The sequence below is a fragment of the Schistocerca cancellata genome, chromosome 1 (genome assembly GCF_023864275.1).
Source record: "Schistocerca cancellata isolate TAMUIC-IGC-003103 chromosome 1, iqSchCanc2.1, whole genome shotgun sequence".
Taxonomy (NCBI): domain Eukaryota; kingdom Metazoa; phylum Arthropoda; class Insecta; order Orthoptera; family Acrididae; genus Schistocerca; species Schistocerca cancellata.
The window spans coordinates 1,055,799,870-1,055,871,958 of record NC_064626.1 but is presented as its reverse complement, the minus strand read 5'-3'; positions in this window follow the sequence as shown (position 1 = coordinate 1,055,871,958).

Sequence of the window (72,089 nt, the reverse complement as noted above, 5' to 3'; positions counted from 1 at the left end):
ATATGCAGATCGCATGGGGAGAGATCGCACAGTGGTAGGTGGACACTGTGCAGAAATCGAAGCGTGCAATCAAGTTCAAACGCGCAGGAATGTTGACGGACTGCTTCATTCTGTTTCAGGCTAGTGCCCGCCCACATGTTGCCATTGTTTCCAGCACGCTGAAGCGGTTTCTCTTGGAATCTCCTACTCATCCTCCATACAGTCCCGATCTTCCACCAAGCGATTTGCGTATTTTTGGAGCTCTGAAGAAATATATCGGTGACAGTCGATTTGTTTCGGATGAAGATGTGCACGACTCAGTACAATAATGGTTCCATAGGCAACCGCAAACATTTTTCCATGAAGGTACTGGCCGTCTTGCCTCACAATGGGATATGTGTTTTAAGTGTTACGGCGATTGCTTTTGAAATAATAAACAAGTAACTTATTTTATCCAACGGTCTCTTCTTTAATTGCCTGCCCCTCATACAAAACTAGGTGCCCTTCTTTAATCTTTTTGGATGTCCTCTGTCGAACCCATCTTGTAATAGGTGTACTGATACAGAGTAAAGGCGACTGTTCCATTATAACATAAAATTAATCAGTATAATTGAAAATTAAACATTCTTGATATAAAATTAGGAAATGTGGACGTAACACAATCGAGTATGTATGTGTTATAGAGTAAAAGATAAAATATAAATGTAGAAAACAACTTGCAGTAAACTGTAATCCTACATTTCTTTCTTTTATTCGTTTTGTAAAAATCAGTACGAAATTAACAAACACATCTAACTGCATCGACCCCTCCATCTGCGAAACCAGCGTTAAGAACTTGCCTTCATTTAACAAATAAAAAAAAAAATAAAAGCGCGGGAGGACACCTGTGGTACACACAAAAATGGGAGCGGAAGGTTGGTTAAAGAAACCGTTATAGCTTTTATCAAACAACATTGTGATCCAGAGAGTGCCTTTTTCATTTATTAATATCGACTGTTACGCTTCGACAGCTGTTTCAAATACACTCCTGGAAATTGAAATAAAAACACCGTGAATTCATTGTCCCAGGAAGGGGAAACTTTATTGACACATTCCTGGGGTCAGATACATCACATGATCACACTGACAGAACCACAGGCACATCGACACAGGCAACAGAGCATGCACAATGTCGGCACTAGTACAGTGTATATCCACCTTTCGCAGCAATGCAGGCTGCTATTCTCCCATGGAGACGATCGTAGAGATGCTGGATGTAGTCCTGTGGAACGGCTTGCCATGCCATTTCCACCTGGCGCCTCAGTTGGACCAGCGTTCGTGCTGGACGTGCAGACCGCGTGAGACGACGCTCATCCAGTCCCAAACATGCTCAATGGGGGACAGATCCGGAGATCTTGCTGGCCAGGGTAGTTGACTTACACCTTCTAGAGCACGTTGGGTGACACGGGATACATGCGGACGTGCATTGTCCTGTTGGAACAGCAAGTTCCCTTGCCGGTCTAGGAATGGTAGAACGATGGGTTCGATGACGGTTTGGATGTACCGTGCACTATTCAGTGTCCCCTCGACGATCACCAGTGGTGTACGGCCAGTGTAGGAGATCGCTCCCATGATGCCGGGTGTTGGCCCTGTGTGCCTCGGTCGTATGCAGTCCTGATTGTGGCGCTCACCTGCACGGCGCCAAACACGCATACGACCATCATTGGCACCAAGGCAGAAGCGACTCTCATCGCTGAAGACGACACGTCTCCATTCGTCCCTCCATTCACGCCTGTCGCGACACCACTGGAGGCGGGCTGCACGATGTTGGGGCGTGAGCGGAAGATGGCCTAACGGTGTGCGGGACCGTAGCCCAGCTTCATGGAGACGGTTGCGAATGGTCCTCGCCGATACCCCAGGAGCAACAGTGTCTCTAATTTGCTGGGAAGTGGCGGTGCGGTCCCCTACGGCACTGCGTAGGATCCTACGGTCTTGGCGTGCATCCGTGCGTCGCTGCGGTCCGGTCCCAGGTCGACGGGCACGTGCACCTTCCGCCGACCACTGGCGACAACATCGATGTACTGTGGAGACCTCACGCCCCACGTGTTGAGCAATTCGGCGGTACGTCCACCCGGCCTCCCGCATGCCCACTATACGCCCTCGCTCAAAGTCCGTCAACTGCACATACGGTTCACGTCCACGCTGTCGCGGCATGCCACCAGTGTTAAAGACTGCGATGGAGCTCCGTATGCCACGGCAAACTGGCTGACACTGACGGCGGCGGTGCACAAATGCTGCGCAGCTAGCACCATTCGACGGCCAACACCGCGGTTCCTGGTATGTCCGCTGTGCCGTGCGTGTGATCATTGCTTGTACAGCCCTCTCGCAGTGTCCGGAGCAAGTATGGTGGGTCTGACACACCGGTGTCAATGTGTTCTTTTTTCATTTCCAGGAGTGTAGATATAAAGGTAACATGATTTGTATTCAGGATTATCCATTGATCGTGACCGGGCCAAATATCTCACGAAATAGGCGTCAAACGAAAAAACTACAAAGAACGAAACTTGTCTAGGTTGAAGGGGGAAACCAGATGGCGCTATGGTTGGCCCCCTAGATGGCGCTGCCATAGGTCAAACGGATATAAACTGTGTTTTTTAAATAGGAACCCCATTTTTTATTACATATTCGTGTAGTACGTAAAGAAAAATGAATGTTTTAGTTGGACCACTTTTTTCCCTTTGTGATAGAGGGTGCTGTAATATTCACAAACATATGGCTCACAATTTTAGGCTAACAGTTGGTAACAGGTAGGTTTTTTAAATTAAAATACAGAAGGTAGGTACGTTTGAACATTTTATTTCGGTTGTTCCAATGTGATACATGTACCTTTGTGAACTTATCATTTCTAACAACTCATGCTGAGCCGGCCAGAGTGGCCGTACGGTTCTTGCGCTACAGTCTGGAACCGAGCGACCGCTACAGTCGCAGGTTAGAATCCTGCCTCGGGCATGGATGTGTGTGATGTCCTTAGGTTAGTTAGCTTTAATTAGTTCTAAGTTCTAGGCGACTGATGACCTCAGAAGTTAAGTCGCATAGTGCTCAGAGCCATTTGAACCATTTTGAACTCATGCTGTTATAGCGTGTTTACCTGTAAATACCACATTAATGCAGTAAATGATCAAAATTATGCCCGTCGACCTCAGTGCGTTTGGCAATACGTGTGACGACATTCCTCTCAACAGCGAGTAGTTCGCCTTCCGTAATGTTCGCACATGCACTGACAATGCGCTGACGCATGTTGTCAGGCGTTGTCGGTGTAACACGATAGCAAATATCCTTTAACTTTCCCCACAGAAGGAAATCTGGGCACGTCAGATCCGGTGAACGTGCGGGCCATGGTATGGTGCTTCGACGACCAATCCACCTGTCATGAAATACGCTATTCAATACCGCTTCAACCGCACGCGAGCTATGTGCCGGACATCCATCATGCTGGAAGTACATCACCATTCTGTCATGCAGTGAAACATCTTGTAGTAACATCGGTAGAACATTTCGTAGGAAATTAGCATACATTGCACCATTTAGATTTCCATCGATAAAATGGGGACCAATTATCCTTCCTCCCATAATGCCGCACCATACATTATCCCCCCAAGGTCGCTGATGTTCCTCTTGTCACAGCCATCTTGGATTTTCCGTTTCGCAATAGTGCGTATTATGCCGGTTTACGTTACCACTGTTGGCGAATGACGCTTCGTCGCTAAATAGAACGCGTGCAAAATATCTGTCATCGTCCCGTAATTTCTCTTGTGCCCAGTGGCAGAACTGTACAGGACGTTCGAAGTCGTCGCCATGCAACTCCTGGTGCATAGAAATATGGTACGGGTACAGTCGTTGTTGATGTAGCATTCTCAACAGCGAAGTTTTTGAGATTCCCGATTCTCGCCCAATTTGTTTGCTACTGATGTGCGGATTAACCGCGACAGCAGCTAAAACACCTACTTGGGCATCATCATTTGTTGCAGGTCGTGGGTGATGTTTCACATGTGGCTGAACACTTCCACTTTCCTTAAATAACGTAACTATCCGGCGAACGGTCCGGACACTTGGATGATGTCGTCCAGGATACAGAGCAGCATACATAACGCACGCCCGTTGGGCATTTTGATCACAATAGCCATACATCAACACGATATCTACCTTTTCCGCAATTGGTAAACAGTCCATTTTAACACGAGTAATGTACCACGAAGCAAATACCGTCGCACTGGCGGAATGTTACGTGATACCACGTACTTATAGGTTTGTGACTATTACAGCGCCATCTATCACAAAGCGGAAAAGTGGTCCAAGTAAAACATTCATACTTCTTTATGTACTACACTAATGTGTAATAAAAATGGGGGTTCCTATTTAAAAAACGCAACTGATATCCGTTTGACCTATAGCAGCGCCATCTAGCGGGCCAACCATAGCGCAATCTAGTTTCCCCCTTCAAGCAAAATGAGTTTCGTTCTTTGTAGTTTTTGGGTTTGATGCTTATTTCGTGAGATATTTGACCCAGTCACTATCAATGGACCACCCTGTATAACAATCACAACCAGTCTCATACTTTGCCCGTTAACATCACACATGACGTTATTAGAACCGTTGGCATCAGGAAGAAATTTAGGCTTCTTGCGGATATGAAAGTGATCAAGACGAGAAGCAAAATATTTATTATTTCATAATTAAAGACATGATATCTAAGAGAATCATGACCACTACTGAACCAAAGAAATATATTTATTCTTTCATAATTAACGACATGATATCTAAGAGAATCATGACCACTACTGAACCAAAGAAAAATCCACCGTCTGGAGCACTATTGAATTTAATTCTGAGTATTTTGAAATCAAAAGCAACTACTGTGGTGATCCATATGATGATTGACTTCTGTAGGTATTTACTGTTGTTGAATGTACCACCGGTTCCATACAGCGTCGCTGTGTAACAGCTTCAGTTGAGACTATCTCCTAACCACAGCAACTAAATCTGCTATTACGTACATCCTACACGGGAAAGGAATAAATATCCAGAGACAAGGTGTCTGCAGGGGGTATGATTTTCAGTGGCAGAAATATGAATCAAATATTAGCAAGTTATTTTGCAGTCTAAATTGAGAGGAAAACACTTTTCGTACCGTGTCCAAAACTGTTCTAATATCATTTTGCCGCATTGGCCTTAAGTATTTGGCTGTTATGCAATCGCTGACGCCAACAATTCTTAGCATCAGGCTTAGCAAACAAATGGCTGGTTGACATTTGACTGCGGTGAACCGCGAGCAGCCACGTAGAACGACGGTTCTCGTTTTTAGTTTAGTGGCACTCGTTATTAGTCATGAGGGTGTATTTTTAAGTGTTTGCTTCATGATGAGTTGATTGACGTTAATAAACAGTATGTAAACGCAGTTTCACAATGAAAGAAACCTCATTCACAATAACTATTAATATATGGAAGAAATTATGACTCCCAAGAAATATCTCTTTCTTTATGTTTATGAAATGTATGCACTAGAGAACAATTAAAAGACTTTCTGCGATAATAAACGACGGTGCAGCATTCACATTTTTTCTGCACCAAGCGAGGAGGTTCCTTGCTGTTTGGCTCAAATGGCTCTGAGGACTATGGGACTTAACATCTGAGGTCATCAGTCCCCTAGACTTAGAACTACACTCCTGGAAATTGAAATAAGAACACCGTGAATTCATTGTCCCAGGAAGGGGAAACTTTATTGACACATTCCTGGGGTCAGATACACCACATGATCACACTGACAGAACCACAGGCACATAGACACAGGCAACAGAGCATGCACAATGTCGGCACTAGTACAGTGTATATCCACCTTTCGCAGCAATGCAGGCTGCTATTCTCCCATGGAGACGATCGTAGAGATGCTGGATGTAGTCCTGTGGAACGGCTTGCCATGTCATTTCCACCTGGCGCCTCAGTTGGACCAGCGTTCGTGCTGGACGTGCAGACCGCGTGAGACGACGCTTCATCCAGTCCCAAACATGCTCAATGGGGGACAGATCCGGAGATCTTGCTGGCCAGGGTAGTTGACTTACACCTTCTAGAGCACGTTGGGTGGCACGGGATACATGCGGACGTGCATTGTCCTGTTGGAACAGCAAGTACCCTTGCCGGTCTAGGAATGGTAGAACGATGGGTTCCATGACGGTTTGGATGTACCGTGCACTATTCAGTGTCCCCTCGACGATCACCAGTGGTGTACGGCCAGTGTAGGAGATCGCTCCCCACACCATGATGCCGGGTGTTGGCCCTGTGTGCCTCGGTCGTATGCAGTCCTGATTGTGGCGCTCACCTGCACGGCGCCAAACACGCATACGACCATCATTGGCACCAAGGCAGAAGCGACTCTCATCGCTGAAGACGACACGTCTCCATTCGTCCCTCCATTCACGCCTGTCGCGACACCACTGGAGGCGGGCTGCACGATGTTGGGGCGTGAGCGGAAGACAGCCTGACGGTGTGCGGGACCGTAGCCCAGCTTCATGGAGACGGTTGCGAATGGTCCTCGCCGATACCCCAGGAGCAACAGTGTCCCTAATTTGCTGGGAAGTGGCGGCGCGGTCCCCTACGGCACTGCGTAGGATCCTACGGTCTTGGCGTGCATCCGTGCGTCGCTGCGGTCCGGTCCCAGGTCGACGGGCACGTGCACCTTCCGCCGACCACTGGCGACAACATCGATGTACTGTGGAGACCTCACACCCCACGTGTTGAGCAATTCGGCGGTACGTCCACCCGGCCTCCCGCATGCCCACTATACGCCCTCGCTCAAAGTCCGTCAACTGCACATACGGTTCACGTCCACGCTGTCGCGGCATGCTACCAGTGTTAAAGACTGCGATGGAGCTCCGTATGCCACGGCAAACTGGCTGACACTGACGGCGGCGGTGCACAAATGCTGCGCAGCTAGCGCCATTCGACGGCCAACACCGTGGTTCCTGGTGTGTCCGCTGTGCCGTGCATGTGATCATTGCTTGTACAGCCCTCTCGCAGTGTCCGGAGCAATTATGGTGGGTCTGACACACCGGTGTCAATGTGTTCTTTTTTCCATTTCCAGGAGTGTACTTAAACCTAACTAACCTAAGGAGATCTCACACATCCATGCCCGAGGCAGGACAAGGTACTGGCCAACGGCCTTCACTTATCGTCGGAGTGTAGCGGCGTCTGCGTAGAGTTGTCAACGCAAACCGTCAAGCGACGCTGTACGAAATAACGGCAGAAATCAATGTGGGACCTAGGACGAATGTATCCGTTAGGACAGTGCACTGAAATATGGCATTAATAGGCTATAGCAGCAGACAACAGACGCGAGTGTCTTTGCTAAAAGCACATCGACTGCAGCGGTCGGACCCTGCATGACTAAAAACCGTGGCCAGGTCCGATGAGTCCCAACTTCGGTTGGTATGCCCTTATCGCAACGTTCGAGTATGGCCTTGACCCAACGAAGCCATAGATCCATACTGTCAATAAAACACTGTGCAAGCTAGTGGTGGCTCAGTAATGGTGTGGGCTGTGTTTACATGGAATTGACTTGGTCCTCTGGTCCAACTGAATCGATCGTTGACAGGAAATGGTTATGTTGGGCTACGTGGAAACCATTTATAGCCATTTATGGACTCCATGAATTTAGACACCTTACGAATGCTTTGAGAAACTTTGACACTTCCCTTGGGATAGTCACAGGTGGCTGTATCAAAAATATTGTGTTAAGAGAACTGGAAGCCATCTGAACTTTCTGGATTTCAATACTCTGAAGTAGTGATATCGGAGTATTTTACTTTTTAAGGAACTGTTTATTGAAGTCAGATTTAGATGGACTTCGTTCGAAAAAGTGTTTATTTATTTCGTGTAGATGCAGCTTTCTCCTTTGCCACTGCTCTGACCTGTCTTGAGGATGATGTAGAGTTTCTCAGTAGATTTTCGTATTCCGAATCTGATGCTGTAGTAAAGAAAAATGGAAGTTTCGAACACAAAAGTGTTCAATAAATCGTACACACTAAACGTGCAGTTGTGGGAAGAGTTATCCAAGACAGTAACGCCCTTACCAGAAAAAGAAAAATGGAAGAAAATTGTTAAAGAATGTAACAATTACAAATTTATATACAGGGTGAATCACCTAAACCTGGCTCCGCAAATAGTGCGGAAATGGAAAGTGCTATTGATGAGCCGTTTTCACAGAATGAACTGGTAGTCAGGGGCTCGTAATGTTAGTCAATACGCAGATTGTAATAATAGAAAGTTTGTATTTTGTGCAAACATACACTAATTAAAACTGGAACAGTGCCTATTGACGCTAACAAACTAAACGTTGGGTAAATTAGAATTCCAGTGGTGTTTGTTGACGGATTCTAGTGCGAGTCGTTTACGAGGTATCGTATTTTGAAAATTCCCACACCGACACTTGTACAATACCTGTAGAAACACAGAATAAAGAACAACCCAGGTGCATACCCTACTTATGTGGATTCTGACCAGTAACGAAACAACTGACCATCACAGGCTGTGTTCTAAATTACCACCGGCAGTGGTAATACATGCTTCCAGTCTGGAATGGAACGACTGCTGCAAACCTGCTAGCACTTGAGCGGAGATGTTCGAGCAGGCTGCAGTAATAAGTCATTGCTCATTGCTTATCATCGGGTGTAGTTGGTATGTCCTTGTAGACAGCGTCTTTCGGGTTTCCTTCTGTTACATTGTATGGGTGTTATGCTACGACTTTCACGTAAGTGGTTGAAGAGGCTGATAAATAATTGCCGAGATGGTTGACGCCTGTTGGGATATCCTACCGCATACACCGTACAAGAACGAAGTGCATTCTTCCTACACTCTCCATACAACATGAGCATGTCTGCTTTCTCAGCACTGATAAACATCATTGCCCACTCACGACCTTTTGCTTAGACCATCACACGAAGTCGTAACGTACTCTAGGAACACACAGATACATTGTACGCAAACATGAAAACATCGTGCCTAGAAACTGTTGTTGTTGTTGCTGCTGTTGTTGTTGTTGTTGTTGTCTGAAGACTGGTTTCATGTGGTTCTCCATACTACTCTATCCTTTGCGATCCTCTTCGTCTCCGGCCAACTAATGCAACCTATTTCCTCCTGAATCTACTTACTGTATTCATCTCTTGGTCTTCCTCTACCGATTTTATCCCCAACACTTCCCTCCAATACGAAACTGGTGATCCCTTGATGTCTGAGAATATGTCCCATCAATCGATCTTTTCCTTTGTCCAAATTGTGCCACAAATTTCTTGTCTCCTCAGTTCTATTCAGTACCTCCTCATTCAATTTGTATATTGAACAAGCAGTAAAAGAAACGAAAGAAAAATTTGTAGTTGGAATTAAAGTTCAGGGAGAAGAAATAAAATCTTTGAGGTTTGCCAATGACATTGTAATTTTGTCAGAGACAGCAAAGGACGTGGAAGAACAGCTGAACGGAGTGGATACAAGATGAACAATGATAATGGAATGTAATCGAATGAAATCAGATTACAATACGTTAGGGAATGAGACACTTAAAGTAATAGGTGAGTTTTGCTATTTGGTCAGCAAAATACCTGACGATGGCCTAAGTAGAGAGGATATAAAATATGGAACGGCAATGGAAAAAAGTATTTCTGAAGGAGAGGTATTTGTTAACATCGAATGTAAATTTAAGTGCTAAGGGGACATGCCAATGTTAAAATTATCGAATTTTGTAACCCATTATACTGGAAACTTTTTAAGACACCAACTTACAATTATCCATAGTCATTGAATGCACCTTTCCAGATACACTGAACTAGAATTGTTACTAAAATTGTATTGTGGAGCATGTTATCTTTTTTTTTCAAACACTCAATTTTTGACAGAATTTTTTAAATAATTGAACATAAAAACAAAACAATTCAGGATATTTTAATTATTCTACTTTCATATTTGTTGAATCTCACACTTGGCATGCTGTGAAAATGTCATGTCTTTACCAGCAGTACTTTTTTAGAAAACTGGTCATTTATTGCAACGAATGTAGTTCAGAGATACTGAGGTTTAAAACTTTTTTATTACAAATTCTTATACAGACTTACATTTCTGCGTCTTTTATGCACTAGAATTACCCGGGCCCATAGGCTGTGTCTTCTTCAGTGACACAACAGCCCAGTGCTTGCCTCCTCATTTTCTTTCTTGCTTCTTCTGTCATTTGCTGAGCAGCTAACTCTGCTTTACGTACACGAAGCTCATCCAGTTCCCGCAGTCCTTTAGCTGTGTTCTGTCGAAATCTTACCCCTAACTTCTCCAGAACCTTAAGTCATTCATAGTTCCCACCATTAAAAGTTATTACAGAATCAGAGTCGTAAGGCCAACAAATACATTCTTAGGCACACGGCACCACACAACGTTACTGAAGGACTCATTCACATTTTGGGTCTTCCCATGTAAATACTTCTTTAGTAGCTCATGATTTGCCAAATCTATATAAATAGGTTTGATTCCCTCCATTACTGCCAAAGGAAGAGAATGTGTATGTGTAAATTCATGCAAGGTGCCAGAAAATTCAGCTTGCCTATATGTAGACCAAGTGTTTGGTGGATGCGGATACAAAGCATGACATGATTTTGCACTGGTTGATATTCGACGAAAGAAAGTGCTTTTCATCGGCTCTAAATTGTCACAGTTATCTCTAACGGCCTTCCCATAATATTCCTGTAATTCATCAATTACTTTGTCTGTTAGTCTTCCAGCACATTTTATTGTCTTGCCATCAGACACTTTTGTTTTACCCAGCTTGATTTTTAGGTTACGCAGACATGTTCCCATCCTTTTCTTAACATGTCCTACACACTCAAGTTTTTGTATAGGAACATCATATGGCTTACTGTTTTGCACTGCAATAAAAGCCTTGCTGTCTTCATCATCTAAGTAATTCACATATCTGACACCTCTCTCCTTCTGTGAACGCTGGAAAATATTAACTGCTCCTTTTACCCCCATTCCTCCACTTGTGCCATCCCCAGCAAAGCTGATGTTTGTGTCAGCCTCATTTTGTTCAACAGCTTCTGGTTTAACAGCAACCACTGAATCTTCAGCCACAGCATTTACAGAGTCCCCAACTGCTATTACTTATTTCGTGTACCTAGAAGGTGGTTTTGGCAAATTCAACACAGTGCAGAGAACATTACCAGCCCTTGCACCTTTACCAATGCATGTAAGACCATAGAACAGTCTCACATTAGTGTCATACAATTCATTACCTGAGAACTTTGATGAAGCATGAAATGCTTTTCCGGTTTTGCACTTCTGACATTTAATAATTAATTTAGACACAACACCTATTCTAGTTCCAATATCCTCATAAAGTTTAACTTCACCACTACAAAGTCAGCAAGAGACAGTTTCAGAAAGAACATGTGCAAAGATTTGGAGATCAATAATGACGTTGTGCATAATATCATTACTTTTACCATTGTCACCCGTTTCTAAAGTTACTTTCTTTTTCGATGCACTAGGGGGCGTGGTCACTTCAGAAACATTATTGCGGTTTCCTTCACTGCTAGCAAATGAGTTTTTAAGTACTTCAGAAGAAAATGCAGAGCTCACATATCTGTTACCCGCTAATTTGCGTTTCTTGATTTATTTTCACGCTTAGTCATTTTATTTACATATAAAAAGCAATAGAAGTTAGTTTACTACAAAAATAGCAAATAATCACACTACTTTCAACGAAAACTAGTATCAGAAACAAAGGACTAATTTTTTTATTCGTAATGCCAGCTTCTGAGACGTAGCAGTAGGCAGAAAACAAAGCAATTCACAGCCTTCTAAACCATGTAGATCCCAAGATATCACTGCTCAACTGTGGCAGTATATGTGTAGCTACGAAATTTGACAGTCACATGTCAACACTCAAAATATTATTTGAAAGTCTCACAATTGTCTGATTTTAATGTATTATATACCAAAATATTCAGGAAAGTCCAAAGTACATTATGGAGTAGAAAATAGAAAATGTCAAATTTCAATGAATTTCATATACAATATCCCTTTAAGAAGTCTATTCTGCAGGTATTTGTCTGGACTGTAAGCAACTACGCAGGTTGAATGGCACAAACAAGTGTCCGTGTGAGAAAATTTCAAAATACGATATCTCTAAACCTACTCGCACAGGAATCCTGCAACAAACACCACTGAAATTCTGATTAACCTTACTTTTAGTATGTTAATGTCAATCGGCATTGTTCCACTTAAAAAGGGTATGTTTGCACAAAAAATACGTTTCCTGAGTATTATTACAATCTGCATATTGGCCAACAATACGAGCCACTGACTACAAATCCATGAGTAGCACTTTCCATGTCCCCTATATTTTCGGTGTAAGTTTTATATGATTCACCCTGCATGAGAACGCTGTTGACCTTGGAAAGATTTTCATTTCTCTTTATGCACTGAATTGCCGTTTCAATATCCTCACATGCTTTCTCTATCTCTTCATCTTCTGCTTGCAATGCGCCATGTATACCTGGCTGTGTTGGTTTGCTGTCGATTATGACGAGAAAATCCTATCATTGAACTGTTTAGAGTAACTCACTCTCCGCCTTGCTTTCCCATTCACAACGAATCCTACTCCGATTGTACCACTTTCTGCTATTGTTGATATTATCCTATATTCACCTGAACAAAAATCCTTGTCTCACTTCCATTTACTTCATTGATCCCCTCCTGTACCTACACTGATACTTAGCATTTCCCTTTCCAGATTTTCTAGCATCCCTATCACGTTCGAACTTCTGACATTCAACGCCCCGACTCGTAGAACATCATATTTTCGTTGATTATTCGATTTTTCTCTCATGGTCACCTTCCCCTTGGCATTCACCTCCCAGAGATTCGAGTGCCGGGCTAGTTCGGAATCTTTAGCCAAGGGAGAGGTCATCATGACAGTTTTTCAATTACAGGCCACATGTTCTGTGGATACACATTATGTGTGGTTATTGTCTTATGCATCCTAATACCGTTGATCACTGTGATTCTTGCTACTTTAGCGGCAGTTTCCCACCCAAGGGGCAAGAGAGTACTCTTCCTGTACCCCTGTACGCTGCTTCGTCCTCTTTGACAAGCCGATTGGCAGACTGAGGGTGACTACTTATGCCGAAAGTCTTCGGCCACCATTGCTGATAATTTTCATTCAATATTCAAGGAGTAGCGGTGTTCAAACTGGGATTGAGGACGTGTTGATTACTAGTCAGACACGCTATCCCTGTACCAGTACTCTATAGTAAAGTCTGGAAGCGTGCCCGGATATCCAAATGGTTAAGGCGACTGCTAGTGATAAGCATGAAAACTGGGTTCGAGTCCCGATCTGCACAAATATCAAATTTTTTCTAGATTATGCCCATAGTTTATCAAGAAATTCCAGTTACGATAGTCTCGCGTCCGTCGGCCGCCGTAATTTAATTTATTATTTATTGGTAATGTTTATTGTTGCCGACTTACGTGGTGGGCCTTAATCACAATATTTCATTCAATTTTGATTTACAGTTAAATGCTTTTGTGAAGTTCTCCTTTTTAACAACATTAATCTTAAATTATTTGTTACGTTAATGAATGTTAGACTCGCTGAATCTTAAAACATGAGCATATAAGCTGAGCAATGGAATAAACTTGTCGTGTTAATTTCCTCGGCTAGTCAGTTCACTTTAAAGCAAAAAATCTTTAGTTATTAATTACAATTGCGGCCAACACACGCGCGAGAGTATTTCTTCTTACCTCCGTCAACCATTACATTGTAGTCGGAGTCCTGGCTCTGGCTCTCGGCTGTGGTACTGAAAATAAGAATCTTAAAGCTACGTATTTTCTGCAACGTCGGCCTTCTATGGAGAAAAATGAATATTATGTTAATAACGGGCGAGTTATTCGCTTCCGCTAATTTTTATAAGTTAATATCGCCACGTAATGGCGTCGTTGGCTGCATCGGCCGCTGCGATTGTTGAACTGTAAATTACTCGAATGCAGGTTAATTCAAGGAAGGCGGACGTGAAATCGGGATCATCTCTTACAAATTAAAATTGAAAAGTAATATTAAATCAATATATTATCTGATTAACTAGTACAAATGTGCTTACATTGGCCAGCACTCGCAATATGTCCGTCTACACGCAACCAAGACAAGAGAAGAAGTCAAGACGACTAAAAAATTAACAAAAGAGCGTATCTTGTCGTCTCTTTAGATCATTTTGTTATATTTCTTTGCCCTCGAAACTAACACAGAGAAATTATTATAATACGGATACATGAGAAAAATGTATATTATTCAATTTTTAAATGTCTCTTCTTTATAAATATTGTTTTTTACGTCTTTTCTTATTATTTCGCTGGGGACGTTATAATAGGCATACATAATATGACATCCATTTTGCAGTATCCTTGAAACGAACAACATTCAGAAAATGTAAACTGGTAGTCTTCACAAATTTTAATCACAAACCACAACGAACACCTTCATGACTGTTCGATCGATGCTCTTAGCACGTCAAAGTGTTTTCTGCTGTATACAGATGGAAATGGAAGAGGATGTAGATGAAGATGAAATGGGAGATACGATACTGCGTGAAGAGTTTGACAGAGCACTGAAAGACCTGAGTCGAAACAAGGCCCCCGGAGTAGACAACATTCCATTGGAACTTCTGACGGCCTCGGGAGAGCCAGTCCTGACAAAACTCTACCATCTGGTGAGCAAGATGTATGAAACAGGTGAAATACCCTCAGACTTAAAGAAGAATATAATAATTCCAATCCCAAAGAAAGCAGGTGTTGACAGATGTGAAAATTACCGAACAATCAGTTTAATAAGCCACAGCTGCAAAATACTAACACGAATTCTTTACAGACGAATGGATAAACTAGTAGAAGCCGACCTCGGGGAAGATCAGTTTGGATTTCGTAGAAATACTGGAACACGTGAGGCAATACTGACCTTACGACTTATCTTAGAAGAAAGATTAAGGAAAGGCAAACCTACGTTTCTAGCATTTGTAGACTTAGAGAAAACTTTTGACAATGTTGACTGGAATACTCTCTTTCAAATTCTAAAGGTGGCAGGGGTAAAATACAGGGAGCGAAAGGCTATTTACAATTTGTACAGAAACCAGATGGCAGTTATAAGAGTCGAGGGACATGAAAGGGAAGCAGCGGTTGGGAAGGGAGTAAGACAGGGTTGTAGCCTCTCCCCGATGTTATTCAATCTGTATATTGAGCAAGCACTAAAGGAAACAAAAGAAAAATTCTGAGTAGGTATTAAAATCCATGGAGAAGAAATAAAAACTTTGAGGTTCGCCGATGACATTGTAATGTCAGAGACAGCAAAGCACTTGGAAGAGCACTTGAACGGAATGGATGGTATCTTCAAGGGAGGATATAAGATGAACATCAACAAAAGCAAAATGAGGATAATGGAATGTAGTCGAATTAAGTCGGGTGATGCTGAGGGAATTAGATCAGGAAATGAGACACTTAACGTAGTAAAGGAGTTTTGCTATTTGGGGAGCAAAATAACTGATGATGGTCGAAGTAGAGAGGATATAAAATGTAGACTGGCAATGGCAAGGAGAGCATTTCTGAAGAAGAGAAATTTGTTAACATCGAGTATAGATTTAAGTGTCAGGAAGTCATTTCTGAAAGTATTTGTATGGTGTGTGGCCATGTATGGAAGTGAAACATGGACAATAAATAGTTGGGACAAGAAGAGAATAGAAGCTTTCGAAATGTGGTGCTACAGAAGAATGCTGAAGATTAGATGGGTAGATCACATAACTAATGAGGAAGTATTGAATAGGATTGGGGAGAAGAGAAGTTTGTGGCACAACTTGACCAGAAGAAGGGATCGGTTGGTAGGACATGTTCTGAGGCATCAAGGGATCACCAATTTAGTATTGGAGGGCAGCGTGGAGGGTAAAAATCGTAGGGGGAGACCAAGAGATGAATACACTAAGCAGATTCTGAAGGATGTAGGTTGCAGTAGGTACTGGGAGATGAAGAAGCTTGCACAGGATAGAGTAGCATGTAGAGCTGCATCAAACCAGTCTCAGGACTGAAGACCACAACAACAACAACAGTAGATTTCGTGTTCAAAGCCCGCAAATTATATTAGGATATTTATCTTGGCAACCAGTCCTGAATCGATTATAGCCCATCGAAGGCATAGTTCAATAATTGTTTGCACACAGGGATTTTTGTGAATATTCAGTGGAACGTAACTTATTAGTCTCCGTCTATCGTGTCCGTACACGTGGCGGCAGCGCAGTGCAGAATCGTGGAGTGCATTGTGGAGATGCAAGGCGGCGGCCGGGAGATGCCGTTACTCCACCTCACGTGCCAACACAGCTGCGTTGCTGCTTCTTGCAGTTGCAACAGTATCACGTGACACTATCACGCCAGGAAGCCTCCTAAGACCTGATGGCGTCTTTGTGAACTGTTAACCAGGACACCAGCAGCTGCTGCAAAAATAATGATGCTGTGTGCAGCCAGAACATTTTTTCTTTTTTGTCATCAGTCTACTGGCTGGTTTGATGTGGCCCGCCACGAATTCCTTTCCTGGGCTAACCTCTTCATCTCAGAGTAGCACTTGCAACCTACGTCCTCAATTATTTGCTTGACGTATTCAAATCTCTGTCTTCCTCTACAGTTTTTGCACTCTACAGCTCCCTCTAGAACCATGGAAGTCATTCCCTCATGTCTTAGCAGATGTCCTATCATCCTGTCCCTTCTCCTTATCAGTGTTTTACACATATTCCTTTTCTCTCCGATTCTGCGTAGAACCTCCTCATTCCTTACCTTATCAGTCCACCTAATTTTCAACATTCGTCTATAGCACCACATCTCAAATGCTTCGATTCTCTTCTGTTCCGGTTTTCCCACAGTCCATGTCTGTACTCCAGACGTACATCCTCAGAAATTTCTTCCTCAAATTGAGGCCGGTATTTAATATTAGTAGACTTCTCTTGGCCAGAAATGCCTTTTTTGCCATAGCGAGTCTGCTTTTGATGTCCTCCTTGCTCTGTCCGTCATTGGTTATTTTACTGCCTAAGTAGCAGAATTCCTTAACTTCATTGACTTCGTGACCATCAATCCTGATGTTACGTTTCTCGCTGTTCTCAATTCTACTACTTGTCATTACCTTCGTCTTTCTCCGATTTACTCTCAAACCATACTTTGTACTCATTAGACTGTTCATTCCGTTCAGCAGATCATTTAATTCTTCTTCACTTTCACTCAGGATAGCAATGTCATCAGCGAATCGTATCATTGATATCCTTTCACCTTGTATTTTAATTCCACTCCTGAACCTTTCTCTTATTTCCATCATTGCTTCCTCGATGTACAGATTGAAGAGTAGGGGCGAAAGGCTACAGCCTTGTCTTACACCCTTATTAATATGAGCACTTCGTTCTTGATCGTCCACTCTTATTATTCCCTCTTGGTTGTTGTACATATTGTATATGACCCGTCTCTCCCTATAGCTTATCCCTACTTTTTTCAGAATCTCGAACAGCTTGCACCATTTTATATTGTCGAACGCTTTTTCCAGGTCAACAAATCCTATGAAAGTGTCTTGATTTTTCTTTAGCCTTGCTTCCATTATTAGCCGTAACGTCAGTATTGCCTCTCTCGTCCCTTTACTTTTCCTAAAGCCAAACTAGCGCATTCTCAATTTTCTTTTCCATTCTTCTGTATATTATTGTTGTAAGCAGCTTCGATGCATGAGCTGTTAAGCTGGTTGTGCGTTAATTCTCGCACTTGTCAGCTCTTGCCGTCTTCGGAATTGTGTGGATGATGCTTTTCCGACAGTCAGATGGTATATCGCCAGACTCATATATTCTACACACCAACGTGAATAGTCGTTTTGTTGCCACTTCCCCCAATGATTTTAGAAATTCTGATGGAATGTTATCTATCCCTTCTGCCTTATTTGACCGTAAGTCCTCCACAGCTCTTTTAAATTCCGATTCTAATACTGGATCCCCTACCTCTTCTAAATCGACTCCTGTTTCTTCTTCTATCACATCAGACAAATCTTCACCCTCATAGAGGCTTTCAATGTATTCTTTCCACCTACCTGCTCTCTCCTCTGCATTTAACAGTGGAATTCCCGTTGCACTCTTAATGTTACCACCGTTGCTTTGACTTTCCTGTATGCTGAGTCCGTCCTTCCGACAATCATATCTTTTTCGATGTCTTCACATTTTTCCTGCAGCCATTTCGTCTTAGCTTCCCTGCACTTCCTATTTATTTCATTCCTCAGCGATTTGTGTTTCTGTATTCCTGATTTTCCCGGAACATGTTTGTACTTCCTCGTTTCATCAATCAACTGAAGTATTTCTTCTGTTACCCATGGTTTCTTCGCAGCTACCTTCTTTGTACTTATGTTTTCCTTCCCAACTTCTGTGATGGCCCTTTCTAGGGATGTCCATTCCTCTTCAACTGTACTGCCTACTGCGCTATTCCTTATTGCTGTATCTATAGCGTTAGAGAACTTCAAACGTATCTCGTCATTCCTTAGTACTTCCGTATCCCAATTCTTTGCGTATTGATTCTTCCTGACTAATGTCTTGAACTTCAGCCTACTCTTCATCACTACTATATTGTGATCTGAGTCTGTATCTGCTCCTGGGTACGCCTTACAATCCAGTATCTGATTTCCGAATCTCTGTCTGACCATGATGTAGTCTAATTGAAATCTTCCCGTATCTCCCGGCCTTTTCCAAGTATACCTCCTTCTCTTGTGATTCTTGAACAGGGTGTTCGCTATTACTAGCTGAAACTTGCTACAGAACTCAATTAGTCTTTCTCCTCTTTCATTCCTTGTCCCAAGCCCATATTCTCCTGTAACCTTTTCTTCTACTCCTTCCCCTACAACTGCATTCCCGTCGCCCATGACTATTAGATTTTCGTCCCCCTTTACATACTGCATTACCCTTTCAATACTCTCATACACTTTCTCTATCTGTTCATCTTCAGCTTGCGACTTCGGCATGTATACCTGAACTATCGTTGTCGGTGTTGGTCTGCTGTCGATTCTGATTAGAACAACCCGGTCACTGAACTGTTCACAGTAACACACCCTCTGCCCTACCTTCCTATTCATAACGAATCCTACACCTGTTATACCATTTTCTGCTGCTGTTGATATTACCCGATACTCATCTGACCAGAAATCCTTGTCTTCCTTCCACTTCACTTCACTGACCCCTACTATATCAACAACATATCAATTTCCAAACGAAGCGTGCCACACAAAGTATGTTATGTCTAACTTGTTAAACGAGTGGACAACGGTAGAAATTTTTCTTAGGCTTAAAATGTTCGTTAGAGAGTCTATTTTTAAGACTCCAGCATATGAAGTGTGTCATAAATGTTAAAATATGTTAAAAGAGGGGTTACTGCGCCTGGAGCATCCGAGCGCTCAAATGCAGCCCATGCCATACTATAACAGTTACCGATGAAATAGGGGTTCCTGTTAGTTTAGGATAGTATCACAGGCGGAATTAGTATCAACTAAAATACTATTTTAAACAAGATTTCACTTCATAAACAGTCTGAAAGCACATACTTGTCTCGCGTCTCCACAACTTGTCATTTCTTTTGTTTTTTTTTAGGTCAAACATGAATGCTTGAAAATTACAAACAAACGTATTTCTTCGGTTAGAAAAGTTTCTAAAAGTAATGCCAGTTGTGCAATAAACGCTTCGTTTGGTAAGAGGAGGCCAGGTGACCGATATAATATTGTAAAAAGAGAGTGTTTCGACATCGGCGAAAAAAATGCCATCTATACGACGCTAGGACAGCCGAGTAAAGATTTTTTCAGTTTCACAAATAAAAAACGCAAGCTGAAACTTTAAATGCATCTTTTTTCGAAACAACATTTTTCAAGGTGGTTCAAAAAAATGGTTCAAATGGCTCTGAGCACTATGGGACTCAACTGCTGTGGTCATAAGTCCCCTAGAACTTAGAACTACTTAAACCTAACTAACCTAAGGACATCACACACATCCATGCCCGAGGCAGGATTCGAACCTGCGACCGTAGCGGTCGTGCGGTTCCAGACTGAAGCGCCTTTAACCGTTCGGCCACTCCGGCCGGCTTTCAAGGTGGCGGGAGCTATAACTGACGATACATACATTTACATTATACCTTTTTGTAACTCGTGAATCGGCGTTGTTACTACTTTAATGCATAGAATTTTTGCGATATATTTTAATTTTGATTTTTGGTCCTCATTTTTATAACGACTTTTTTGCCAAAAAAATTGATATTTCAGAGCACAGCCATTTTGGTAGAACACGTTTTTCTTAAAATATCCCTCCGTACTACGTCGGATAATATTAGCACTTGGAAAGCAGATTTTTTTAAATTTTGTTCTACGTTGAAAATTATGGCGTTCAGAGCTCCTGGCAACCGCCTTCGGTCTCGGCGAAGGACTTTCGTCGATGTCGTGTATTGTCCACTGGTTGCAAGTTGTTTGCTTAAAGAAATGCATAATACGATCTTAATGGTGTACAATAAAGAACTAAAGTCAGTTTCGTAATTTGTTTCTCATTTTATCCAAAATAAAATCATCAGTATCGGTTCCAAAGTCGAGCGTCACCGTGGTCTACCACGTTAGGTGACTTACCCCCATGCAAAACTCTACTCCAAGGTTATTTAAAAGGGAGGTTGGGCCCGAAGCGAAATCGGCTGTGATGGCTGGCGCAGTGACGTCACTGTAGGAGCAAAACGAGGCAGCTGCTAGCGCAGCACTCTTACTAAGAACAAGCAACTACTTATAACAGCAATAAGTTCTCAGGAAATTATTTAAAACAGTTGATTTACCTGTTTAGATGTTTGCAGTGGAAGAAGAGTGCCACTATCTTGACTTCCGCATCTGTGCTGATGCTGCTTTCTGCATTTTATGCTTCGTATTGAGGAACCACATACGAATGAAAAGTTGTGTTCTGACATACAGTTTTATAACTTGTGAAGAAAATTCCGGATATTTAGTTTGGACAGCAGCGCATATTGTTTTCACTACATTTTTTTCCTTGGAAATACTATCCAATCCATTAATTTCATTAAAAATTAGTTCAAACTGAGACACCTTACGTAGCCACTCAGGTGATGGAACTGTAAGCCCACCGCGAGATTCAATCCAACCATAATTTTCATTTGTTGGGGGACTTAAAACATCAGCAGACGGCGTTCCCAGTGTCTTGTCACAGTTCTTTGCACGATATGCTATGTAGCCAGCCAGGTAACGGAATCCTTCTGCAGAGCAGTCACATCCCTCTTTGACAGCAGATTCTTCTGGTGCAGGTTGAAGAGGAAAGTTAATATCTCGTAGCTCTTTTTCACCATCTATCATTTGCAGTGCTTCGCTCATGTCAGGCAAAATTCCTGTGAACAGATGTGACGTCAAAAATCCGTCACACTCATTAAAATGGCTCTAAGCACTATGGGACTCAACATCTTAGGTCATAAGTCCCCTAGAACTTAGAACTACTTAAACCTAACTAACCTAAGGACAACACACACACCCATGCCCGAGGCAGGATTCGAACCTGCGACCGTAGCAGTCCCGTGGTTCCAGACTGCAGCGCCAGAACCGCTAGACCACCGCGGCCGGCATCCGTCACACTCATCTGTCTCTACGGAAGTGTCACTTGACAGAGAAATGTCATGAGCATTGTGTCCCAGCAGTAACAGCCGTAATCGATAGTTTACTTCTGTTGGAGAAAGGTACAATGGAAATGACCAATTCCTCTGATCTGTAAGAAAAAAATTTCCAGTGCATCCTGGTTCAATCTTGCTGTTAAAATATATGTCATTTGTAGTGGCTGAAGGTCTGAAAACAGTCCAAATAATGACCGAACACTTGTCATAATGCCTTTCTGGAATGGGAGCAAGTGATTTGCATTGCCTACGCGCATTTTTTCAGCACACGTATACAGTTCTCTCAATATTATTTCTTGAACATCCTTATATATCCCATAACCACATGATAACGCATTCTTATTGTACCTCCGAGCATTCAGAATGTCAAATGTGTCGTTTGCTAACTGAAAAAAATTTGCTGCTACCTCTTCTTCAGGCATTAGGCACTTTATGTCTTTAGCTGTGGTACTCGAAAAAACGTTGCATTGCGAAATAAACTCTTTGACGCTCTCTCCCCTCGACACTGAGATGAAGCTGTGACAGTTTAGGACACAATTTCATTTCACTCCTATCTAATGCGAGCAGTATTTCTGCAATAGATTTATTAACAATTTTACAACTTGGAAGCTTTAGTCCGTCCTCCAGAAAGTGGTTCCTCGTTAATTTAAACAAATGCAGAACATCTGAAAACACCCAGATTCGTTTCGTTTCATACTGCGGATTGGAAAAGCAGGAATTTGTTTCTGTAACATTAAAATCTTTCCACACAGATCGATTTTTTGTTCCAAGGTCGCACACTACAGCAACAACATCGTAACCAACATCTTATACAGAGCAGATAGTACTGTCTAACCGATCAGCTGTTATTTGTTTGTCAAAATCATAGCCGGCCGGTGTGGCCATGCGGTTCTAGGCGCTTCAGTCTGGAACCGCGAGACCGCTACGGTCGCAGGTTCGAATCCTGCCTCGGGCATGAATGTGTGTGATGTACTTAGGTTAGTTAGGTTTAAGTAGTTCTAAGTTCTAGGGGACTGATGACCTCAGATGTTAAGTCCCATAGTGCTCAGAGCCATTTGAACCATTCAAAATCATAGTAAATGGGTTGCTTCCATCCATAAAACAAACCACGCGCCATAACAAATAGCATGTTACTGTGTGGCCCTACAACACGATCTTCAACAGGTTCATAAGTAATATTACTATCTACATTCATTTCGTCGAATGATAGCACACACACACGTTCAGTATTTTTCAGTACAGATGAGAAGGCTTTCATTAGTTGCGAAACATCTGTCAGCACACCAGAAAGCATCTGAAAGAGCGTGACGTCCATCTCTTAAGTGTTGACAGCCCTGGAAGTGGAAACCGACCTGATTTCTTAAAAACAAATAACACTCCCTAGACACAGCACGAAGTGTAACCGCTTTACAAATATTTGCCATTTTGCTCGTTTCTTGCCATTTTGCTCGTTTCTTTCCACTCAACAAGCAGTTTACCTGTGTTTTTTAAAACAATTTGCCTAATATTTGAGTCACTTTCTCCTGCACTTGCTTCTTTTGACATTTTTGTTGATATTTTATTTTCTCACCACAAGCTTTCACTTTAAGTTTCAAACACTTCTCACTACACTTGAGGTTTGCACACATAGCTGTCAGTCTGCGGTTCCTTTATTTTAATTCTTCGATACGTTTACAGAGCTCGCTGATCTGTTTACTATCAGTGTCACAGTCATCTGTCGCTGTAGACTGGTCTATTTTTCTTTTTTTGGGAGACACACGAGCCAGGTGCTCAATTGCATTTTTCATTGTCTTTCTTGCCTGCAACCTGTCTGCCCTATTCGGAAAAACTGTGTCATCAGGGCCTGAATTTCCACTAACACTGGGTACATTTCCTGGTATATTTACACTCGGCATTGCGTCTGGTTTAAGTGTTTTCTTCGGCGGTAGATTGAGAAGTTCTGCTCGCAAGTCAGGTAGATAATCATCGGATGTGAAATGCAACGAACAAACAGTTGACGTCGCATCACTAAAGCGATCTTTTCGGTGGCACTTCATTATCCAGGCCTTCTGCACTTTAACGTCTTTTGGGAACGAATGATAAATTAGATCCGTGCCTTTTGTTTTTCGGCTGTACGACAGACACCCTGTTACAGCACACCCAGGCATTTTAACGCAATACTTCTGCAAAGCACCGCAACAACACCACAATCTAAAGCAAAACAACAACACCGATAAAAAATGCTCTTCTGGCGGCTCGACACAATGTGCTCCTATGCTGACGTCATGCGCAGAACGACGAAGTATTCGCCGATCTGCGCATGCCATTTGCCCCCCCCCCCTGCTCTACTCTAAATGGTCAGTCACACAGACACACACAAACACACACACTGTGACGGTACGTCACATAAATGGATATTTGGAGAAAGGGAAAAATGGTTCAAATGGCTCTGAGCACTATGGGACGTAACTTCTAAGGTCATTAGTCCCCTAGAACTTAGAACTACTTAAACCTAACTTACCTAAGGACATCACACACATCCATGCCTGAGGCAGGATTCGAACCTGCGACCGTAGCGGTCGCGCGGTTTCAGACTGTAGCGCCTAGAACCGCTCGGCCACTCCGGCCGGCGAGAAAGGGAAAAGAAATTTTTGGTATGAGACGTGTGAACGATAAACTATGTAAAGACTAAGTACGTCCGCGCGATGTATAACAAATAATAAAGATTGTATATTATTATTATAAAAACACAAATATCAATGTAATTAACAAAACACAGTTTTTTGTATAATCTCTGTGTAACATAAGCCACGAATATCAGAGACAATGCTTTGATTGAACTCGCTCTCCTGTTGTTTCGTGTCTTAACCATGTTTGCATAGATTTACTCTCACTGACGGGGCACAAATATCCACAGAAATCTGTTTGCCCCAAAACGTCACACACAAGAAATATACAAAACACACACACAAATACTGAAATAATCTAATGAAATCTTACTAATTACTACAAATGAAGCTTTCACCTATCCTTTGACACTCACTTTATGACGTAATCCTTTCAATACTTCTTGTGTACTGCAAAAAACCTATCTCTACTGAAATATTGTTTTGGTGTCAGTACAGACAAGTGAACCTATCGTTAATTGCACTTGAGTTTATCACACAGCTGATTGTGTGACCTCTGTTTCAAATACTATTCGCTGTCTAGCAAATTCAATCACTGTTTCACTCACTAGTGCTAAGTTATAGTAAATGAATCTGACCAAATTCTCACTGTGGCAAAAGAACTTTACCTACACAATTATGACAAATTTGTGCCAAGAAAGTCAGCACACTGCATGGCTCCTGGATTCCTTCCCCTTCTCGGTTCCAGCCCAGAACCACATGTATTTACACACATACCTTTAGTAATTAGTATTGCTTGCTGCTGAGTATATCTCGGTTGAGACAACAGTACGTATTTATTCAGCTTCAGGTCCATAAATCTTCACTGCCTCAATCTCGTACAGGTGAAAGTTTTTATATTGGGTACATGGAACAATGCTACATATATGGTATTAGTTCTTGCATCATACACATCATTACATACATATAAATATTTACTAATATCTTTGTAAAATTTTCTGATAAATACGACTATACCTCAGTCAATTTTATGTACTCAATGTTTCTGTATATAATGTTGGTACATAAAAATTCGAGCCCCGCGTTCTTAGGCGCCACTTATCACTGTATAACTGTATATGGATGTGGATGGGTGCACTTATCACGGGATAATTATATATTTTTATTTTTATAATTATATTTTATGATTTTTTGGGGGTGTCTTCAAATATTGTGGGCTAGCATGAGACTTTTAATTAACTTATACCGCAATAACACTCGTACGGACATCGGTTGCCCCGAAGTACGTACAATATAATATTTTTTAAACACAACGCGCGACTCACTGCCTTCTAATAAATAGTTTAAGTGAGCGCTGCTATTTAGAAAAGAAAAATATGCACATTCTTACGCAAACTGTAATTATTAATATGGGTCTCAGGGGCTACTGGTTATTTATGTACCAAATGTCACAAAGATTAACTGAGATATAGCGGAGCTTATTGAATGTAATGATTTTCAATATTTCTTGTTCATTATTTGCAAGACAAAACTGGAGAGAATCTCATCGCCGTCAGGCGGCCAAAATGAAACATACTGAACTCATTCAGTGCTGTGAATTTTGGTAAATGAATCTATCACTACTCTTTTCAACTTTGAAATTAATGAAAGATCAAAACTGAGAAGAGTCTCGCATTTAAATTTTAATATTATGACATGAAATTTTAATTAAATAATACAGTCACCTTAATGGCCGACTAAATCCAGCCAGGGGAGATGAGCTCCCTGCACTACGAAGTTCTGCAAAAATTTTGTTAATTATAATTAATGGTTGCGGTCATCAAAGGTGACACTTAAGTCAATAATACACAATTTCCGATAACAATTGTAAGTATACTTTATTAAATCACAACCAAACTTACATTAAATATTATCCAGCGCTACAATGGCGCCCTACTTCTAGACGAAACAAAAACAGAAGAGCGAGTTCAATCAAAGCATTGTCTCTGATCTTCGTGGCCTATGTTACACAGAGATCATACAAAAAAACTGTGTTTTGTTAATTACATCGATATTTGTGTTTTTATAATAATAATTTACAATCTTTATTATTTGTTATCCATCGCGCTGACGTACTTAGTCTTTAGATAATTTATGATTCACACGTCTCATAGCAAAAACTTCTTTTCCCTTTCGCCGGCCGGGGTGGCCGAGCGGTTCTAGGAGCTACAGTCTGGAACAGCACGACCGCTACGATCGCAGGTTCGAATCCTGCCTCGGGCATGGGTGTGTGTGATGTCCTTAGATTAGTTAGGTTTAAGTAGTTCTAAGTTCTAGGGGAGTGATGACCTCAGAAGTTAAGTCCCATGGTGCTCAGAGCCATTTGAACCGTTTTTTTCCCTTTCTCCAAATGTCCATTTATGTGACGCACCGTCACAACACACACACACACACACACACACACACACACACACACACACAGAGAGAGAGAGAGAGAGAGAGAGAGAGAGAGATTTTCGTAAATGTAGTAGTAATTTATTATAATTTTATAGATAAAAAGTGAAGCGGCATTCGGTCAGATACTGACATGGTGACACCTAATGCACAGATTGTCGCTGCAGTAACTAAAGAGGGATGGAAGCTTTAGCACTGTCCTCCGAGGTGCTGCGAAAACATCGCTGATTCGTTTACTTGAGGTCTTGGCTTTGGGCCTCCCCTCCGAACAGGATATATGTTCTAAAAGTACCAATAATGTGAATGTATACGTCAGAATGAAATTCACTGAAAGTATTAGCTTGAAAACTGCTCGTAACAACATTTGAAACCGATTGCCACAGACAACGTGGGAGCCTCGCCTCCGTCCCGTGTAGATTGGGATATTTTCACAGTTACAGTTCTCACTTCGTGCTACATGGCTGCAAGCAGTACACGATTCCTTGCAGACAATTGCCATTGACAAAGCGTCACTTTCGTCTTCGGTACCTGTAGTTTTGGATATTTTCAGGACCACTGTTGTTACTTCTACACCGATCCTTGTAGAGGAGTTGGGCAGTCGGCGCTGATACACCAACAAATAGGACAACTTCTTTCACGAAGTCGTCATGGCGCTTCCACACGTGGTAGTAACGTTTCTGTTGTACTAAGGCTATTACGGTAAGTGCATGAAACGTCTCCTGTGTATAAATAACTTGACACCAGTGCACTTTTCCATGTTTATTCCAGACTTGGACCTATCACATTTACAATGGAACACAGAAATTGCCCCACCATTTCGTTCAACAGGCTCAGAGCCGTTTCTATTGTACTGAGGCGATTACGGCAAGCGCATGAAACGTGTCCTGCCTACAAATAACTGGGCACCAGTGCACTTTTCCATGTTTATTCAAGACTTGGACCTATCACATTTACGATTAAGTGATTAAACATTGAAATTAGCTCCTCTCTGACATTCTGCCGCTTCTCGTCGTTGACCCACTTTACTGCGTTGATACCATGTAACCGACAGACACATACACCCCACCTCTCTGACGGGACTTCCATCAGCGGAGGAGGATCATATGACCTCAAGGTGCCAATTCCACGCCTCCTGTAACACTCCAAAGAGACCAGTGTGCCCTTTAAAGGGACTTGTCTACAAATATTCAATTCTCCCTGTAATCCCATTTGATAGAGGAGAGGAGGTTAAATGCTATTCATTTCAGCCGGGTTGCCTCCAAACACGTCTCCGACGATTGTCTGGTTGAAGGCATATGCGACACTCATCGGTGAAGAGAACGTGATGCCAGTCGTGAGTGGTCCACAACTCTCTTTATGGACTGGAGTTTACACCGTTCCTCCTAACACTGAATGTACCATTATAGAGAGAGAATAAAGGAAACAATTATGTTTTGACGCCTCCATTGCTGTATCTAGAATTCCTTCTTCGGCTTTCGTCGATCGCAAGAAAAAACAGCATTCTAACAAGGGAGCGGAGTCTAAGAAGCGATCTGAACAAGGTGGCAATGACATGGGCATCTGCGTGTGTGGCGTACTGTCTCGTGTGATGTGTTGGCGTCCTGCAGAGCGACAGGTGATGTCAGAAGGACATTTCTCGCGTCATCGATACCAGTAGAGCAGCTAAGTGTGGAAAGCTTCGTCACATCCGGCACTTCCTTATTGAGATCACTGCCACCACAGTTTTAAAGCAGTCCTGATGTAATGGAAAACTCGGGTTAAAGAAGGGAAGGACGTTTTTGATTTAACCGTGATCGTGAGGTTATCAGAAGTGGAGCTCTGATTTAGTTAGCTGCCCGTTCCGTATATGTAAATCCACTTCACCCGTTTGCTGAAGGGACAATAACTGTATCAGTAAAAATTAATAGTCTCACGTTATTCCTTCCTCGCCCTATAACGCACAGAGTTTTTAAGGACATACAACGCGCATGACATAGCTATGACGGTTGTACCAGCCAGTCCACGTCACAAAGATAGACAGCAAACTAAAATCAGTTTGATAATTTCAGCCGCACATTAGACATGCCAAAATATTTCTAAACTCATCTATATACACACATCAAAAAAAGTTTTCTCATTACCTCGGTCCCTAGAGTTCCAGAACCTGAACAGAAAATTGGAACAGAGTTCAACATAAACATCATTTCCGCCCTTTTTATTGCTCATGAAAACCATACACTGCATGTTGTACCACCATATAGCGACACCTTCAGAGGTGGTGGTCCAGATTACTGTAAACATCGGTACATCTAATACCCATTAGCATGTCCTCTTGCATTGATGCATGCCTGTATAGGTCGTGGCATACTATTTGGAAGTTCATCAACGTACTGTTCGTCCGTATTGTCACATCCCTCAACGGCGATTCGAAGTAGATCTCTCAAGATGGTTGGTAGGTCACGCATCCATAAACAGCCCTTTTCAGTCTATCCCAGGCATGTTCGATGGGGTTCATTTCTGGGGAACGTGCTGGCCACTCTAGTCGAGCGATGTCGTTATCCTGAAGGAAGCCATTCACAAGATGTGCACAATGGGGGCGCGAACTCTCGTCCATGAAGACGAATGCCTCGCCAATATGGCGCCGATATCGTTGCACTGTTGCTCGGAGGATGGCATTCACGTATCGTTCATACGTTACGGCGCCTTCCATGACCACCAACGGCGTACGTTGGCACCACATACTGCCACCCCAGAACAGCATGAACCTCCATCTTGCTGCACTTGCTGGACAATGTGTCTAAGGCGTTCAGCCTGACCGGGTTGCCTCCAAACACGTCTCCGACGATTGTCTGGTTGAAGGCATATGCGACACTCATCGGTGAAGAGAACGTGATGCCAATCGTGAGTGGTCCATTTGGCATGTTGTTGGGCCCATCTGCACCGCACTGCATGGTATCGTGGTTGCAAAAATGGACCTCGTCATGGACGTCGGGACTGAAGTTGCAAATCATGCAGCCTATTGCGCACAGTTTGAGTCCTAACACGACATCCTGTGGCTGCACGAAAAGCATTATTCAATGTGGTGGCGTTGCTGTCAGGGTTCCTTCGAGCCATAATCCGTAGTTAGCGGTCAGTCGCTGCAGTAGTAGCCCTTGGGCGGCCTGAGCGATGTATGTCATCGACAGCTCTTGTCTCTCTGTATCTCTTCCATGTCCGAACAACATCGCTTTTGTTCACTCAGAGACGCCTGGACACTTCCTTTGTTGAGAGCCATTCCTGGCACAGAGTCACAAAGCGGACGTGACCGAACCGCGGTATTGGTCGTCTGGGCATGGTTGAACTACAGACAACACGAGCCGTGTACCTCCTTCCTGGTGGAATGACTGGAACTGATCGGCTGTCGGACCCCTTCCGTCTAATAGACGCTGCTCATGCATGATTGTTTACTTCTTTGGCCAGGTTTAGTGACATCTCTGAACAGTCGAAGGGACTGTGTCTGTGATACAAAATCCACAGTCAAAGTCTATCTTTAGGAGTTCTGGGAACAGAGATGTGTGTACATATAAAAGGTAATGTACTGATTGACTGACTCATCATCGCCCAGGCCAAACCATCAAGGACAGAAACTTGAAATGTTGTGAAGATGTGGAGCTTATACTGTAGGTGTCGTTTAAGAATGGATTTTTCGAAATTCTACCCCTAAGGGGATGAAATAGGTGATGAAGGGATTTTTTGAAAAATGTCGCTATTAAAGCAACATTGAAACTTGACCCACGAAAATTGCTCGGTCAGAAATAGAGAAATAAGTGTTTCAACATTTTTGGAAATTTAACCCTATGTGAGTGAAATAGTGGGAGTAAGCTTTTTTTTAAATATATCATTATAAAGAAGCACTAAAGTATTTTTTACAGCTACATCAATAATCGTTGGACTTGACTTCTCGCTTACAAATTAAAACATACGTTTTTCAGTGTTTTTGGAAGTTGACCCCTAAGGGGCTGACATTTTTTGTGAAAATATTTTATTATGAAAGTAGTTTCCAAACTAAATCTACGAACATTTAAATTTGGCTTCTCAGTCAAAAATAAAACATACGTATGTTACTGCTTTTGGAAATTCAACTCCTAATGGGATGGAATAGGTTCAGACTGATTCACTGACTCATCATCGCTGAGTCCAAACCACTAACGACAGAAACTTGAAGTTTGGAGAGGGGGTGGATCCTATACTGTAGGCATCGTTTATGAAAGGATTTTCTAAATTCCACTCCTGAGGGGGTGAATTAGGGGATAAAAGGTTTTTGAATGTATGCCGCTATTAAGGGAATTTGAAGCTAGAACTACAGAAACTCGTATTTGGTTTCTCAGTCAGAAAATATCAAGTACCTGTTTCAGCATTTTTGGAATTTCAGCGACTTAGCTCGTAAAATAGTGGGTTAAAGTTGTTTTGAAAATAAGTAATTACTAAAGAACTACTAAAGGAATTTTAAGGCTACACGTATGACAACTGATATTTGACTTCTCGAAAAAATTTCATAGCTAAAATTATGAAAACTGATACTTCACTAATCGGTTATATATATAGAAGTATTTGTTAGGGGGTGAAAATTGCTATGGAAATATCTCCACAAGAAAGCCAAAGGCATGATTAATAAAAACTTTGGACTCCAGCTACCAGTATCACTTTTTGAGCAGAAGTACATTCGGAAAAGACCATGCTTATATGGCCTAAATTAGCGTGAAAAGCTTAGAAGTTGTTGCAATTTGTCAACAACGTAAAAATTTGATTAAATAAAAATAAAAAAATCTCTGCAGGCCATACATTCTACTCAAGTGAAGCACCGGGCGCTAAACTAGTTGGTAATAATCTTAGGCCTGTCGGATTACGAATAAACAATTCATCAAACTAAATCACTCATACTGTTAGATTAATTTTCTGCAGCCAGTTACTATCACCGAGGGATTGCCTATAAGGACTATCAAATTGAAGGGGCAGAATAATTTTCACTTTCTCCACTTGTTTATGTAGAAAATGCTCAAAATGTCGAATCTTCTTACTCTTCCTTGCCTTTCCTTGGCATTTACATTTGAATGCTAATTGCCAGTTCCCCCTAATTAGGAGAATTCGCGCTTAATCGGCTGTCCGAAACTGAGAGTCCGAGAGAAGCGACCGCCCGCCGGAGCGAAGCTGCACCTACTGTTCGCTCCATGCCCCTGTCAACCTGGCTCCGAGGACCTACTTTTTAACTGCGGACACACGCTATTGTTCTGTGCACGAGTTTACAAGTAGGACCGACAGCCAGGCTCTGGAATCAAAAAAATGGTTCAAATGGCTCTGAACACTAAGGGACTTAACATCTGAGGTCGTCAGTCCCCTAGAACTTAGAACTACTTAAACCTAACTAACCTAAGGATATCACACACATCCATGCCCGAGGCAGGATTCGAACCTGCGACCGTAGCAGTCGCGCGGTTCCGGACTGAAGCGCCTAGAACAGCTCGGCCACCGCGGCCGGCCACTGGGGTCATCAGGTTGTTAATGTCAGATGCCTTCACATCGTGGACAGTAGTATTACTGAAGTTTCCGCCATTATGTGTTGCAAGTAGGATTCCTATATCTAGCTGGGAGCTCGTCGGGACAGTCTGAGACAGGGGTGTAGAAACGAAGTAAAAAAATTATTTAATATAATTACTTTTCATTTAGAACACAATTACATGGAACTTGTTGCGGCAGAAGTAGTTGGTACACCACATTTTTCGGAAGATTTCATATTTTCTGCCGAGTCCTTTTTCGCTTTTACGCATATCTAGAACTCCATGAAAGTCAGATTGTAGTGAAAGTGGCCCTGTAAGACTGATTCCACAGCACCTAGCAGGAGTCGATTTCTTTCACTGGTCCACTGTGCCAAGCTCGTAACAGTATTCTGCAAAATCATGACAAAATTGGGCCTTGTCAGGATGTCGGGACAAGGAAATCAATAACGGTGACGGTCCCGACATATCGGGACGAATGGCAACTCTAGATACAAGTAATATCTCTTATTACCAAGTGCGCAGCCGTGTGTTAGGACTTTTCGTGTGGTTTAGTGGGTTCGCGTGGAAAACTTACAGGAGTCACGTTGGTTGCTACCGCGCAGTTAGACAGGTGGCCCTACGAGCACCCTTAAATCGATAAGTCACAAAAAGCTATGAAGTAAGCTTTTTCGTTCACCCCCTGCGCTTGTTTTAGTAATTCGGATCTGATGGGTAGCATCTTATCATTCCCCCGTTCAACCATTCGTCGCTGTCTCTAGGGATTGGACGTATCAGAGTCGTATACAGAGGTATCACGGGTCCCACATCACACCAGCTGTACACATCCAACACCACTGCAGAGCCTCCACCAGATTGAACACTCCCCTGCTGACATGCAGGGTCTTTGGATTCATGAGGTTCTCTCCGCACCCGTACACGTCAAAGAAACTGGTACACCTGCCTAATATAGTGTAGAGCCCCCGCGAGCATGCAGAAGTGCCGCAACACGACGTGGCATGGACTCGACTAGCGTCTGAAGTAGTGATGGAGAGAACTGACACCATGAATCCTGCAGGGCTGTCCATAAATCCGTAAGAGTACGAGGGGCTGGAGATCTCTTCTGAACAACACGTTCCAAGGCATCCCAAATATGCTAAATAATGTTCGAGACAGGGGAGGGAAGTGTTCCTGGAGCCAGTCTGTAGCAGTTATGGACGTGTGAGGCGTCGCATTGTCCGGCTGGAATTGGCCAAGTCCGTAGGAATGCACAATGGACATGAATGGATGCAGCTTATCAGACAGGATGCTTACGTACGTGTCGCCTGTCAGAGTCGTATCTAGATGTATCAGGGGTCCCATATCACTTCAGCCGCACACGCCCCACATCATTACAGAGCCTCCACCACCTTGGGCACTCCCCTGCTGATATGCAGGGTCCATGAATTCATGAGGTTCTCTCCGTACCCGTACACGCCCATTCGCTCTATACAATTTGAAACGAGACTCTTCCGACCAAGCAACACGTTTCCAGTCATCAGCAGTCCAATGTCGCTGACGACGGGCATAGGCGAGGCGTAAAGTTCTGTATCGTGCAGTAATCAAGGGTACACGAGTGGGCCTTCGGCTCCGAAAGCCCATATAGATCATGTTTCACTGAATGGTTCGCACGCTGACACAACGTTGAAATCTGAGGAAATTTGCGAAAGAGTTGCACTTTTGTCACGTTGAACGATTATCATCAGTTATCGTTGCTCCCGTTCTTGCAGAATCTTTTTCCGGCCTCGCAGATTTGATGTTTTACCGGAATACTGATCTACACGGTACACTCGTGAAATGGTCGTACGGGAAAATCCTCGCTTCATCGCTACCTCGGAGATGCCGTGTCCCATCGCTCGTGTGCTGAGTGTAACACCACGTTCAAACTCACTTAAATCTTGATAACCCTCCACTGTAGCAGCAGTAACCGATCTAACAACTGCGCCAGACCCTTGTTGTCTTATATAGGCATTGCCGACCCCAACACCATATTCTGCCGGTTTACATATCTCTGTATTTGAATATGCGTGCCTATACCAGTTCCTTTGGTGCTTCAGTGTATTATCGTTTACCATAAGGTGCTTTTTCTGATGTGATTCCATGTATTATTCCATGTCCTACAGCAAGATGACTTCCTGCCAGACCTCTCAGATTAGAGAGTGCATCTTAGAAAACTTGAAACACGGCTACCTTCCATTCGTGTGTCTTACTGCAAAATACACTCCTGGAAATGGAAAAAAGAACACATTGACACCGGTGTGTCAGACCCACCATACTTGCTCCGGACACTGCGAGAGGGCTGTACAAGCAATGATCACACGCACGGCACAGCGGACACACCAGGAACCGCGGTGTTGGCCGTCGAATGGCGCTAGCTGCGCAGCATTTGTGCACCGCCGCCGTCGGTGTCAGCCAGTTTGCCGTGGCATACGGAACTCCATCGCAGTCTTTAACAATGGTAGCATGCCGCGACAGCGTGGACGTGAACCGTATGTGCAGTTGACGGACTTTGAGCGAGGGCGTATAGTGGGCATGCGGGAGGCCGGGTGGACGTACCGCCGAATTGCTCAACACGTGGGGCGTGAGGTCTCGACAGTACATCGATGTTGTCGCCAGTGGTCGGCGGAAGGTGCACGTGCCCGTCGACCTGGGACCGGACCGCAGCGACGCACGGATGCACGCCAAGACCGTAGGATCCTACGCAGTGCCGTAGGGAACCGCACCGCCACTTCCCAGCAAATTAGGGACACTGTTGCTCCTGGGGTATCGGCGAGGACCATTCGCAACCGTCTCCATGAAGCTGGGCTACGGTCCCGCACACCGTTAGGCCGTCTTCCGCTCACGCCCCAACATCGTGCAGCCCGCCTCCAGTGGTGTCGCGACAGGCGTGAATGGAGGGACGAATGGAGACGTGTCGTCTTCAGCGATGAGAGTCGCTTCTGCCTTAGTGCCAATGATGGTCGTATGCGTGTTTGGCGCCGTGCAGGTGAGCGCCACAATCAGGACTGCATACGACCGAGGCACACAGGGCCAACACCCGGCATCATGGTGTGGGGAGCGATCTCCTACACTGGCCGTACACCACTGGTGATCGTCGAGGGGACACTGAATAGTGCACGGTACATCCAAACCGTCATCGAACCCATCGTTCTACCATTCCTAGACCGGCAAGGGAACTTGCTGTTCCAACAGGACAATGCACGTCCGCATGTATCCCGTGCCACCCAACGTGCTCTAGAAGGTGTAAGTCAACTACCCTGGCCAGCAAGATCTCCGGATCTGTCCCCCATTGAGCATGTTTGGGACTGGATGAAGCGTCGTCTCACGCGGTCTGCACGTCCAGCACGAACGCTGGTCCAACTGAGGCGCCAGGTGTAAATGGCATGGCAAGCCGTTCCACAGGACTACATCCAGCATCTCGACGATCGTCTCCATGGGAGAATAGCAGCCTGCATTGCTGCGAAAGGTGGATATGCACTGTACTAGTGCCGACATTGTGCATGCTCTGTTGCCTGTGTCTATGTGCCTGTGGTTCTGTCAGTGTGATCATGTGATGTATCTGACCCCAGGAATGTGTCAATAAAGTTTCCCCTTCCTGGGACAATGAATTCACGGTGTTCTTATTTCAATTTCCAGGAGTGTATAAGCCTAATTTATCTCATTGTAGCCTTTAACGTTCTGTAACTCTCCCACTGTCCCACTGTTACCAAACTAAATTTTCATTTAAGCTGCGAAACACCTGGCAAGATAAGAAATCCGACACCTTTACAGTCGAGGGAGAGCAGATCAGGAAGTGAGTGTAACTTCCTGTCTGAGAGGGAAAGGTGATAGGCAACAGAACATCATAGCACCACAACCCAACAAAGCAGCAGCAAGCGAAGAAGGCTACGTCGACGAGGAGATCATCAGAGCTGTAGCTGAACATCGGACAGTCGGACAGTGGAAGGAAATCGTACTCTGCTCTTCAGCTGCAGTGTTGACAACCTAATGATGAGAGCACTGCTCTCGAGACGCGTTGTTGAATTTCGTTAAATATTACTGAAGTGGTCAAATGCTACCAATTACACTGATGAATTCTATATACAGGGTGAGTCACCTAACGTTACCGCTGGATATATTTCGTAAACCACATCAAATACTGACGAACCGATTCCACAGACCGAACGTGAGGAGAGGGGCTAGAGTAATTGTTTAATACAAACCATACAAAAATGCACGGAAGTATGTTTTTTAACACAGACCTACGTTTTTGTTAATGGAACTACGTTAGTTTTGTTAGCACATCTGAACATCTAAACAAATACGTAATCAGTGCCGTTTGTTGCATTGTAAATTGTTAATTACATCCGGAGATATTGTAACCTAAAGTTGACGCTTGAGTACCACTCCTCCGCTGTTCGATCGTGTGTATCGGAGAGCACTGCAACATACATCGCGTTGCTACAGAATGATCTGCCAACGTTGCTCGAAAATGTCCCACTAGAAACGCGTCGACGTATGTGGTATCAGCATGATGGTGCACCTGCGCATTCCGCAATTAACACCAGGCTGACCCTTGACAGGATGTTCGACGGGCGTTTCATAGGACGTGGAGGACGCATAAAATGGCCAGCCCGTTCTCCTGATCTTACAGCTGTTGGCTTCTTTCTGTGGGGTACGTTAAAGGAGAATGTGTACCGTGATGTGCCTACAACCTCAGAGGATATGAAACAACGTACTGTGGCAGCCTGCGGCGACATTACACCAGATGTACTGCGGCGTGTACGACATTCATTACGCCAGAGATTGCAATTGTGTGCAGCAAATGATGGCCACCACATTGAAAATCTGTTGGCCTGACATGTCAGGACACACTCTATTCCACTCCGTAATTGAAAACGGAAACCACGTGTGTACGTGTACCTCACCCCTCATGGTAATGTACATGTGCGTCAGTGAAAAAGACCAATAAAAAGGTGTGGACGTAATGTGCTGTTCCAGTCTCTTCTGTACCTAAGGTCCATCACCGTTCCCTTTGGATCTCTACGTAATTCGGTGCACTCCGATACACACGATCGAACAGCGGAGGAGTGGTACTCAAGAGTCAACTTTAGGTTACAATATCTCCGGATGTAATTAACATTTTACAATCAAACAACCGGCACTAATTACGTATTTGTTTATATGTTCAGATGTGCTAACAAAACTAACGGGGTTTCATTTTTAAAAAAAACGTAGGTTTGTGTTAAAAAAAAACTTCCGTGCATTTTTAATGGTTTGTATTAACCAATTACACTAGCCCCACTCCTCACGTTCGGTCTGTGGAATCGGTTCGTCAGTATTTGATGTGGTTCACGAAATATATCCAGCGGTAACGTTAGGTGACTCACCCTGTATAAAGAAGTGTGCTGTCCTCATAATTTAGGCATGTGTGGACATGACAAGCTCTGAATTGCATGTAGTGCGCCTTTTCGAACTTCAGTGGCAAAAAATTGGCTACAAGTCATTTATTAATGTCCACAAAAATGTCATTAACAGATCATCGTAAAAACCAGATTAAGAAAATATAAGATCCTGATGAGCTTGGTGCCAGTTCCAGCAACATACATTCACGGAAAATGTCACAACACCAAAAGAAGTTGCGCGTCATAAACGAAAGTTGGTAGGCGTGTTTCCACATCTAAAGGATTATGTCGATTGAAATTTCGTGCCATTCGCACAAGAGTGGCGCTGGTAGCGCCACTAGGAAGAAGCAAAACAGATTTGCTTTAAAAACACGCTGCAACTGTAATAAAAGTTAGTTACCTTTGAGATTGGATGTGATGAGTTGATGCTACTCAAGAATGCCTTTAGAGTTGATGCTGCTCAAAAAGCCCTTTAAAGCGACAAAGATACCATTAGCAACACCTCACTGAGTTTGTACGAGGTTGTACACTAGGTCTACAAGAAGCTGGATGTTCATTTTGCGATATTGCAGAAAGACTTAACAGGAATGTGGCGCTGTCGAGAAGGAAGACCACAATGTTCGGGGTATAGCTCTGGTGCACCGTATTGCATCTGCAGCAGCAATTTGAGGAGCAGTTTGCACCACAGTGACACAACGAATGTTACAAAACGGTTACATCAAGGGCAGCTCCGACGAGGCGCTCTGTTGCTTCCATTTCACTGATCCCAAACTACCGCCATTTGCGACTTCAGTGGTGTCAAGCTAGAACACATTGGGGGCCAGGATGGTGGTCTTTTGTGTTCTCCGTTGAAAGCTGGTTCTGCCTCCTTACCAGTGATGAGGATAAGTTGGTTAGAAGGAGGCTAGTTGAGGGGCTGCCGGCCGCGGTGGTCTAGCGGTTCTAGGCGCGCAGTCCGGAACCGCGGGACTGCTACGGTCGCAGGTTCGAATCCTGCCTCGGGCATGGATGTGTGTGATGTCCTTAGGTTAGTTAGGTTTAAGTAGTTCTAAGTTATAGGGGACTGATGACCACGGCAGTTAAGTCCCATAGTGCTCAGAGCCATTTGAACCATTTTTTGAGGGGCTGCAACTCACCTGTCTGCGTGCTAGACAAATTGGACCAACATCTGGAGTTATCCTCTGTGGTGTGATTTCGTATGACAACAGGAGCCCTCTCGTGGTTACCGCGCGCACCTTGGCTGCAGATTTGTACGTCATTCTGATGGTTCGACATGTTGTACTGCTTTTCATGAGCAGCAATCCTAGGGGTGTTTCCAGTAGGATAATACTCTTTCACATACCGCTGTTGTAACCCAACATGCTCCACAGTGTGCCGACATGTTTCCCTGGCTTGCCCAATCACAAGATCTGTCTCCAGTCGAGCGCATATCGAACATCATCGGATGACAACTCCAGCATCATGCAGAAACAGCATTAATCGCCCGTGTATTGACCGACCAAGTGCAACAGGCATGGAACACCATTCCACAAACTGACATCCGGCACGTGTACAACTCTACGAATGCACGTTTGCATGCTTGTATTCAATATACTGGCCGTTACACCGGTTATTAATATACAGGACTTCACATTTGCATTGGCTTATCTCATGCTTACATTAACCTGTGATGTGCAATGTTAATCAATTACATATGTTACCTAGAGAAATGCATTTCCAAAATTTCGTTAGTCTTCATTAATTACTTTTGGTGGTGTGATTTTTTTTCTAGAATTGGGGAGAAGAGGAGTTTGTGGCACAACTTGACAAGAAGAAGGGACCGGTTGGTAGGACATGTTCTGAGGCATCAAGGTATCACAAATTTAGCATTGGAGGGCAGCTTGGAGGGTAAAACCCGTAGAGGCAGACCAAGAGATGAATACACTAAGCAGATTCAGAAGGATATAGGTTGCAGTAACTCCTGGGAAATGAAGAATCTTGCACAGGATAGAGTAGCATGGAGACCTGCATCAAACCAGTCGCAGGACTGAAGACCACGACAACAACAACGATTTTTTTTCGTCAGTGTATATGTAATATCTGAGATGAACAGTGCTCCACAACTGTTAAATATTTAATGAAGGTCGTATTGCCTCTATAGATGTAGCAGTCAGGACGAACAGGCTTAGATGGTGGGGTCATGTTACACGCATGCGAGAAGCAAGGTTACCCAAGAGACTCATGGGTTCAGCAGTAGAGGGTAGGAGGAGTCGGGGTAGACCAAGGAGAAGGTACCTGGATTCGGTTAAGAATGATTTTGAAGTAATAGGCTTAACATCAGAAGAGGCACCAATGTTAGCACTGAATAGGGGATCATGGAGGAATTTTATAAGGGGGACTATGCTCTAGACTGAACGCTGAAAGGCATAATCAGTCTTAAATGATGATGATGGTCGTATTGAAAACACCGACAGTTGCTAAGATGAATCACATTGTTTTGGTAATTAGTTATTTAAGGTCAAAGCTCCACTTTTTTAAAAGAAATTGTCACGGATGGCAAAATTTCTATTTGATTACAAATGTTGTTATGGATGATAAAAGAATGGTTATTTCTGACGTCATAACTGTTTCCATATAGGGCTACGAAGTTGAGGGTACCAGGTTGATAGCTTGTGATCCAAAACGGTCAAAAAAATAAAGTTATTCATATCAGAAGTTATCAGTATTTTCAACATGATTTTCTTTACATACGTACATCGCTACTACTAACAACGAGAGTCAGAGAATTTCTTTATTTTTCATATGATTTTAATCTATTCTGCTGATATCATCAGTTTGTGACGAAACGTAATACTCATTCCCTCGAGCCTGAAGTCCATTATTTCCAATGGACATTCTGTTTGAAAGAGATCTTTCCTGACATATTCAAATCGGGAGTTTCTGAAGTTTGGCAGACTTTCATTTATTTCCAGTCGGCGGCTGACAGTCCAATAACGACGCAGAAGCTTTTCTCCCAAGAAGAGATTGTGACTGAGGACAAGGCAAGACTGAGATTACTGTGCAAACAAGACTGCTGTCTATCATCTTGTGTAATAACTGGCTCCTGAATTTGCGAATTCTCTAATCAGCAAAAGAATGAAGAATTAGTTTGGCGACTATTTTGAATTATTTCTTAAATCACTCAAGCCATATAACTGAAGTTTTCCAGTCACCTACCTTCGCAGGCATACCATAATTCCACTCCACAATTCCAACACAGTCTACTATTATATAAAGTGATATAAATTTCATTTCGTGTTCTGAATCCCTGTTTCCTTTTTCTTTGTGTGCCATGCCATAGATAGGACATTTATCACTATCTATAGCGTATTTTTCTTTCACTATCTGGAAGATTACGAATTACTAATACATATTTACTTAAGTTTTCATTATAAAAATAAGTTCCAAAGTAGAACATCTTAGCTTATTGTTTGAATTCATTTGCTACGTAACTGGCGAAAGACGAGGTACTTGACAGGGATAGTGATATAATGAGCCCTAACTGTGTCCTAGTTCTTCTAGTGCTTCGCACGTATTGTCTGCTGATCCTGATCTCATGAATCGAATGTCTGTTTTCTTCTTCACAGTTTGCACACCCACATGGGCTGTAATAAAATGTAAGGTTCTTACATGGTGGCGAGCTCATTCTCATCATTTTGTTTGACAGTGATTTATTTATCGGCAAACTGATTTATCTATAATTTTATTGCTGATTTGCTGTCGCATTCTTTAGTCCGCAGACTGGTTTGATGCAACTCTGCACGCTAGTCTATCTTGAGCAAACCTCTTCATATCTGCATACTCGTATTTGTTGTAACTTACATCCACTTGAACTTCCTTGTCGTGGCTAAGCCTGGGTCATCTTGAAGAATTAACTCCCACCGTGCCCTCCATAATCATACTTGCTAATCCTTGATACCTTAAGATGTATCCTATATTTTGGTTCAGTTGTACCGTAAATTTCTTTTCTCTCCAGTGTGATTCACTACTTGTTCTTTTGTTGTTCGACCTATTCGTCTAGTACTCGGCGTTCTTCTGTAGCACCACATTTCAAAAGCTCCTATTCTTCGGTTGTCTCTTCTGTTTATCGTTCACGTAGAAATGTTCTCTCCAGACAAATACATTCAGAAAACATTTCTTGACACTTGCGTTAAACGATAAAATACTTCCGTTTTTCAGAAACGCTTTTCTTCCTGCTGCCAGTCGGCATTTTACACTCCCTTTCCTACTACCAACGTCCAAATTTTTCCTATACGGAGAGCAAAAATCTTCTCATGTCTCACTTCCTAACCTAATTCCCTAACCAACACACGGTTTAATTCAACTACACTCCATTACCCTTGTTTTATTTTTGTTAATGTTCATTCTATAATCTCTTCTTAAGACACTATCCCCTGATTTTCCTAGTCCTTTACCATGTCTAACGGAATTATAACCTCATGAGCAATCTTAAAGCTTATATAACTTTTCCCTGACCTTTATTTCTCTTTCCAAATTTATCTGTTGCTTTCTTTGCTGCTCGCTCAGTGTACAGCTTGAGTAACAAGATGAATAAACCACAACCGTGTCTCTCTACCTTGTCAGCTACTGCATCCATTTCATATCCTTTAACTTTTATAACTTCTGATTTCTGTAAAATTTGTAGATAACCTTTCAGTCCCTGTATTTTATCTCTGGTACCTCTAAACTTCTAAGATTTAACTTGTACCATGATTAAGCGTTGGTCATTGCCGTTCAAACCTGAAACTAACTGTAGTTAAAGCATTAGCCTAATATTCACAAATATTTGCAAGTAGCTGAAATGTGCCTGTTCATTCAGCAATTTCTTTTTTACCCACTAAATTTTTTTTCTTTTAGTAGATAGCAACAGTTATCTTTGGAACACTTTGGGTATCTCCACTATACTCAGTTTTGACTCATAGGAATAAGCTCTTTGCATGTCCGCTGAGGAACTCTCGCATCTTTGGAAGGCTGGTCGTCATCTTTCGTAATTTAACTAGCTTCAGCTGTTATGATTGTTTCTCATTTTGGTCGGTGTCCCTAGCTGGTACTGGAGAGAGTTCTGCTCTGGGGATGTTCCTGGCAAAGAGTTCATCAAACCACCTTCACAATAATTCTCTATTATTTAAACAGCACGGGGGAAAAACGAACACCTATATCTTTCCATGCGAGCTCTGATTTATCTTCTTTTATGATGATGATCCTTTTTCCCTATGTAGATCTGCGTCAGCAAAATGTTTTCGCATTCGGCGGAGAAAGTTGGTGAATCAAATTTCATGACAAGATTCTGCCGCAACGAGAAACACCTTTGTTTTAATTATGTCCATCCCAAATCCTGTGTCGTGTCAGTGACACTCTCTCCCCTATTTCGCGATAATACAAAACGTGCTGCTCCTCTTTGAACTTTCTCGATGTACTCCGTTAATCCTATCAGGTAAGGATCTCAGACCGCGGAACAGTATTCCAGAAGAGGACGGACAGCGTAATGTAGGCAGTTTCTTTAGTAGATCTGTTGCATTTTCTAAGTGTTCTCTCAATAAAACGCAATCTTTAGTTAGCCGTCCCCACAACATTTTCTACGTGTTCCTTTCCGTTTCAATTGTTCATAATTGTAATTTCTAGGTATTTAGTTGAATTCTGAATTACATGATGGTGTCGAGCCACCCTTTGTGTAAACATTGCGACGAATATGTCTGGCTCTTCCATGCACCGCTAAGATTATATTCGCCGTCATGGTTGAAGATTTCCTCACACATTTCTATTTCTACAGCCCCTTTAATTAGAGAGTTCCAGTATGTGGGAGCGTGGGACAAAACTTTTGTTGTGTCAAACAGTATTTTATTTTTGGTTTTGAGGCTGTGCTCAGCAACTGCAGATTTCTCCAGTTCTCGATTTTTGGTATGCAGTTGATGTTCTGTACAGCGATTGGAAACGGTGCGGATGTATTGACCGATGTAATTACTTCAGCAATCACATGGCATGTTATAAATCCCAGGAATCCTTAGGCCTAGCTTGTCCTTAAAAGGCTGAGCATCTCGTTTATCTTCTAAGGAGCTCGGAAAATGGATCTGATACCTCGTCTTCCCAGGACTCTGCCTATTTTGCTGGATGTAGCGCCGCAGAAGGGAAGGAATGTAGTCGGTGGCTTATTGTCTCAATGTTGAACATTTTCACGTTTCGTTTTCTTGGAGAAGGCTGACTTCGCATCACGTGACCCACAGCCGTTCTTTCTGAACACATACTTCGCACGATTAATTTCGGAATCCAAGAGGTCCTCATCAGAAACAGTTTTTGCTGTGTGTAACAGCGTATTTATAGCTGCTCTCTACTGAATTGCATGGTGAAAACTCTGGGCGCTAAGATATAAATCAGTGTGCGTCGGCTTGCGGTACACCGAGTGGCCGAGACGTCCATCCGACTGTCATTTTGTCCCAGGCTCCCACATACTGCGCATATGTAATTGAAGATACTGTAGAACTAAGAATGTGTGAGAAAATCTTCAACCGTGACGACGGATATAATCTTAGCTATGCATGGAAACTAGCTCTCGATGCAGAGAAGAGCCAGTGATATTCGTCGCAGTGTTTACGCTACAGCGGGAGCGGTGACGCCACGAGCGCAGACGTTGACACCACCTGCGACAACATAATTATCGACCAATCAAAAGTCGTCTGTGGGCTACGTAAGCTCATCACAGCAGCAATATTGACCGCCAATTGCTCTTGACGAAGACTGCGGAGGAAATCGTCGAAAGCTCGAGGTTTTACCCTGAATTGACACGGCAAGGAGTCCGAGATTGTGAAGGGTATCTGTGCGTGAGGGATCTGGTTGGGGATCGGTGCTTGTGGTGGTGTCCATAAAAATGAGGTAGCTATTTAACATGGAGGCTGGGAAGACGGCGTCTTGATATGCATAAACGAAAACCTTTGATGTTTAAATGAACTGAGTTGCCGGATATGCACATTTATGATTGTTGAATAAATATTAAATAAATAACTTGGTATAACTTGCACTGCCGATAACAGTAGGACGTAAAAATGGAGGTTTTCGGGGTATACGTAAGCATGTCAAATGGTTCAAATGGCTCTAAGCACTACGGGACTTAACATCTGAGGTCATCAGTCGTCTAGACTCAGAACTACTTGAACCTAACTAGCCTAAGGACATCTCACACATCCATGCCCGAGGCAGGATTCGAACCTGCAACCGTAGCGGCAGCGCGGTTCCGGACTGAAGCGCCTAGAACCGCTTGGTCACAGAGGCTGGCCGTAAACACGTGCTCTGGTAAAAATATCACGTTTATTGAAGACACAACTGAACAAACTAATAAACAAAACCACTAATAAATGGGTTATGGTTGCTATTATTCACAATACTTTCGGCTGAATTACAAAATTACATTTACAACTGCGTCTTGGAAACCCTACCAAATTTACTATTAATTATTAATTATGGAAGGGTCAGAGGAATCTCCAATGGCGAAATTCGCGCACATATACACATATAATAGACATTCAGGACAAATATAAGAATAACGAAAAACTTCCCCAGTATGCACGTGGTTGGCAAAGGGTCTTTCCATTGGCTTGAGTGCACGAAACAAGTGAGCAAGAATTCAACGATAAGAAAGAAGAAATTTTACCCCGACAATCAGTAACTGTGACATGTAACATTCCCACAATCCGCGAACACGTGGTCGTCACAAACAAAAATTCTGCATGTAATGAGTGGTAAAATTCAGAATAGCTAACCAAACTGGACAGGGTACGTTAGTGTTAGACACTACCTGTGAACATAAGGCTCCCACATCCGTACCCAACACGTGCTGAGACAACAAAGACATGTGAAAACTAGATTTCGAACTGAAATCGAAATTAGCGAAGTTTGAGAAATCTGTTCAATTATGCCACACTCGTGAGGTCATCAACGAACTAAATCAGACTGAACTGAGAAGATACATCACGAGTCCACATGTCTTGAACAGAGCTAGAGCAGACCAATGGCTTGCATGCATGACTAAGTGCAACTGGTTATAATGCTCCGAAATTAACAAGAAAAATTCCGTTTACCGCTCAACGAGCAGTAGCGATGAAAGCAAGAGGTTAATATTGACTGGACCTGAAATCTACAAACACAAGATGATGAGTTAACTGTGAACAGGCACATTCTCGATTAGACGGTGTCGCTTGTCTTGCGACTCCCGGAACACTGCCGAGCGAACTCTTTTGGAAGCCACGTGTCCCGTTCCTCCGGAAGTGCCCACAGAGCTCCCTGTTCTGTGGTGCCAACTTGTACAAGAGTTCGTCCAAGACGAACAGAAACCTCTTTCCTACCTGGTATATGCTTTATAGGGTTGGCTATTCAGCCACACACCTACTTTTATTCCCACAGACCTAGATACTGAAATTTATCTTGTACACTCTCATTGATGCTTTTCATTCATCAGGTGAGAGGAGGAAAATATGTACATATTGACAAATTGCAGATAGATGTACTGAATATGCATGTGGGGCTGCAATAATTACCAAAAATCTCAGTAAAATATGAAGTTAAATAAAGATAATATACAAAGGGCGTTCAAAAAGTTTTGCACAGTCGTCTCTATTTTTTTATTTTTTGCATAAAGAGAATGAAATTTTTTGTGAACATACTTGGAACATTTAGCTATAAGTTGGTACATAAAACTATTTTCTTTTATTTACAGGTGAGCCATAATGGACCGTGAAGTAGATGTCAGGTTGCGACAGCGGTCGGTGATGGAGTTTCTCTTCAAGACCGGCGATGACACTGCCACATCGATTCACAGGAAGTTGCTCCCTGTTTATGTGGAGGACACAGTGGATCACAGCAATATCCAGCTGTGGTTGCACAGGTTGGACAATCCACGATGCGGTAGAACATCGTGAGTGACGTGAATAAGGAGACCATTGAGCAAATCATCCAAAATGATAGATGCGTGACGACACGTTAGCTTGCTGAAATGACTCGTTTGTCATTGAATAGTGTGGTGTCACTGGTACAGTCACTAGGGTACAGAAAAATCTGTGCACGTTAGTTGCCTAGATTATTAACAAAAGAAATGAAAACGATGAGGTAAAGAATGTGTGCAAGGGTCTCATGCAGACTTTTACTGAAGAATGGAAACAGACTTTCGACGGCGCCATTACCCAGGATGAAACATGGTTGTTTTTGTCCGAACCCGAGATCAAAACCCAACCCATGGAGTGGCGTCATCCGGTTTTCCCTCGGAAGAAGAAACCAAGACTTTCACGAATAGCAGGCCGAAATGAGATGCCCTTATTCTTCTGGGATCAGTGTGGTGTCATTTTCATTGACGTTTTGGAACCTGGCTCCACAATTAACCGGGACCGTTACTGTTTGTCTTTGGACAAGCCGCGACGTGCTGTCAAGACCCACAGACCACAGCTTCAGGGCCAATTCATTAGACTACACCATGACAATGCCAAACCCCATACAGCCCCCTTACGAGGCATGAGAAATCAGGAAAATGGGTTGGAAAATTGTACCTCATCGCCAGCCGGTGTGGCCGTGCGGTTCTAGGCGCTTCAGTCTGGAACCGTGTGACCACTCCGGTCGCAGGTTCGAATCCTGCCTCTGGCATGGATGTGTGTGATGTCCTTAGGTTAGTTAGGTTTAAGTAGTTCTAAGTTCTAGGGGACTGATGACCACAGATGTTAAGTCCCATAGTGCTCAGAGCCATTTGAACCATTTTTGTACCTCATCCTTCCTACAGTCCGGTCTGATTTTTACCTCTTTGCCCTTCTGAATGCTCATCTGCACGATAAAACATTTGATAGTAAGAAAGACCTTATTTCCTGTGTCATGCGATGGTGTAAAAGTCAATTCCCAGAATTTTACAAAAATGCATTTACATCATGGAAAGAACGTTGGGTCAGATGAGTCACAGATGATGGAGGCTACATTGAGTAGGCTCAGTCTATATCTAAATGTTCGAAGTATGTTCAAAAAAAATTTCATTCTCTTTATGCAAAAAATTAGAAAATTAGAAACGACTGTGCTAAAGTTTTTGAATGGCCTTTGTACCATGTGGGCACTATAGACACACTCAGCTACTTAGTCTTTTTTATGTAGTTTACAGTTTGTGCCCATAATTGAGGTGCCAGAGGTGGGTAGATTAAATTAAATGTTAAGCAGAATGATGAAGAGGCTCATGTAGGGACTCTTCAAATATTTTATACAACAGTGCCATCACGAAAGTCTTCATTCTGATTTCAGGTACGTGTCGTCCTGAAGCTCACAAGGGAATGCTCCAATCTGACATGTCGAACCCCACCCTGAAATTTTTCACACAGGAAGAATTCGTCGAAAGAAATGCACTGTCAAAATATTAGCAGCTAAGGCGCACTGCAAATAGTTTTTTTAATGCTAAAGTTACTCATCGGGAAATAAACAGGAACACCCGTGACAAGAGAACATAGCGCAGCGTAGCGCGAAGTCCAAAGAGCACACATGCGAATTTAAGCACTTAAGTCATACCAAAAAAGTCTCAGATAATTAATTTTTTGAAAACTTGCGGTTCATTTCGTCACTAAACTGTTGCAGATGTAACTGTTACAAAAGTGACTAGCAGAGGAAACAAAATCTAGGAAGTTCAAGATTTTACACTACACACGGCTTTCATCAGTCGGGACTTTAATTTGTTGACGTGAGATATGTTATAACAATTCTGTATCACAGTTCTTATGATAATTTTTGAATAACATGTATTTTAATAACAACGAAACAGTTTCGTGTTTATTCGCTGCAGTTGTCGCAAAAATGTGAAGTATCTATTGGATGATGAAACCAAACATTTCCCTTACACAAGGCACACCAGATAAAAGAAAAATTAATGCATTCAAGCATTTCACAGCAATTACTAATTTATTTTGCACAGAACTGAATTGGGATAAGAAAGTATCATGGCGATTGTTCCGCATATTTCATGAAGTTCATAATATGTGGTGATACAAATTGACAATGCATGAATGACTCAAGTTATGACAATACTGCTCCGCTGAAATGACAGAAGAGCTATCGCAAATTATACTGTACGGCAACTTTCTGAAAACTGCTTTACACTGTCAAAAATATATTTTTTATCGAGAGGCTGAATCACACTATTAGTTCCGGGTGGAATCCGAATTAAATTAATAGTCTTTTCATCGTTCTCCAAAAGACGGACGTGTCGGAATGTCAATGACAGGAGACCAATAAACACAATGAATTTCTGATACAATACTGATAATTATTCCCTCCCATTTTACAGATTTTGATACTTCAGTTAAAAGATTTCTGCAACTATATAGCCTTGTTTTTTAATTTTTTGGTCGTAATTTGCCTTGAGGTAGTTGAAGACAGATATAAAGTTGTGGAAACAATAATCCACTGACACTTATGACTGCCATTTTCGTACACGAATGTGTCATAGCATTCTTTGACTGCACAAGCGACTGTCTTGTATTTCACTCCAAATGATAAAGTGCGCTTTGCACCAGTTCTTGGACGAAACCTGACTGGCTCTACACACAGCATTTTAGGGGATAACAAGAAGCTTCGTCTTCATGTCAGCTACGAATATATAGTACTACCTAATTCAATAACATCTACTCTACACGTTTACTTAAAGCAAATTTCATAACACTGCGGCTTCACTTTTGTAGAATTTCCTGAATCTTTCACCAGATCGAAGAAGCCTGGAAACCAGTAATGTTTGCAATTCAGAGGGCTCAACCTCATTGATCTCCCTCAGTAACGATACGCTGACTCCCCTGTACAGTTCCAATTCTTTCAAACTGTTTTCTTTCACACTTTTTTCGAAGTTCATGTTGGTGCATATCTCGTACTTTATACAGATTTTTCTTCCACTTATACAGTTCACGCTCAGATTTGACGAAACTAAAGTGTCTTTGCGCACTGCTTTGGGTGTTTTCTGCCTCCTTTCTTTAATCAAAAAAATTTACAGCCATTTCATGGACACTGGAAGCTATTACTGCACATGCTTTCTTTGGCCTAGGAAGGTACTGTGTCTTTGTTCTGGACTTTAATTAACACAACAGTCATAGTTCAAATCACACTTTATGGAATCATCAGAGTTATTTAGTATTTCTTCTTATGTTTCCACAATTTCTAACGAAATGTCTACTTGATTAGATGGATATCCTAGAAATTAACTAATATATAACACTTATGTAGGTGACAAAGCTCACAAATCGTTGGGAAACCGAAGCAATGGATAAATCATACCATGGGAAACTATGTAGATCGTCACGAGAAGTAGGTGATTTCGATTACTAATATGTTCTTCATATTTCATCCTTGGAAGATTGAAAACCTACGCAAAGATTGATGTAGCTAGGAAGCAGATACAAAGAAAACACAAAGAAAATGAATTCAGTTTTATCTCCACTGTTAGCACTTAGCGATACCACAGAGGCAATAGTTAATTATTGCGCACATTAAGTGAGTTGCAAATTCGAATGTGTAGTAACCGTGAACAACTGCGTCAGTGAATCCATCAACGGACACTGAAATTCGCATTACAAATTACGATCGCACTGTGCCATGTTACTTGTTTGCAAATGAGCCACCGAGCGAGGTGGCGCAGTGGTTAGACACTGGACTCGCATTCGGAAGGACGACGGTTCAATCCCGCGTCCGGGCATCCTGATTTAGGTTTTCCGTGATTTCCCTAAATCACTCCAGGCAAATGCCGGGATGGTTCCTCTGAAAGGGCACGGCCGTCTTCCTTCCCCATACTTCCCTAATCCGATGAGACCGATGACCACGCTGTCTGGTCTCCTTCCCCAAACCAACCAACCAACCAAGCAAATGAGCCATCAGTCAAGATATGGCCTGCCATGTAGAGCATTCTCAGTCTGTTACAACTACTGTAGGGGTGTACATTTCTCCAACCGCCTGGCGAGCTACAAATTTGGCAATTGTCACCATTTAAAAAAAAAAAAATACTTGCAGTGTGATTAGCAGCTAAAATTTTAACGCTGTGTTTCTTTCGGTGTATTCTTACTGTATAAAAAATTTCAAACCACGTTTCGTCATGTCGGATTGTGCCGTTCCCTCGTTAGGTTAATTGGTTAGGTTCTTTTGGAACGGTCTTATGCATAAATGCACTTTTAAGTGAAGTAACGAACAAATGGCAAGTGTTCTGCTTTGGGTTTTTCTGTTAGTTTTAGTTTTTCTGTTTTTAGTCGCCATTTTTTCACCAATAAAACTTTATGATGCACTCTCTTGGCAATTATTTTATCTTGGAACTCTTCCATTTGGTCCGTGTTTGCATAGAAAACAGTAATGTCAGAAAATTGAGTCCGCCTTGATGCAAAACACCTTGTTATTCGTTTATATCTTTATTCTCCCAAACTAGTTTCGGCGACAAACATCACCATCATCAATGATTTTTTTAATATTATTTATTGTATGTTACAGCATGTTTAAAGCAATTATTTTCGCTGTCTGCGACATAGTTTCTGTGCGCTTTTTGTTGCCATTTTTGCTCAACGAACATCATTTCATGTTTGTTGGATAGTATGTGGCCGCTTTTTTACACACTTTTTTACACGCGAACAGCAAGATGGCGTAATGTTCAGGATCAGAAACGGAGTGCGAAAGTTTTGTTTTTCTGTGTAAAAAAGCAGCCACATACCATCCAACAAACACGACATGATGTTCGTTAACTAAAAAACGCCAACAGAAACAAAAAGCGCACAGAAAATATGTCGCAGACAGCGACAATAATTGCTTTAAACGTGCTGTAACATGTAATAAATAAGATTAAAAAAACTCACTTAAGACGGTGATATTTGTCGCCGAAACTAGTTTGAGAGAATAAAGAAATAAACGAATAACAAGGTGTTTTGCATCAAGGCGGACTCAAGTTTCTGATATTACTACTGGCTGGGCACTTCACCTCTATGCAAGTTGTCTTGACTCCGAAATTATTCGGCGATGCCACCTGGTAGGCTTGTGCTGCTCATTTGATTTCGTTCTCTCATACTGAAGAGACTGCAGTTCTTAAGGAGTTACTGGGGTCGTTCGTTACAAGGGACTTTTAGAAGGAACGGTTCTTCGTATCTGGCCAAGTTAAGTTTACCTGACACAAGAAAAACAACTTCTTAAAACAGCACACCTTTTACACACTCTTCAGGTATATGCTTCCGTTTGTCCTTTCATGTACTGTAACGTCAAAGAAGTATACATATCTGGAGCGGTGGATTCCGTACCCCCTGCCGGCCGCTGTGGCAGAGCGGTTCTAGGCGCTTCAGTCCGGAACCGCACTGCTGCTACGGTCGCAAGCTCGAATCCTGCCTCGGGCATGGATGCGTGTGATGTCCTTAGGTTAGTTAGGTTTAAGTACTTCTAAGTTCTAGGGGCTGATGACCTCATATGTTAAGTCCCATAGTGCTTAGAGACATTTGAACCATTTGAACCGTACCCCCTTCTGTGAAGGTGGTTGTAGATTATATGCCTGGTCACTGATGGTTGTTGTGCAAGACTGAACAATCTATATATTGTCGTAATCTACGTTAAGCATTAGTGTCTCCTATCATCAGTACGTTGTTAACAACGGCAGATCAGCTGGAAATTAAGGCTCTCCCCAAACTCAGTTACTGACAGAATGCTCTTGAGATTATGGAACGTGGAAAGCCCAGTGTCTGCATGATATATTAAAAGTATAAGTCTTCACCATTCCATGGCCATTGCCAGGTTGTTAGTCAGCATCATGTTCGTCACCAGGTAGCTTCTTTCTATAATCAACGTTTCGACACCTTCCCTGGGATTTTATTCTCGACTCTTCTGGTGTCCCTGGTTGGTTGAGTGGTAAGTCTTTCTAATACTGACAACCCGTTCTCTACTTATCTGCAGCAGAACACTACTATAATGTGATAACATTTACCGGAAGAAAAGTGCGTTGTTACCAGGATTTAACTCAGCTTCACATGTAAAATGTTCCCCTATGTAAGAGGTAGCGCCAGTCTCCATACTACAGTACGGGCACAAATTGTTGCTTATTGTAGCTGAATATAAAATGGTTATGTTTGAAGCATTTTGTTAGAGTTTCGATGGAACTAGTTGTTATGGTGTTCAAACTGATGCTTAATTCTATCTGAATATAAAATGATGATTTTGGGACGATTTGTTACAGTTACGTCGGGGCTAGTCATTACAGTATAATAATTTATGCTTGTTTGTCAATGAATATCAGATAGCGAAGCGTGGGGAATTTCACAGGGTTACAGGGTGACCCAAAAGTCCTTTAACATTTGAAAATACAATTGTTTACGGAATAATGTAGGTAGAGGGATGAAAATTGGCACAAGTGCTTGAGATGACATCGAGTTTAATGAAACCAACAAAGTGCACAAAATGACTAACAGAGGCAGCTTCATATGATACAATTGAAATAATTTAGCATAACAACTGATTTTTAGCAGAGATGATGTTCTTTATAGCAAATGGTCAACAGCTCAGCCATCATTCATCGACAGTATCTGTAGTTGAGGGACTATTTTGTGAACAGCACTTTACGACATATCAGTAGGTATGGCGAGAAACAGCCGCCGGATATGGTCTTTTAGCGTCTGTAATGAGGTCGGACGACCGCGGTAGGTTTGTAAATTCAAGTAACCTCACAACGAATAAACACGCGGATTTTGGTCAGGGTACCTGGGAGGCCAAGCATTACGGAAGTGGTGGATCAGCACACGATCCCCAGCAAACGATGTACACAAAAGATCTTTCACAGATGTAGCAATATATGGTGGAGAGCCATCCTGCACAAAAGTCGTTACCTACCAACAAGTGTTTATCAGCCACGCTAGGGATGGTGTGATTCTGAAACATACTAGCGTACCTCGTACCCATCATGTTGACAGTTTGATAAACGGTGCCCCACATTTCCTTGAAGAAAAAGGGTCCGATCGGGATTGATCTGGTTACATTGTGACTTTCTCGTCATGCATAGGGGTTTCCACAACAGTTCGACGATTTTCGGTAACAAAAATTCTGCAGATGTTGGTGCTGACAAACCCTCGGCAAGTTATACGGGCTTCATCTGTCCAGAATACGTTAGAAAACCAATCGCCATCTTCCCCCATTTTCTGAATTTCCCACACTGCAGATGCTCTCTGTGTCACAAAATGGTGGCTAACCGATCATGATGATGCTGCATTTTGTACGGAAAGCATCGGAGAGTCGCCTTAGTGGTATCCAAACATTATTGTTTGGGTAACGGTGCGACGTGCGACTTCATGAGCGCTGACTTCACCATTTGGAGATGAACCCCCTGAAGTCTCCATTTCTTCCTGAACTGTCCGAGCAGCAGTAGCACTTGTGTCTGGTCGCCCATCTATGCGGCCGATCGTCTAAACAATCCATGGCTTCGAACGTCGTGCTCATTTTCTCCGCACCAGATATTTACCCATTAGAATATCCTTCTTATGGCAACAGTATCATAAAGCTGTAGAAGCGGCTTCTCCATTAAGCTTCACTAACAGTGCCTTTTCCGGTAATGTCAACATGCCGCGATTGCTGGCACATCCGACTCCCTTTATCACTACAGCTCATTTTATACGTGATTAGCAAGCAGCATCATTGACATGTTGCTGTCTAGCGCCGTCTCTGGGCAGTTATTGCACTGGTTTTTGATTTCAACAAAACCGCATGTCATTTCAGGCCGTGTTCCAGGTATTGTCTCACTACCTACATCATTCCGTGAATTAGTGCGTTTTCAAAAGTTAACGAACTTTTGGGTCATCCTGTATTGCAGTTTCCTTGGGTCTGTTGCTATAGAATAACAGATTGCCGTTTATCTGTAACTGGGTATACAATGGCAATGTTTGTGACAATTTGTTACAATTTTATGACGGTACAGCGGTTCTGTCGCAAAATGAAAACTGAGTCTGCTAGCAATAATTTTTCTAGTTACACAAAATTTTACTGTTTAACTAGCTAAGAAATCATTATTTTACATAAACGTGACTGGGTGAACATTTTAACGTGAACAAGTATCCAAATTTATTGCTATTATCCACGCCAAACACAGTGAATCGTTACTTAAAAGACGGTCAAGTACAATATTTACATAATCTCTTTTCGTCAATTAATGGATATATTAATGAGATATTACATTGTTCTCACTTCCATACCCAAATACGTCTGTGCCTAATGTGTTGGATGTAAAATAATCTCGCTAGGTCTTATTGAAACACCGATAAAATCTCTTCAAGAAGCAATTGTTGCTGCAAAAAAGGGAGGCTGAAGCTGACACTGTACTGGGAAAAGCATTTAAACGCGTTTCTCAGCCTCTACAGAGATTGAGCCCAGAAGGGCAGCAGCTCCAAAAAGAGAAGTAAGACCAAGAAAAAGACTAAGTTAACGCCATAGAAAACAATGTATTTGTGAAAGCAGAAAGCAGAAGATGGAGACTTTGGGGAAGAGGCAGATGATATGATGATGAATATGATGATTACGATGATGATGCTGAACAAGATAATGAAATGTTACGAGAGAATGTTAGCAGAGAAAGGAGACAGACTAGCGGCGATATTTATTTATTTGCTAAATCATTAGACAAAATACAAGATACTGTCTACAGCACCAGATTCGATTCAATAACAAGAATGTGGATGATTGATGATTCACTGATAGATATCGAAGGAGACGATGTAATAATTCACAAATTAAGATACCTGAAAGTGAGAGGATTATATAACGCATTCTTCTTATATTTTTGGGCCACAATAGCGTAATTATTTTTCAATGATATTTGCTCCATATTACTGAACAAAACTCGTTATTTAATATTATTGTCACGATTTCGGCCTTAAGCCGTAATCAAATACACTACTGTTTGGTATAATTAGAATCTGTTACGTGAAGTCATCATCAAGAGTACACGATGGGGCACCCAGTTCAATAGATGTCGACGATACCTTCATAAGTCTAATTATACCCAACAATGTTGAACTTCCTACTGGCTTAAGAGTGAAATCAGTAATGTAAAATAAACAAGTTTGTACAGTCCAGTGGCGGAAATGTTATTGAAATAGAATTTGTTGTTTAAAACTGAACCCAACAAAGAAAGCTATACAACACGATATCTGTAAAATTATGCTGAAATTCTTGGGCCTGCCAGTGCAAATAAACAAAACTGTCTCTCCTGCAAACTAGTAAATTGAAGCAGAGGCTACAAGTATGTGAGTATAGTTAAACCTGCAATAGATAAATTGGTGGATCATTCTTGGAAGACGAAGACATACATATCAGCATGAGAGTGTACATTCATAAAGAGAACGAAAATGAACTTGTCGTTCAAGAATAGAAGATGGTCTCTTTTTTTAATCATCAGCACATATGCACAATGTCCACTGGAATAATTCAGTCATTTTGTAGAGCGAAAATATTTCTTGCCAGCTTCGAAAGCGATAGACAGTAATTCACGTAGTAATGAAATAGCGTCTACTGAAGAGGAACTTCAGTAAGCAGCAATTACTGCCCGATGTTTCTGATAGTTACAGAAAATGAAGTAAATGACTCAACTGCAGAATGGGAAGCTGCGTGTGAAAGCAGTCATTCGGTGGCAAGAATGCCACAAAAGTTTCAGCTCGCAATATCGCAATATTTAGAAACAGCTCACGTTTATTATTGACTGGTATTTCGCGTATCAAACAACACGCTTTAGATCTTAGGAACAGTTGAAAAGAGACCGTATTTGATTTCAAAGGAGTATTGAACACACAGACAGAATCCTAGGGCCAATATTACATGCCCGCCACAGAAGGTGAATGTCTGTGAGAGCTTAGTTGGTGTACGTGGGTGTTATCTAACGAGAGTGCGGTATTGTGTCACGTGCATGTCTATTATCTTGTCAACTCTTATCTTGTTTCATCTGAGCTGCGCCCTCATTGCATGTGTCATCCAGACTGTCTGAATATGCAGTATGGGCTGACAGACAACTGTCATCACCACTGCCATGAAAATGAAACACACTTGTAGATGTATTATGAAAATGTAACTGTAACCTACGTGTTGTAGATGGATTATTAAAATGTGATCATAAGACTCTTGTTGAGACAGAAATAAAGAAAAAACTTACATAATTTTTTATGAGCTACATAACTCAATGTTTTCGTGTGATCTGCTATCGAGCAGTGATCATTCATCGCCGAAAAACCTTGTCCCTGGTGACAAAATATTCCGCAAGTGCTACAGATAAGTGCAGGTCATCATCTTGAAAATTCAAGGAGACAATGTTGGTAGACAATGTATCATTTCAGATACCAATGACAAAAAATGTTTTTTTGCTTTAGATTGATAAGTACGTGGCATTGTCCGTGTTAACATCAGTTTCTACCTAAGGAGTTCCAGAATAGTTCATTCATTATTTTTACAGCAGTAGTGGCATGTGTGAATGAGTGATACTAAATGTGTTCAACACATATTTGCGTTGTTATTTTGTGAAATACACACAATCATATGATCGGCAAATACAACATCCATTTTATCGCTCTTCACTCGATCTTATACACTGATTAGCATGAAAACGTAATGGAAGAGTAAAGTACGAAAGATAATAGAACGTAAATAAAATATTGTCAGACTGTCATTGTCCAGACTCAACCCCGTATTTATACACTCCTGGAAATGGAAAAAAGAACACATTGACACCGGTGTCAGACCCACCATACTTGCTCCGGACACTGCGAGAGGGCTGTACAAGCAATGATCACACGCACGGCACAGCGGACACACCAGGAACCGCGGTGTTGGCCGTCGAATGGCGCTAGCTGCGCAGCATTTGTGCACCGCCGCCGTCAGTGTCAGCCAGTTTGCCGTGGCATACGGAGCTCCATCGCAGTCTTTAACACTGGTAGCATGCCGCGACAGCGTGGACGTGAACCGTATGTGCAGTTGACGGACTTTGAGCGAGGGCGTATAGTGGGCATGCGGGAGGCCGGGTGGACGTACCGCCGAATTGCTCAACACGTGGGGCGTGAGGTCTCCACAGTACATCGATGTTGTCGCCAGTGGTCGGCGGAAGGTGCACGTGCCCGTCGACCTGGGACCGGACCGCAGCGACGCACGGATGCACGCCAAGACCGTAGGATCCTACGCAGTGCCGTAGGGGACCGCACCGCCACTTCCCAGCAAATTAGGGACCTGTTGCTCCTGGGGTATCGGCGAGGACCATTCGCAACCGTCTCCATGAAGCTGGGCTACGGTCCCGCACACCGTTAGGCCGTCTTCCGCTCACGCCCCAACATCGTGCAGCCCGCCTCCAGTGGTGTCGCGACAGGCGTGAATGGAGGGACGAATGGAGACGTGTCGTCTTCAGCGATGAGAATCGCTTCTGCCTTGGTGACAATGATGGTCGTATGCGTGTTTGGCGCCGTGCAGGTGAGCGCCACAATCAGGACTGCATACGACCGAGGCACACAGGGCCAACACCCGGCATCATGGTGTGGGGAGCGATCTCCTACACTGGCCGTACACCACTGGTGATCGTCGAGGGGACACTGAATAGTGCACGGTACATCCAAACCGTCATCGAACCCATCGTTCTACCATTCCTAGACCGGCAAGGGAACTTGCTGTTCCAACAGGACAATGCACGTCCGCTTGTATCCCGTGCCACCCAACGTGCTCTAGAAGGTGTAAGTCAACTACCCTGGCCAGCAAGATCTCCGGATCTGTCCCCCATTGCGCATGTTTGGGACTGGATGAAGCGTCGTCTCACGCGGTCTGCACGTCCAGCACGAACGCTGGTCCAACTGAGGCGCCAGGTGGAAATGGCATGGCAAGCCGTTCCACAGGACTACATCCAGCATCTCTACGATCGTCTCCATGGGAGAATAGGAGCCTGCATTGCTGCGAAAGGTGGATATACACTGTACTAGTGCCGACATTGTGCATGCTCTGTTGCCTGTGTCTATGTGCCTGTGGTTCTGTCAGTGTGATCATGTGATGTATCTGACCCCAGGAATGTGTCAATAAAGTTTCCCCTTCCTGGGACAATGAATTCACGGTGTTCTTATTTCAATTTCCAGGAGTGTACATGGAACCATTAAGTGTGCTGTTCTAATTTCATAACTTAAAGTAACCATTGTCACATTCGTGTGTGTGTGTGTGTGTGTGTGTGTGTGTGTGTGTGAGCGTGTTTGTAAACGACTCTCGTGACAATGAAATTATTTGTGAAGCTGCTATATTGAATAATGTAAGAAACAAATTTACGTTTTGCAGTACACATTTGTGCTCTGTAATTTTTTTCTGTACAATACTTCAACAAATGTCTTTCTCATTTCATTAAACCACTTTCTGCCATGGAAACTCCAAAGAAACTGGTATAGGCGTGCGTATTCAAATACAGAGATATGTAAACAGGCAGAATACGGCGATGCGGTCGGCAACGCCTATATAAGACAAGTGTCTGGCGCAGTTGTTAGATCGGTTACTGCTGATATAAAGGCAGGTTATCAAGATTTAAGTGAGTTTCAACTTGGTGTTGTAACTGGCGCGCGAGCGGTGGGACACAGCATCTCCGAGGCAGTGATGAAGTGGGGAATTTCCCGTATCACCATTTCACCGGTTTACCGCGAACATCAGAAATCCGGTAAAACATCAAATCTCCAACATCGCTGAGGCCGGAAAAAGATCCTGCTAGAACGGGACCAGCGACGGCTGAAGAGAATCGTTCATCGTGGTAGAAGATCAACCCTTCCGCAAATTGCTGCAGATTTCAAGTGCTGGGCCATCAACAAGTGTCGTGCGAACCATTCAACGAAACATCATCGATATGGGCTTTCGGAGTAGAAGGCCCACTCGTGTACCCTTGATGACTGCGTGACACAAAGCTTTACGACTCGCTGGGGACCGTCAACACCGACATTGGACTGTTGATGACTGGAAAAATGTTGCCTGGTCGCACGAGTCTCGTTTCAAATTGTATGGAGCAGATGGACGTGCATGGGTATGGAGATACCCTCATGAATCCATGGACCCTGCATGTCAGCAGGGGACTCTTCAAGCTGGTGGAGGCTCTGTAAGGATGTGGGGCAAATGGAGTTGGAGTGATATAGGGCCCCTGATATGTCTAGAAGCGATTATGAAAGGTGACACGTACGTAAGCATCCTGTCAGATCACCTGCATCCATTCATGTCCATCGTGCATTCCGACGGACTTGGGCAATTCCAGTAGGACAATGTGTGTTTAAACACTTCCGCTGGCCGTCACTTTCCCGGGACATTAACATTATTGGCCACATATGGGATGCCTTGCAACGTGCTGTTCAGAAGAGATCTCGACCCCCTGATACTCTTTTGGATTTATGAACAGCCCTGCAGGATTCATGTTGTCAGTTCCCTTCAGCACTATTTCAGACACTAGTTGAGTCCCTGCCACGTCGTGTTGCAGCACTTCTGCGTGCTCGCAGCGTCCCGTGTGGGTGAGGGTGTGTGTTTGTGTGTGCGTGTGTGTTTTGCTGATGAAACGGTCTCAGGCTACTGCCAATAAAGCAACTCTGCACTCTTCACTCTTGTACGGCGGCATGTAGGCAACATGTGTGTGAGACGTCAGTACTAAATCCGGCACGGTACTAAGCATACCATGCGCTGGTAGCCCCATAGCTATACTACGCTATACTACCAACCTCCAGTTGAGCTCGAAAATCCCTAATTTTCCCATAATGGGGTTTTCACGAGATATTCTTTGCGTTAAGCAGTGTTTTAGTTGACTCTTCTATGAACATACGCTCGGAGAATTTTAACAGTAAATGATATTTGGGCGCAGAACACCTCTCTAGTAGTCTCTACCACTGCAATTGGTTAAGTATCTCCTTGACGTTTTCGCGCTTGTTAAATAAATCTGTGACGGTACTCGCTGCTCTTCTTTGTATCTTCTCTATTTCTTCTATTAATACTATTCACTGAGATGGCCAGTAAGCTAAGCGGAGGGAGAGGACCAGGCCGTCAAATAGACATCATTCACACATTAACAGTTTTGTTAAATTAAGCTAACACCGCTCTCATTAAGTAGCAAGATAAAAATGGTTGTCCAAATGTTTAAACGCCATTAGAAATGCGTAATACAGTTAGCTTGAAACTAGCAAGGAACATTGCTGATGAGTGGTTATAGAGTTACGTAAATGGTACGGCATCGAATAGAACTAGCTACAATACTCACGCAATAAAAATTCTTAAAAGTGTGCGTACTCACTGAGTAAGTTCACACTAGTTATACCACTCATATCTATTCTCCCCGTATACACTGAAACAACAAATAATCAGCTCTTTTCAAGTTTTTTGCACCAAAAACAAACACCAAGTAAGAAATCGACTGTAAACCAATAGGGAGTTAAATTATGGCAAATAGCTCTAGACCACATTGGTTTGTATCTTAACGTCGACTCCGTGACACAAATGCACAGCAGGTGGAATGTTCTGTAACGTGCTGACCAAGTTCAATTCTTTTTGGTTGAACAGCGGCTGTTCCAAGGGGTGACTGTCATTCCAATTTTCCTGTAGCCACATCCAACGACCCGACGGTTCCTACGCCTGACGTACAGCCACCCATTTTGCCTCCTGTCTGCACAATCAAATAGGTACCATTCCAGTATCGTGCACTCGGGCACAGCCTCAACACGAGGTCCGACTGCCGGAGTACCACGCTCTGTTACCACCGAGATGGCCAGTGAGCTAGTTGCTTGGGGAATGGTAGAGCTAGGCCACAAAATAAACATCTTTTGCACAGTAAAAATTTCATTAAAATAAACCAATACTGCACTCATTAAGTAACAATATACAACAAGGTTGCTAAAAACTTTACAATATAATTATAAATGCCAGCAGCTGTCCAGTAACCTTCCTTTTACAGTCTTCTGAGTGTGGGCGGAACTCAAACGTGGGCCCAGTTCGGAATACCAGACGCACCCTTCTACAGTATTCTGGCCAGATAGGGCAGTCATTGGAGCTTCTAAAACATATAAATACCATACGTTTAACAGACGTGTAAAACCCAATTCACAAAAGTTGGTGGCTCTTCAAAGTTTCACAGGATCACACGCTGGATTGCGCTCACCAAGAAACAGATATGTAAAATAGCCTTTCACAACACTAATAAATAATTTAAACACCACAAATAAGAAGAAATGAAAACATAGTGCTTGTATCTAACGAGAATAACTATTAATCCCTGCATAATAAAGCAACAACAACGAGCCCTGGGAAACCTGGTATGAGCATACTACAGCTATGTTGAAACTCGCAAGAAACAGTGCTGATGATGTAACTCTAATCGAGTAGAACTAAGCTTAGGGCAAGTTACAGTAAACACATAATAAAAATCTTAAAACCGGACACACTCACTGAGCATATTCAGTCCAGCTGTATCACTCAAATGTGTTCTCCCCGTACATCCCTGTACTCAAACGAATAAATAGCCAATTTAAACTAGAACAAATAACATTTAATTCCGAACCGAATAACAAATGGTTCAAATATGGCACTTAACATCTGTGGTCATCAGTCCCCTAGAACTTAGAACTACTTAAACCTAACCAACCTAAGGACATCACACACATCCATGCCCGAGGCAGGATTCGAACCTGCGACCGTAGCGGTCACGTGGTTCCAGACTGAAGCGCCTAGAACCGCACGGCCACACCGGCCGGCTAACCGAATAACACAAACCTGTTAATGAGCATGAGCGATTTAATACCAAACAATAAATAATTAATCCTTTTCAGGTCTGTCGGCTCCATTCACAAATTCCTAGTACGAAATCAAGTGCAAACTAATAGGGAATGAAGCTCCTGCAAATAGCACTAAAGTAGACTGGACTGTATGTTAAAGGAGCCAACCACGGCACGAGCGAACACCAACAGAAACTGTTGTGAAACATGCTCACCATGTTCAGTTCTGTTTAGTTGATCTGGGGCTGTTCCATGCGGTAACTGGTACACCATCCTTCCTTTGGTCGTGCCCCACGACTTGACCACTGCTTTGCCCAATGTAGAACCACCCAGGTCGTCTCCTGTCTGCATGCTCACATAAGCATAGCACCGTCGTCGTGCATTCGGCCAAGGCGTGCTCTGCAGGTGCCCATTCAGCTTGGCAGCTGGAATGTATTCCATGTTGGTGAGGCGGGTGCCAGGTTGAGATTCATTGGGAGAGTCCTTAGAAAATGTAGTCCATCAACAAAGGAGGTAGCTTACAAAACACTCGTTCAACTTATACTTGAGTAATGCTCAGCGGTGTGGGATCCGTACCAGGTCGGTTTGACAGAGGAGATAGAGAAGATCCAAAGAAGAGCGGCGCGTTTCGTCACAGGGTTATTTGGTAAGCGTGGCAGCGTTACGGAGATGTTTAGCAAACTCAAGTGGCAGACTCTGCAAGAGAGGCGCTCTGCATCGCGGTGTAGCTTGCTATCCAGGTTTCGAGAGGGTGCGTTTCTGGATGTGGTATCGAATGTATTGCAAAATTTTCAGTACCAGAACGAGTCTTAACATGACGCTTTTTACCTGTGGATTGGAGACTCACCCAGAGGCTAAGTGGTGTGAGTACTTGCACCATCTTACAAGATCCCACAAAGTGGGGTAACAACTTGTTTGAGATTTTCTTATCGACTTTCCTTTGGACACGGAAATTTTTAATGAAAACTACGCATCCGATATTCAATTTCGCGGGGTGCCTACCTTGGTTGTATAGCACAGCATCCCTCCAAAGCGCATAGTCAATATTAATGTTTACCAATCTCCAGTTGTCCAGAATGACTTCATGGGTCGCTTTTCCGAGGAGGAGGTCGTTCATAGACCAAAAATTTGACAAGGGAGAATTGATAGAATAAGCAAACATTAAAGACGTCATGGTCATTTTGCTGGCCTCGTGAGTGGTGGTGTTAAATCCTAGATTCGACAAGCGATTACACCTGTGCCATTCTGTCACAGCTCGAGAATGGAATATTATTAGACCAGACTTTAGATTATGATTCATCTTCCCAGTCAAAAAAGACTGAGGGCGATAAAAAAATGGTCGTCATTTAAGACAAACCTTTATGAAAGCTAAATCTCTTAAATTCCCTTGGAACAAAAGAAACTGCATCGTGACTCATTATAGACTTAGGTACCCCAAAAACGGAAATTGTTTTGTGAAGATATCCAATCGTTAGTAAAATTGTTACTCCTCCACTAAAGATCATCGATAAGAAATGTGTAAAGGCATCACTAACGACGAGTACATACTCATTACCCTTCTGCGTATGAGACAGATGTCCAACAAAATCAATAAACACCTTTTCCGTTGGTCTCTCATCCTACGTGGAATGAAGAAAACCTTTGCATGATTTGGAATTCAGCTTGGCAAACTCACAAGCTTCATGTTGATTCACCAATCTCTTCACATCTTTAAGTAGGGCCTAGTGAGATATCCCTTGATTTTCTGAATGGTCTTATGTATTCCCAAATTCCCAACGAGTAGCGGAGTCAAGAAAAAACTTGAAAGTAGCTAGCACTGACTCTCACAGAAGGCATAGTTTCAACCTGTTGTTCCCACGAGCAAGATAGCAGGTCAAGTCCTATTGTAACCAGGCACTTCCTCCCCAGTAACAAGTGTCTGTTTCATCTCCGGAAGGCTAGTGTCTTGTCCTTGTCTCTCGTTGAGTTCACCAAACAAGGAGAGTATCTCCCACGCCCGGGTTCCCGGGTTCGATTCCCGGCGGGGTCAGGGATTTTCTCTGCCTCGTGATGGCTGGGTGTTGTGTGCTGTCCTTAGGTTAGTTAGGTTTAAGTAGTTATAAGTTCTAGGGGACTTATGACCACAGCAGTTGAGTCCCATAGTGCTCAGAGCCATTTGAACCATTTTGGAGGAGAGTATCTCAGCTAATCCAAGCTTCCCCGTCCATGTACTCAGGATTACTAAGATCCCAGACATCCTCTTCAAACATGCGGCTTAGAGCAGTAACCAAAGGATAGTCGGAGCCTCTTATATGTTTGACGGAATTCTGAAATAGAGATGGCCCAATAGGCAATGCAACCAGATTTTACGAGGTCAAGCAAGGACCTGGCTTAAAGAGTGATTATCCGTTTCAAAGAAAAACTCTTATGTTCGAGATAGAATCTGAATTTTTCTAGTGCGAAGAGGACAGCAAATGCCTCTGATTCATAGACGGAATATTTTACCTAGGCAGGACACAAAGAGCTGGACTGTCTTGATCCAGCTGCAAAATTGACGCGATACCTAAATTAGAAGCATCGGTCTGCTATGAATGGTTGATGAAAATCCGGGATAGCCAGAACAGGGGCATTACTTAATGCCGATTTCAATGCATCAAATGCCGGCTGCTGGCTTTCATCCATTAAAACGCCTCCCCTTTCCTACGCAACTGGTTCAAAGGTGCAGCCAGCTGGGTAAATTTAAGTATTAAGTTCCAGTCAGTAGAAAAGGCTATAACATGATCCGAATCCTCAGCCAATGGAATTTAGTTGAAGTCTAGAACGGCCAAGTATCGCGTCCTTGCGAACCAAGTTCAGCAGTTACGGAGATCGTGCAAGAGAAGCGATCCCAAAATGACCTTCTACATCTACATCTACATCTACATCCATACTCCGCAAGCCACCTGACGGTGTGTGGCGGAGGGTACCTTGAGTACCTCTATCGGTTCTCCCTTTTGATTTAGAACTCTTTAATCCACAACAAGCATATCCTCCGCGCAATTAGTCATGGGTATCAGGAACATAGGGGATGGGCTAATCATCCTGTCAATTAACGTTTGGTAAGTCACCTTATGTACGATCTTCATTTTCGGTGGCGTCAGCTAATAAGGTGCTTGGTGCACCAGTACCTGATCCAACAGCTGTACCCGATGCTTTCTTTTTACCGGATACTTTCTTTTAGCCGTTACACCTAGATTACCAGTCAGAGCATCAGGAAACTCCCTATATGCCTGGAGTAACAGGTGCGCCTCACCAGATCGTAAATAACCGAGTTCACATTCGGCAAAAACATTACACACGCCTTGAACCCCACTATGTTCACAAGACTTATACAACTTATTTGGCGGAAATTTAAAATAAAACTGACTACCAGCATAATTAAAACCCAGTCCAGTAACTTGAATAAAATCGCAGCTCAGCAACAGTTCTGTACTCGGCCACTTAGCCATGAATAACTTCACCGATCACGATGAGCACACAGTTTTACAATATACTCGTACCCAGCCACCTAATGATAGTAACTGACCATTCACAGTGCGTCAGTCATGAGTCACGAAGGTACAATAAATAAAACCTTCATATGTAACGATTCCTCAAATGCCATGTATAATCGAGAATAGAGACATTGTTCCCAGAATCCAATATGGTATAAACAGATTCTCGATTGAGCAGTTTAAACACAGAAGGACGCCTACATCCTGTCGGCCCCTTCTCCTTATTACAAACTCTTGGCAGAGCTTCAGCTGGACGCCGCCCTGCTTTCCTCAGACGTGAGCTACCCCCAACTTTTTTCGTCCTCAATGGCAATCAGGCGCTTAAGGCCAGACACATCACAGTAGTAATAATGTCCTCTGCATGAGGTAGTACCCCCATTGGGTTAATGCTTACCTTGCATCGTGTGATTAACCGTACCTGAGAGATCATTATGATCACATCTTTCACCAGAAAATCTGACGATTTCTATGCAGGCAACTATTTTACCCAAAACTGAAATTTTCTGATAAAATAATATTCGCAAATAGTCATCCGATCACATGCGTTTTAAAATGTCGTTTACAACCTTTCCATCCATTACCTGAACGTGCAGAACCACAAAGGCCGTTTGAATTTTGGTATATACCCCAACAGCGGCTCATTACGTCCCTGCACACGAATGAGTTGCTGGCTAATTAAGCCATTCCTAACCTAGTTGATGAAGTTGATAGTATTTCCCTTAAAATCTTTTCTTGTAATTCTCTCAATGTTCCACAGTCATACAATAATCACCCAGCTCAAATAAGCACGAGACAAGGACTATAAAATCTGAAAAATTACTGATGCTTGATCTTGAGAATGACTTAGTTTTCCAAGGTAACAAACACCCACAAAAATGCGACTGTTTCTTGAACATTCTTAACTGAAACATTATCAGTAGCGTGGAACATCGGCTTAATGCGGTTGAGTAACTTATTAAAGTGGTGCCATAAACGCTTACCAATAGGCTCTTTCATCCCAATGTTAACTTCACCCTTATTCTCAAGAGAGAGAGAGAGAGAGAGAGAGAGAGAGAGAGAGAGAGAGAGAGAGAGAGAGAGAGAGCGACCTCTTTTTTATAACCAGATGATGTTGTTGCCCGCTGTAATGCATTCAGCTTCATTTGTAATTCCTTAACTGTATTCTGCAATTCAATAATCGTGGCAGACTATTCCTGGTTAGCATGAACAAGTTTCAGGTTTTCAATATGACTATACGAATGGCTAATTCGCACTTGTACTCTATATATCAGCGTCCGGGAGTGATTACTACTTTCCAAGAAAATATTTCCCCCTATGCTCGAGAGAGAGGAGGCACAAACAGACAGGACCACACTCAGCTCTCCAACACTGCCCACGGCGACTTGCAGCGCGGACACGCCACTGCCCCGGGCAACCCCGCGCCCAGCTTGCCAATGCTTCCCTCTCCAGACTTGCGACGTTTCTACAGCTCATACTCCAACTGCTTCTTCTTTAAACACGTTATCCCAAAGACACCTGTTCATTCTGTTGCGCACATGAATTCGCCTACGAGGTCTGTCTAAAAAGTATCCGACCTTTGATTTTCCCGCGCAAAATAGAGACGATTGCGCGGCGCCACTGTACACAGTAAAGGAAGAGACCTTTATGCGCTTGCCTGAATTTTGTCCCCGCCTTCCTGCGCGTCAGTCGCTGCCTGTCCGTCGCTCAGTGAGGTGCAACACAACGTGTTCGTCGGATTACCGATTCTCTCAAGATGACTGAACGTATTGAGCAAAGATACTGCATCAAATTTTGTCAAAGCGAAACAATTCGTAAGATTCAGCAGGTGTTTGGAGAAGATGCGATGGGTGTAAAACAAATTATGGAGTGGTTCAACCGATTCAAAAATGGCCACACATCAGCGGAGAGTGACCAGCGTTCTGGCAGGCCCCAAACTGCTCCGAGTGCAGCTGTTGTTGAGAGGGTGCCAAATCTGGTGATGGCATATGGTCGTTCGAGCGTGTGGGATATGGCCCAAGAGGTCGGAGTGAGTAAAGATTCTGCACATGCAATTTTTCTTGATGATTTGAACACGCACCGAGTGGCTGCGAAATTCGTGCCCGAGCTGTTGTCACCGGAACAAGATGACCGCCGTTTTGACGTTGCACAGGACCTTCTGCACACCACCAATACTGATCCTGGGTTTCTGAACACCGTGATAACTGGAGATGAGTCACGGGTGTACGGGTACGACCCAGAAACAAAACGACAGTCGTCGCAATGGAAGCATCCCGAGTCTCCAAGGCCGAAGAAGGTGCGGCAGGTGCGAAGCAAAATCAAGGTGATTCTGACTGTCTTCTTTGATGTCCATGGAATTGTGCATCACGAATACGCACCGGAAGGACAAACAGTGACAAAGGAGTACTATGGAGATGTTCTCCGGCTACTCCGTCACGCAGTTCGGCACAAAAGACCAGACATGTAGACGGCGAAAATCTGGCAACTGCATCACGAAAACGCCCCCACACATTCATCCCACTTGATCCAAAATTTCTTGGCCAAACGTGGAATTACAGCCGTTCGCCAACCTCCATACTCTCCAGACAAGGCTCCATGCGACTTCTGGTTGTTTCCAAAATTGAAGACGCCACTGAAAGGGGGGGGGGGGACTGATGACCTCAGATGTTAAGTCCCATAGTGCTCAGAGCCATTTGAACCATTCTTGAACCACTGAAAGGATCCCGTTTTGAGAGTAGAGAAGAGATAATGTGAAAGATGACGAAGCAAACACCATTCCAAAAGAAGAGTTCTAGAGGTGTTTCTGGCAGTGGAAGGATTGGTGCGCTAAGTGTGTGCAAGCACAAGGGGCCTACTTTGAAGGGGGTTAGGGTCCCAACCGCGTCAGGTATTCGAAATATTTTTTCTGGTCAAACGTCGGATACTTTTTAGATAGGCCTCGTAAGCTGCACAAATCATCCAACAGACTCTGTCTACAAATATTTAAAAGTATTTTTTCTTTTGCTTTTTCAAAAAACTGTCATGAATGATGCTTAATTGAAATTGTTAATTTGACAAGCTTCCAAAGAACTACATTCAGCTACTGCTGAGATGGTGAGGTGAAAAGTGTGTCTGTTAATTTTTTTAGGCATTTTTCTTGTTTTGGATGCCTGGAATAGCGCTCGTAAGGTTTGAATTGCGTAGACATGTGCTCGCAGCCTCGACAGAGATGCTGCGCTACACAGAGTGAGTCAGAGGTGATCTTTGTTCTGCTGTTCTGCCAAGATGCAGACCAGATTCATCTGTTCATCTCGAGGAGAGGAGAGGACACGATCATTTGAGCTTTGGCGTTAGACGTGAACAGTCGAGTCTTGGTTTAGTACCAGCAAGGGACAAACAACAGTGATTTTTGGAATTATATTATGAATCAGTAGAAGAAATATTTCGGAAAGAAAAATAATTGAATTTTACATTCTACGATAATATTTGTGAAGAATGGATTACAAGTAATTATTAGGTTTGTTTTATTTTCGGCAGCTGTTTGATAATGCTACATGCTTGGTTTGTCAGACATCGAGATCAGAAATCTTTTTGCTTTTCATTTTTTCTGTTAGAATTTATCGATCATTGAGAGAGAAATGGATTTAAGAATTAGATTTTGGGACTAAGGAGAGTTATACATGTGAAGCTGAATTTTTGTAAGTTCAATCTTTGTAATTTTTGGGTTATTGTTGCGTGATATCAGAGAAGGCGTAAGCATTTTTCAGGTTTTATCAAACGTTATTAAGTCAACCGAAATCAAATTGGAACAGAGTTCATTTAAAGCAGAGTCACTATCCACATCCCAATAGGTAACTAATTTTCAATTATTTAAAAACAATTATCAAAAAAATTATGAACCAAAAATGATAACAATGTTTTTAGAATACGCGTGGCACCTCTGCGTATCTCTGCAGTTAGATTTTGAAGTTTTGCTGTAGACAGAAGAGCAGTTTGCACCCAGATACCACAAATTGTGAAGAGAACACATTCTTCCTTTAATTAAATTTGACAGGGACCAACTTTACTTTCAAAGTAATTAGTTATATTTTATCAAAGTTCACAGTCAGATTTTTTATTGTAATAAGTTTCAGGCTGACTATGATTTTATTAATGTTTTCGCAGTGAAATTTATGTATGCTTTCTAGCAGTTAAATTTTGCCACCAAAATTTAGCGTTAAGCTACCCACAGATTCAGTTTCACTTCCTGACTCACTTTAACACATTAAAACAAATGGAAACAGGTAATGTTCGCAGAGAGCTTAGTGCTTGTGGAGTGGTAGAGCCAGACCGTGAGCCGGCCGGAGTGGCCGAGCGGTTCTAGGCGCTACAGTCTGGAACCGCGCGACCGCTACAGTCGCAGGTTCGAATCCTGCCTAGGGCATGGATGTGTGTGATGTCCTTAGGTTAGTTAGGTTTAAGTAGTTCTAAGTTCTAGGGGACTGATGACCACTGCAGTTAAGTCCCATAGTGCTCAGAGCCCTTTGAACCATTTTTGAACCAGACCGTGAAATAAACATCATTTACACGATAACAGTTTTGTTAAAATAAACCAGCACTCCACTCATTAAGTAATAGGATACAAATGGTCGTCCAAACGTTTAAAATGTAATTATAAATGCAGGGGATGTCCAGTTAACTTCCTTTTACAATCCAAGGGGTGGGCAGAATTCAAACCCGGCACCAGTTCACAACACTGGACGCACATACCTCGGGGAAGCTGGCCAAACAGCGAAAACACTGGTACTTCTAACACAATTACATTTGGATTTAACAAACATACAACAAGCAATTTACAAAAAAAGGCGGCTCTTGAAAGCTTCACAGGATCCTACATTGCATTAGTCGCGCCAAGAAATGTGTTTAAAATAATCTTTCACAACGCTAATAAGTAATTTAAACCCCACAAATAAGAATAAGTTTTCACTTATGGTGCTTATATCTAACGACAGCAGCTATTAATTTTCGCATAATAAAGCAACAACAACAAGTTCTGGAAAACCTTATACAGGGTGTTTCAAAAATGAGCGGTATATTTGAAACGGCAATAAAAACTAAACGAGCAGCGATAGAAATACACCGTTTGTTGCAATATGCTTGGGACAACAGTACATTTTCAGCAAGACAAACTTTCGAAATTACAGTAGTTACAATTTTCAACAACAGATGGCGCTGCGGTCTGGGAAACTCTATAGTACGATATTTTCCACATATCCACCATGCGTAGCAATAATATGGCGTAGTCTCTGAGTGAAATTACCCGAAACCTTTGACAACGATTCTGGCGGAATGGCTTCACATGTAGATGAGATGACTGCTTCAGCTGTTCAATTGTTTCTGGATTCTGGCGGTACACCTGGTCTTTCAAGTGTCCCCACAGAAAGAAGTCACAGGGGTTCATGTCTGGCGAATAGGGAGGCCAATCCGCCTCCTGTATGTTTCGGATAGCCCAAAGCAATCACACGATCATCGAAATATTCATTCAGGAAATTAAAGACGTCGGCCGTGCGATGTGGCCGGGTACCATCTTGCATAAACCACGAGGTGTTTGCAGTGTCGTCTAAGGCAGTTTGTACCGCCACAAATTCACGAAGAATGTCCAGATAGCGTGATGCAGTAATCGTTTCGGATCTGAAAAATGGGCCAATGATTCCTTTGGAAGAAATGGCGGCCCAGACCAGTACTTTTTGAGGATGCAGGGACGATGGGACTGCAACATGGAGCTTTTCGGTTCCCCATATGCGCCAGTTCTGTTTATTGACGAAGCCGTCCAGGTAAAAATAAGCTTCGTCAGTAAACCAAATGCTGCCCACATGCATATCGCCGTCATCAATCCTGTGCACTATATCGTTAGCGAATGTCTCTCGTGCAGCAATGGTAGCGGCGCTGAGGGGTTGCCGCGTTTGAAGTTTGTATGGATAGACGTGTAAACTCTGGCGCATGAGACGATACGTGGACGTTGGCGTCATTTGGACCGCAGCTGCAACACGGCGAACGGAAACCCGAGGCCGCTGTTGGATCACCTGCTGCACTAGCTGCGCGTTGCCCTCTGTGGTTGCCGTACGCGGTCGCCATACCTTTCCAGCACGTTCATCCGTCACGTTCCCAGTCCGTTGAAATTTTTCAAACAGATCCTTTATTGTATCGC